This window comes from Lolium rigidum, chromosome 1, assembly GCF_022539505.1.
Source record: "Lolium rigidum isolate FL_2022 chromosome 1, APGP_CSIRO_Lrig_0.1, whole genome shotgun sequence".
Lineage (NCBI taxonomy): Eukaryota > Viridiplantae > Streptophyta > Magnoliopsida > Poales > Poaceae > Lolium > Lolium rigidum.
In genome coordinates, this window is record NC_061508.1 from 14,801,496 (window position 1) to 14,870,992 (window position 69,497).

At 45.1% G+C, this 69,497-nt stretch overlaps 7 protein-coding genes across 10 annotated transcripts; 4 read left to right on the forward strand and 3 right to left on the reverse strand.

The window, feature by feature from the left end:
- Positions 1 to 2,418: 2,418 nt before the first annotated feature.
- Positions 2,419 to 7,445, forward strand: LOC124684961 (monocopper oxidase-like protein SKU5). Its single transcript, XM_047219222.1, has 9 exons — positions 2,419 to 2,550; positions 3,117 to 3,226; positions 3,345 to 3,615; positions 3,749 to 3,887; positions 4,180 to 4,546; positions 6,027 to 6,392; positions 6,470 to 6,548; positions 6,768 to 6,970; positions 7,071 to 7,445. The coding sequence occupies exons 1-9, from the start codon at positions 2,419 to 2,421 to the stop codon at positions 7,183 to 7,185; spliced, it is 1,782 nt and encodes a 593-aa protein (XP_047075178.1). The 3' UTR covers positions 7,186 to 7,445.
- A 6,412-nt stretch (positions 7,446 to 13,857) lies between these two features.
- On the forward strand, positions 13,858 to 15,082 carry LOC124684962 (NAC domain-containing protein 7-like). The gene is made up of 3 exons (XM_047219223.1): positions 13,858 to 14,023; positions 14,119 to 14,393; positions 14,513 to 15,082. The coding sequence occupies exons 1-3, from the start codon at positions 13,858 to 13,860 to the stop codon at positions 15,080 to 15,082; spliced, it is 1,011 nt and encodes a 336-aa protein (XP_047075179.1).
- A 5,522-nt stretch (positions 15,083 to 20,604) lies between these two features.
- On the reverse strand, positions 20,605 to 21,906 carry LOC124667849 (NADH dehydrogenase (ubiquinone) complex I, assembly factor 6). The gene has a single exon (XM_047205088.1). The coding sequence runs from the start codon at positions 21,776 to 21,778 to the stop codon at positions 20,870 to 20,872; it is 909 nt and encodes a 302-aa protein (XP_047061044.1). The 5' UTR covers positions 21,779 to 21,906; the 3' UTR covers positions 20,605 to 20,869.
- An 842-nt stretch (positions 21,907 to 22,748) lies between these two features.
- On the forward strand, positions 22,749 to 33,943 carry LOC124684963. Of its 3 annotated transcripts, none has more exons than XR_006997237.1 (15): positions 22,749 to 23,161; positions 23,256 to 23,507; positions 23,603 to 23,782; positions 23,881 to 24,016; positions 24,314 to 24,648; positions 24,863 to 24,992; positions 25,431 to 25,559; positions 25,762 to 25,806; positions 25,942 to 26,021; positions 26,113 to 26,209; positions 26,625 to 26,714; positions 26,807 to 26,860; positions 26,929 to 26,994; positions 27,068 to 27,328; positions 33,465 to 33,943. XR_006997237.1 is itself a non-coding variant. In XM_047219224.1 (15 exons), the coding sequence occupies exons 1-15, from the start codon at positions 22,749 to 22,751 to the stop codon at positions 33,478 to 33,480; spliced, it is 2,181 nt and encodes a 726-aa protein (XP_047075180.1). In that variant the 3' UTR covers positions 33,481 to 33,943. The 3 variants fall into 3 exon arrangements, 1 of the variants encoding a protein (XP_047075180.1); XM_047219224.1 differs by having other exon boundaries at positions 27,068 to 27,233; positions 33,473 to 33,943; XR_006997238.1 differs by having other exon boundaries at positions 23,058 to 23,161; positions 23,600 to 23,782.
- A 1,019-nt stretch (positions 33,944 to 34,962) lies between these two features.
- Positions 34,963 to 38,654, forward strand: LOC124684964 (probable methyltransferase PMT17). The gene is made up of 6 exons (XM_047219225.1): positions 34,963 to 35,093; positions 35,577 to 36,287; positions 36,378 to 36,588; positions 36,692 to 36,989; positions 37,497 to 37,964; positions 38,158 to 38,654. Exons 2-6 carry the CDS (start codon positions 35,592 to 35,594, stop codon positions 38,381 to 38,383), a joined length of 1,899 nt encoding a protein of 632 aa, XP_047075181.1. The 5' UTR covers positions 34,963 to 35,093; positions 35,577 to 35,591; the 3' UTR covers positions 38,384 to 38,654.
- Positions 38,655 to 48,134: 9,480 nt separating this feature from the next.
- Positions 48,135 to 49,785, reverse strand: LOC124667857 (anthocyanidin-3-O-glucoside rhamnosyltransferase-like). Its single transcript, XM_047205096.1, has one exon. The coding sequence runs from the start codon at positions 49,746 to 49,748 to the stop codon at positions 48,372 to 48,374; it is 1,377 nt and encodes a 458-aa protein (XP_047061052.1). The 5' UTR covers positions 49,749 to 49,785; the 3' UTR covers positions 48,135 to 48,371.
- A 7,841-nt stretch (positions 49,786 to 57,626) lies between these two features.
- On the reverse strand, positions 57,627 to 66,498 carry LOC124684965 (membrane protein of ER body-like protein). 2 transcript variants are annotated; one of them, XM_047219228.1, is made up of 10 exons: positions 65,982 to 66,498; positions 60,406 to 61,242; positions 60,093 to 60,251; positions 59,897 to 59,977; positions 59,603 to 59,839; positions 59,329 to 59,433; positions 59,141 to 59,251; positions 58,642 to 58,863; positions 58,465 to 58,526; positions 57,627 to 58,347 (listed from the first exon to the last, which is right to left on the reverse strand). In XM_047219228.1, the coding sequence occupies exons 1-10, from the start codon at positions 66,223 to 66,225 to the stop codon at positions 57,865 to 57,867; spliced, it is 2,541 nt and encodes an 846-aa protein (XP_047075184.1). In that variant the 5' UTR covers positions 66,226 to 66,498; the 3' UTR covers positions 57,627 to 57,864. The 2 variants fall into 2 exon arrangements, with proteins under 2 accessions (XP_047075184.1, XP_047075183.1); XM_047219227.1 differs by having other exon boundaries at positions 59,603 to 59,977.
- Between the last annotated feature and the right edge of the window lie 2,999 nt (positions 66,499 to 69,497).

The following is a 69,497-nucleotide window of genomic DNA, read 5'->3' on the forward strand; positions in this document are numbered from 1 at the left end:
CGCATAGTGCATATTATTTATAATATACCCACCAATTAATATCAAAGATATGCTTACGAAGTATTTGAATGGAATTTATGTTAAAAGACTAAGGCTACAATATACATAGCAGAGTTTTAGCTTCATGTTGGTCAATATGGGATCACAAAAATAACATTATTTCTAAGAAGGTATGAGCTTTTCGCCTTTTGTAGGTTACCCGTGATTCTTTCTCCTTCGGTATATCAGAGGGAACTTATGGCTTATGGATGAAACTGTCCGGTGATGGTCGCTCATGACATCTTTATTTAGAGTAGCTACCCGATTTTCGAATAATACACCATGGAAAGGCGTAACATTTTCATAGAAGAGAGCAACCAAGCCGCCATTACAATGCCCTTAGTGATCTCACAACACCAAGTATCCCAACCCACGCTACAACACTTATGCAACTACTCCCTACCGAAACCTATTTCTAACCCCCTCGCCAAACTGATCACCTCGAACCAGCCTCGAGCGTCGCCACAATAGTATCTCCCTCTGCACTTGCTCCACTATCTTTGTTGTCATTAGAGTAGCTCCCTGGAACACCACATCATTCTGGTGCCTCAAGATACTCCATAGCCCAAGAATGACCATCGTCCAAACATCGCAACGCTCTGGCTTCAGACATTTGCGTGGGTTCACCATTCGATCAAATTAGTGTTTGTTGTCAGCATGCACTCTAGTATTCCACCCCCTTAAGACGGAGCATCTTCTTCGTCGATTGATGTATGATTGGTATTTTTTGTCGATCGATCCATGTATGGATGATCTATGATCCTTGTACTACAGCAAAAATGACTATGCACCGGTTTGTACAAATGTTGGGTTGTATTCCCATTTTTAAAAGAGCACGACGAGATTGTTTTTCTCTCTTTCCCCTGTTAACCAAACCCTCTCCAGGATCCTCTAGCGCACATTCGGCCGCAACTTAAGCCATCCTATGGCATCTGTTGTTTCCCCACGACGAAAACACCACTTACACAACTACTCCCTACCGTATTGCCGACCCCCTCGCCAAACTGATCACCTTGAACCAGCCTCGAGCGTCGCCACAATAGTATCTTCCTATGCGCTTGCTCCACTATCTTTGTTGTCGTTAGAGCAGCTCCTTCGAACACCACAACATTCTGGTGCCTCCAGATACTCCATAGCCCAAGAATGACCACCGTCCAAACATCGCAATGCTCTGGCTCAGACATTTGCGTTGGTTCACCATTCGATCAAATTAGTGTTTGTTGCCATCGTCCACTCTAGTATTCCACTCCCTTAAGATGGAGCATCTTCTTCGTCGATTGATGTATGGTTGGTATTTTTCATCGACCGATCCTTTTATGGATGATCTATGATCCTTGTACTCCAGCAAAAATGACTATGCACCGGTTTGTACAAATGTTGGTTATATTCCCCTTTTTAAAAGAGCATGGCTAGACCTACTTAATTAGATTTAACGAAATCTGAGTCAGTGACACTATCCAAGTCTCAATTATAGCATTCTTGCAACTCACGTGCAACTCATAGGTCAACACAAAACATGAAGCAAATTCAGTTTCATAGATATTTTTCTTAGCTGCAACCAATGTGGCAACCTACTAGGTGTAACCAGGGAAGTCTAGTTGCAGTTCGTGTATAACTCAGGCCTTTCACAATGGGTTATATCTTAGCATGATATCCTAGGTAGTGGTGTGTGTGGTAAGAGACAATAGCCTCAATATCTTGTATCTTAAGGATTGTCTCTATATTTAATGATTTTCGTGATATGTATGCTAGCTAGCTACTCTTTTTTGCATATGGCTTTATGCAATAGATGTATCTTAGTAGCTAAGATACAACACCAACGTCTCTTCTCATTAATTAATTATGGTACCACATAAGCATTTTGATATCGTGGTAAGAACCTCTCACTGTGAAAGGCCTTTATTATTATAGAAAATCAGAAATCACTACCCAATTTGAACGGCCAAGATTGAGACTTTCGTTAATTCGTGGTCGACTTAGAATTAGCAAAGTCATTAAGAAAACTGAGACACGTGGCTTGGTGCAATCTTCAACCCATGATGACTAGTAGCGTGTTTTTCGCCGTACTTGAAGAATTCTGTCTGCCCGTAATCAAGATCTGCCGCGTGGGGCCCACACTCAAATGATATATCGGGAAGCGTCTCCTGGCCAGCGCAAGTGGCACAGTGTCACTGTGTGAAGCAAGCTCAGGCACAGCTGTGCGTGAGTGAAGGTGGATGCGTTGCTTGCCTCAAAACCCTCCCAAACCCCGCTCCCTTCCCTTGTCTCTCTCCCCACGCTACGACACACAGAGAGAGAAAAGCAAAAGAAAAGAGGAATCCCAAGAACCAGCAGCGCCACTGGACTGGACTGGGAAACCAGCAGACACTCGAAGCGAAAATGGCGGCGGCGGCGCTGCCCCTCCTCCTCCTGCTGGCCCTCGCCGCGGCGGCGCGGGCGACGGACCCCTCCGTCTTCCTCGACTGGGACGTCTCCTACATCACCGCATCCCCCCTCGGCGTGCCGCAGAAGGTTCACTGCTTTCTTGCTTGCCCCCCCTCACTCTCTCCACTTTCCTTCCCTTCATTTCCAACCAACCGTCTGCGCCGTCGTGCAAGTTCCCGTAGAGGCTCAGAAAAACGAATCAGCCTCCTCCGCGCAAAGATTTCTCCTTTTTTGCTTGCTCGCCGCCAAGATTTGAGCTTTGAACGCGCTTACCGGGCTTCGTGTGCGCTTCCCCTGTTTTACTGTGGGGGCAAATGCCCGATTTGTCTTTTAGGAAGCAGTTCCTGACATCCATTGCTGGTTTCTCGCAAAAAGATTTCGAATTGGTTTCCCTCCCCTCTCGTCCTAGTAGGCGCTCACCAAATTTTCGAATTTTGTTCAACCCCCCGCCCGTCCAGATCCCCCGCTCCACCGTCTTGGTCCCGTGCCCGTCCAGGCCGAGATCTACTCTTGTGGTGCCGGTTAAGCTGTCAGGATGTACTGCCTACTTGTTCCTGCTCTAGATTTCCTACGCATTCTTCATGTCTGAACAAGGCCTGAACCTGAACAACCTGAACCGGGTCCGTGTCTTATGTGCATTTTCTTGTCTTCAGGTGATCGCAGTCAACAAGCAGTTCCCCGGCCCCGTCGTCAACGTCACCACAAACTACAACGTCGCCGTCAACGTACTCAACAGCCTCGACGAGCCGCTCCTAATCACCTGGTATATATGTCACCACTCTCAGCAATCTCCAATTTCTGATTGCTCTTGTACACTGTATTGCTTACGGTTATAATGGGTTCAGCGTTAAGTGTCGGTCTGAATTTCCTTTATGGTCCAGGGATGGGATCCAGCAACGGAAGAACTGCTGGCAAGATGGCGTTCTGGGCACCAACTGCCCCATACCGCCCGGCTGGAACTGGACCTACAACTTCCAGGTCAAGGACCAGATCGGGAGCTTCTTCTACTTCCCGCCACTCACCATGCAGCGTGCCGCCGGAGGCTTCGGGGGCATCACCGTCAACAACCGCGCCGTCATCTCCGTCCCGTTCGACACGCCTGACGGGGACATCACGCTTTTCATCGGCGACTGGTACAAGAAGAACCACACGGTATGCTATGGTATACTACTAGGCGGGGGAGAAAGAATATACTATGTCAAAGGGCACGGGGTTTTGTTTTGGCGATGTCGATTCTGGATAGATAGATAGATAGATTGTCAAGGGTACTGGTTCTGTTGTGTAGGACCTGAGGAAGATCCTCGATGACGGGAAGGAGCTCGGGATGCCTGACGGTGTTTTGATGAACGGCAAGGGGCCTTATAGGTACAATGACTCCCTCGTCCCGGATAGCATCGAGTATACAACAATCAATGTTGAGCCAGGTTCGACTTCTTCTCTCTCTCTTTCATCATTCTACACCACACCACTACTTTTTTAATTCCTTGCGTGTTTCATGCTGGGCACAGTAACATCAAGATAATCATGGTTCAAACACGATGTTGCTGCAAACATTTATATGTTAGTGTTCAGTTGTACAGCAAGTTTTTCTCTGATATCACTGGGTTATGAAGTCGATGATTTGTTACTGCTACTTTCTTCATAAAGCCAACTTAAGTTTCTTTAAAAAAAACACCACCATATTTGTGATAACTGACAGCTTCACTTCTACAACAGGGAAAACATACCGCTTCCGTGTCCACAACGTGGGTACCTCAACGAGCTTGAACTTGAGGATTCAGGGCCACAACATGGCCCTTGTTGAGACAGAGGGTTCTTACACAATGAAGCAGAATTTCACCAACCTCGACATCCACGTGGGCCAGTCTTACTCCTTTTTAGTCAGCATGGATCAGAATGCAAGCAGTGATTATTACATCGTTGCCAGCGCTAGGTTTGTGAATGAGTCGCTCTGGACCAGGGTTACGGGTGTCGCAATTTTGCACTACTCAAATTCAGAGGGCAAAGCATCTGGCCCACTTCCTGATCCACCAAATGATGAGTATGACAAAACTTTCTCCATGAACCAGGCACGGTCAATCAGGTTTGTATAGAATAAACTTTGTTTGCCTAAACTCTGACCATCTGAATGAAGACTGCCTTAATTCTATCTTCTCGTAAACCTGGTCACTATTTTTGTAAGTGCTGCTCTTACAAATGGCTGACTCATCATGTTTTTATTTTTATTTTTTTAAATGGAGTATAACCCTGGCCCCTGCATCAATCGATGCACATAGCCTTTTATTAAGAAGTTCAATATCCAAGTTATTACAAATCACAGATTCACAGATCACGCAAGGTCAAAACGACCCTTCATGTCCTGATTGTTATTTTAATAATGACTGTTCTTCAGTACCCATCATGTGTTATGATCAAGGTTTTAAATAGCGCGCAATTTCACCGGTTTTAGCGCGCAATAGCAGATTTGGACCCTTCACGCTACATTTGACAGAAAATGGTCGCTACGGTGCTAAACACAAAATAACACGCTAAATCGTGCTAAATCGCGCTAAAACACATAACACGTAGCGGCGCTAAAACCATGCCGCAGGCAAATCAACCACCAGGTTAGAGCTGACTAGAACCTCCTCCTCATCCTGATTTGTAGATGCGTAGATGTATTGAACTATTGATGTGTAGATGACTAGATTGATAGTGTACAAGCTATCCTCCAATTTGTAGATGAAGACATGCATTCTTCTTCCGATTCTGAATGAGTGCTTTCACCTCTGTTGTTGCCTCCTTGGCTCTTAAATTATAATGTTAGTATGTCTTAGAAAATGTTATCTTTAATTTGGTCCTGGGAATATACTTTGAACGATTTGGTTATGCAATTAGTCTCCTGGAAAAGATTTTAGTTGCTGCAATCCTTAACATTTGCATGTTTTTTTGCAAAACGCTATTTTATATATAGCGCGCTATAACGCGCTATAACGTGCATAGCGTTTGGAGAAGGTCCTCGCTAAATGAAATAGCGCGCTATTTAAAACCTTGGTTATGATGCTCAGTCTATGACAACAGTGTTTTGCTACACCTACCTAAACTTCATTAGTACTCTTGTATGGCATGACTAATCTAGCTCTGTTTAATTGTTTTATTACTTAGTTTTCCATGGTCTTTTTGGCTGTCCCACAAATGCAATTTAAAAACACTTGGTTTGATATGTATATTCCAAGATATGTTGACTAAATATGCTCGGCTTTTCCAAAGTTTGAATGGGAAAAGGCTCTAATGGATATAATACACGCATTCTTCCTTGCATCACAGTTGAATACTCATTTGGGAAACTTTCCGCTGAGATAATTGTCCTTGTACTTGAGCATTCATACTTTGTACAGAAATTAGGAACTGTACTTTATTGCCAAAATTAATACAATGACTAATAGAGCTTTTTACTCATTAGTTTCCTCCTTGTGCTAGCATGAATCTGTAAAGTTTAAGGATATCTCATTTTATTTGTAGACTGTACCCAATTTTTTTCATGCATACATACTTCAGCCTCAAAAGCACCTTCTGTTTTTCAGGATGAATGTGAGCACTGGTGCTGCTCGTCCTAATCCTCAAGGATCATTTCACTATGGCCAAATCAACGTGACCCAAGTTTACAAGTTAAGAAATGAGCCTCCTCTTACCATCAATGGAAAGAAACGGACTACACTGAATGGTATCTCGTATTCCCCACCTGCTACTCCTCTGAGGTTGGCAGACCTCGATGGTAAGGAAGGAGTATATGCACTTGACTTCCCAACTATGCCATCTGATGGGCCACCGGTGATTGGATCATCTATCATCAATTCCACATACAAGAACTTCATGGAAATTGTATTTCAGAACAATGACACTAAAGTACAGACCTACCATATTGATGGATATGCATTTTGGGTCGTGGGGTGAGTACACCTTCCAAGATTTCATTTACTCCAGCCATCAGACTTTGTACACTAAACCATTTGCCAATTGCCAACAGAATGGACTACGGTGAGTGGACCGACAATAGCCGTGGGACGTACAACAAATGGGATGGCGTTTCTCGTTGCACCACTCAGGTATCTATTGTAGGATGTTGTTTATGTGAAACATTGTTTTCTTGTGAAGTTGTATATTGTTTTGGAATGCTTGTGTTCGCAGTCCCACGTTATGTTGTAAATTGTAGTTTATGAGCTAGTGGGTACAAACAACAATCATTGGAAGGGTGAACATATTTGCTGAACGTGTTACTTAGTGTTTTTCAACCTGCAGCTAATGATGTCACCGTTACAATATAGGTATTTCCTGGAGCGTGGACTGCTGTCCTACTGTCACTTGACAGCCCTGGTTTCTGGAACGTGCGCACAGAAAATCTGGACACGTGGTATCTAGGCCAGGAGACTTACATAAGGGTTGTAGATCCTGATGGAGGTTACAACGTTACCGAGGTGGTGGCTCCAAAGAACATGCTCTATTGTGGTCTCCTCAAGGATAAACAAAAGTAAGCTCACTCGCTGCTGTGCCATGTATTATGAACCCTTCTTACATATGCGCTCAATTACTACTAAATATCTAATGCTTGGTCTGTTATTGTTTCGCAGGGCTCAGAAGCCTCACGGGTCATCAGCTTCATCATCCCCTGCGCTAAAACAGAATGGCAACTACTTGGTGGCAGCTTTGGTCTCGCTGGTAGCGTTGGCGGTTGTTGCACATTGAAGTAATTTGCCAGCTAGGTGCTAGATCATCTGCTGTCTGCAAGGTAGGAAAATTGGGCATGTAGTTCGAGTTCGCAGGTTCCGTCAATTGGGAGGAAACCCTGCCATTGTGCATCAGGGAATTTGTTGTGATTTTAACAGAACTGTGTACTGCCTGTCACTCCGCAATTGGGAGTGGTGTGCTGCCTTGAGATGATTTTTCTGTCTCAGATTCATTTAGCTAGGCTTGTGAAGATTCGGATATTGGTTGGTGCTATTTCACTGCAAAGTTGCTAGAGTGGTATTGTTTTCGTGTTCTGTTGATCATTATTAAGCTGTAAGGTTGTCGGTTGTATTAGTATTGGATCATCCTGAACAAACGGCTGTGATCAGAGCAAACACACATCAGAAGCAGAGTGATGGTGATCGAGACGACTTTAAACATCACATGGATTTTCTATGTTAGGTATAAAATAAATCAACCCTTTGAAACCATCTTAATTTATCATTAGGTGCAATGTTTTGCTGAATTTGAGGGGTAAAGCTGTCTGAAACAGACTAGCTAGGTTTGGTGGTACACGGGTAGAGTTGTGTTACAGCAACCCGCAAAAAAAAGAGAATTGTGTTACAGCATAGCACATGTAAGAACTGAAGTTCCCGACGAATACGATGTATGTCACCACAAGGCAGTGCAAAGTGCTGCAACGCTGAGTCATCAGATCACGCGCTTTATTCATGATTGCCACAAGCTTTCTTCCAGTTTACAGGGAATTTCATTCTTGACTGGGTGCGACGAGCGAAACATATTTAATCTTGAATTCTTGATGATGCGATTAGGCCTCCACCTACACGCCTACTATCAGCGCACGTCAATTTAGACATGGGAGCTTGATGTACAAGTGTAGACATAATCTTCTTTACGCAGATACGCAAAATACTTACTCATCATTGCATTAGTTAGAAGTTGACATAATCTTGAGTGTGAGAAAACTTACTCCCGCAGGTTCAACAAAAGCCGCGAGATGGCCCGGTTGCGAGGACATAGTTCTCGGACTCTACCAAGACAAAAAAAAACCATCTTACATAGATATCTTCTTTCTCGACCGTCAAAGTAGAAATGCAGTAGCAAAATGGGAAGATTGGCAACACGCGTAGCAGAGCGTGCAAAAATCAATTGAGGGCCAGGATAGAAAAGGAAAATAATGTGGTGGCTTGGTGTGAGGCTAATCATCGGACGAAGCTCACGCCTGTCATGGGGGTGGTGTTGGGAGGAATGATATGCAACATGCCTTTTTGGCACAAGCCAAGAATGTATTCTCCCACACACTTCTCCAGTCCCCCCAACTGGGCCCACTTGCTGTTTCTATGCATGGTCTATCACTTCGATTTTATTTCTCATAAAGGCCTTGGAAATTAGCTTTTTCGTGGAAAGCTATATCTATCCACTTCCACTCTTTCATTTCAGAGCTTCGTTTTGGCACCAGAGCGAAAATACACAGCTTGCCCCTTTATAACTACGTACTGGGTTGGATCACTTTTCTCCTCAAAGTTTTATTTTTCCAACTAACCCCTAGGATATCATGCCTTGAAGCTCTTCACTCCCGTCCAGTGTCTCTAATGATAAAATTATCCCTAGAAAGTTCTACAAAATAAATAAATAAATCGATTTATGGGATGAAAATATTATGCATGTAAATTTTGGTCAAAATATTCATATTTCTGTCTGCGACTAAATAACTTAGTTGTATTTGCACATTTGGTAAATTTCATACGTTTAAACAAAACATACGCACATACATTTCACTCCACAAACTACACATAGTTTTTATTTCAATTTCAGTAGCAATTTCTTTTGGAAAGGTTAGACGAATTGTTGCAGTTTTAATAATATTTGGCTGCATGAATTGGTGGATGCAGAGGCTAGCTGTGGCACATCCGTCTCGATAATACGAACTATTGTAACCAACTATATATGATCAGTGTTGCGGTATACATTGATGCCAATCTATAGGCGATCTAGCCATTTGTGGTCTTCTACCTCTATCTCTCTATACATCTACGTACACAATAATTCTGCAATATGCACCTGCCTGTCGGGGATAGATCATGAGCATGCATGGTCATTAATGATCAATGCCATATACCCCATAGGGAAACACACATAATTATTTACTTCACTAAGCTTGACCCACACATTATGCTCTACATATATACACTCTACGTACGTACGTAGGATGACGATCAAGCTAGGGAACAAACGATGCAATGAGGACGGGGCATGCACACTTATCACGCATGAGATTGCTACATGCATGCCTTTCTATCTACTTGGCATATGCATCATGGAGTTAATTAGACTCTTCTTAAATAGTATCAGTTGTCAATGCATATAGTCATATAGATTTTTTTTCAAAAATGGGCACTTTATTACTTGCGCAATAGACCCGGCCTCTGTATAACTAAGATGCACACAGCCGCACACAAATTCGTTACAAAACCACAAAAAGGGTTCAAAGATAAAAAACATTGTCCAAATAACAGTAACAAAGACTAGCTAGGAGGGTCTAGCCGGAGGTCACGCTGCCACCCATGTTGGGAGAAAATATCCCTCGCCGTATCCTCCAACCGTGAAGACACCTCCGTAAAGAGGTCCCGGTGCTCCACACGCTGCAACGGTATCCATGAACGAAGCAAAGCTGTATATCGGTAGATGACCTGCAAAAAAGAAGAAGAAATATTATTGAAAATCTTCTAATTTCTACATAGCCACAACGATCAAATAATTGCAACCGCTTCCATCCTAATAAGACGTTTAAACCTAACATCCACACCATTGAGCCAGTTGCCAAATAAATTGACAACACTACGTGGTGGGTATAAGGTAGACCCAATTTGGACGGCTGACCATATAGACCTAGCAAACTTACATTGGAAAAATAAGTGTTTAATAGTCTCATCCTGATGACAGAAGACACACTTTTTACTTCCATGCCAGTTGCGTTTGGCAAGATTATAGTCATATAGATATTCATTTTTTTCCCATTTTTTAAATGAGGACAACCCCGGCCTTTGCCTCGATTGATGCATACAACTCTACTACTTTTTTTTGCAGGTTAATCATATAGATATTCGAACCAAGCTAAAGAAGATATTCCAAACGTTATTTTCAAACAAAAGATTTAGCTAACAAACAAAGGGATCTCGATATTGGTAAAAGTGTAAGAGACCATCACTTTCGGTGTTGAGACATGAGATCGATCCGCGGATCGAGTACTCATCATAGGCGTACAAATGTCATTATCTTAGAACGACTAGACTATTATTTCTGGCATACATATATGATCGGTCAAGGTAGCTAAATCCTACATAGAGGTGCGTTCCTCCAGTTCTTTTCATACTACCCCCTTCGTAAAATATCGGTGCCCCCACATTCAAGGTTTATCATGTTCCATCAATTATACCAATAACATCATGTCCGTAGTAATTCTACCCTTGGAAATATCTTCCCAATACGAGTTGAATGAGAGAGTTTTTGTGGCTCATAACCAACCACGTATGACCGGTTTTAACAATATAAGCTTATAAGTTATGACCACAGATCAAAGTCGGACCTCGAAGTGCATGTGTGTACCTTCCGTTCTAGGGTGAGGGAGTAGATTTTTACTTAATCCTACCCTTCACAGTTACACTGGAAAATGGATGGAGCCACAAACCCTAGAGGAGTTCTTTAAAAAAAGAAATTGGGAAAAGGAAGGGAATGATGGCACGAGGCAACAAGGGTGGACGGGAAGGATTTGTTTGGTGGGTGGTCGGGGCCCCCACCCTTTTTTCCTGCATTGCGTGTGGGCCCCACGTCCACATCCCAGACAAAGGTCGCTGTTCTCTTACGTCTTCTTCTTCTCCACCTCAACCCTCTCTCACTCGCCACCATCTTCACCACCTTTCTCCGTCTCTGTCTTTCACCCTAGCTATAGCTGCAGAAAGCTTCATCTTCGCCGCATCCAATTCATCTGATCGATCTTTGCCTTGTGGATATTAATCCTAGCAGAGCTACCTAGCTAGATTGTTTGGGTTTTACCTTGGGAAACATATAGCTTCTTCCACAGCCTGCCAATCGATCTGTCCATTCATGGCGGCGGCCATAGATTAATTGTCGTGCGCTCCTTTTCTTTTTTGAGCACCCAATCCCGTTCTGCCCATTCATTCATCAACCCCGTTCCCGTTCCCGTTCTCCCAGTCTCACCTGCAACCTCCCTCTCTCCTCTCAGCTAGCAAGCTCCCTGCTGCATGTGCTAGCTTCTGAGCAGGATCAAGTGGAAGAGGAAGAAGAAGTAATCGACAATCAGCCAAGAACTCCTGTAGTCAGCAGGTATATGAGCTGAGCCTTATGTGCTTTTTCATGCACCCACATATGGAGGCATGCATGTACTTTCGAGATCAGGAGCTAGATTCATTTCAACTTTTGTTGTTCTTGTATTGTTGTTCTTTGAGGCCCTTGAGCTTTTACTGATGTTGTTGTAGTACGTGCTCTTCTTTGCTGGGACATTCTTCTTGGGATCTGAGCCAGACAATGAGTTAGGGATCAGAAAGGCAGATCAGAGAGAGGGAGAGAGAGAAGCCTAGAGACAAAAGGTTCTGCCCTGTCTACTAGCTGCTATAGCTGCTCCCTCCCTAGCCAGATCTCTGGATTTCTACAAGGTTTCATCACATCTCTGATATCAGACGGCCGAGAAGGTATATATGCATCATTCTCTCACCGTGGGTGTGTCATCCTTACTCGGTTCCGTTCACATAGAAAACCCTAGATATCACAAGTGTCCTATGAACATGTATTTGACTGCAACCCTATATATTTAGAACTCTTATCTATGATGATAGATGTTCTGTTTGATAAAACTGCATTTTTTTTTCTTTCATAAAAGCAAGATTTGCATACGTTTAATTAACTGGATATTCAATACAGACCTCATTGTGTCTTCAGTATGGACTTCACATTGATCCAGATTGATGTATATATGTATATGTTTATGATTTTTTTAACTTCAAGCTTTTGTTGACACCACATCAAGAAAATCCAAACGCAAATCGATGTTTATACACCTATTTCCTTTTACAGAAAAACAAATACTTGCATAATCAATTTGGTATGTGTACATGCTTTCTATTATCTTTTATTTCCATCTCCACCAGTAGATGGGGCGTCTTGTTTCTCATGCAGAGAATGAATATAGACAATGGATGTATCTATAGATTGTATTAGATTTCTTGATATTTTCTAAAATAACGGAAACTGGTTCTCAATAGTCTGAGAACAAAGCTCGTGCTCAGTGCTCCTGCAATGTCGGATTTGCATCGTGATTCATGCACTTGAGTGCGGGTTGGGCTGCAACCGAGATTTTTCGGTTGCAAGTAAGGTTGCAACTACTAAATATGAATTTAAACCGTTAGATTTTCTTCGTGATCCATGCTAATGGTGAGTTCGATTCGGTGATGTCATTCTACTAAGAACGAAGTTAGTCCTCTGGGAACTAGTCACACCGTACCCATAAAATAATCGACGCTTAAGAGGTTAGCACATGAAGAAAACACTATGTATACTTATGACTATTCTTACGAAAAGCGATCCTCATCCCATATAACACACGATTATAATTAATTAAGTACACATTAAGATTTGGCACGTCTATGGTTTTTTAGATAAATGACTATATTGCTGAAAAGCTTGACATGTGTAAGTTAGCATATGTATATTTCATTCGGTCCTTCACTTGACCATTCTTATTTGTAGTTAAAATTTTGTTCAGGTATATACACATATATGGACCATGCATGGCTATTAATTAAACATATGTATCATAAAAATTAAACAAACCGTCAAAAAAGAAAACCAGGCGCCTAGAAGTTAAAGTCCAGCTAGCACATATGATCATAGACATAGATACATGCATGCATGAGCAACTTGACTGAAACATATAGCTAGTTACTACCTAGTTAGTACAAGTGTGATGACACAAATAGTAGTACAGATTTATTTATCGAAATGAGTAGTGCAGATTTATACAAGTGCAAAAATGCAAATACATAAAAGTAGATCAGCTATAGAGCAGGGACAAGACATACAATGCATGATGGGACGATCAACCTTTCTGTAGAAGCTGGGGAACATTCCACAAGGTGCAATGAGTGGTGCTTCTTAGCATATGCATGCGTCACCAAAAATGATCGTGCTTGCTTCTAGCATGACTACTACTTTTCACCCATCCATTATCACATGCACGCCTCCACCCGGAGATCTACACAAGAAACAAATATACTTGCCCAGCTTTCCATCAAATTCACCAGTTAAACTACCGGCCAGGCTACATATATAGGCATATATGATCAGGGACGGAGACAGGGGGGGACGAAGAGGGGCTACGCCCCCCTTATGCTCATGATTTTCCTTTGAACATTAGCTATGAGAGCTCCTTATTTGCATGATTTTATCAAGTTCTGCCTCCGTCATACTAAGATTGCCCCCCTTATGCTTCATTCCTGGCTCCGATTGTCTATATATATATGCACACTTGCCTGATATTTTCATTCATATCTTCAGCATTCTATGCTTCATTTTTAACACACATGTAATAATAATTTAATTTTATTTTCAAATGATTTACAGGTTTAATTTTACATTGATCGTCAACCCAACAACATGAGTAGCAGTATGCAGCCGCAGGTTCCTCCAGGTTTTCGGTTCCACCCGACTGATGAGGAACTGGTGGATTACTACCTCCGGAAGAAGGTGGCCTCAAGAAGGATTGACCTAAACGTCATAAAAGATGTTGATCTCTACAAGATAGAGCCATGGGATCTCCAAGGTATACACACTTTACACACACCGTCGAATTAGCAACAAGAATTCAATATAATGTAATATTTTTCTGATCCTGTACATTCATTTCTATACATACAGAGAAATGTAGGATAGGGCCTGAGGAGGAGCAGAGCGACTGGTACTTCTTCAGCCACAAGGACAAGAAATATCCGACAGGGACTCGTACGAACCGCGCAACTGCAGCTGGGTTCTGGAAGGCGACGGGGAGGGACAAGCCCATCTATGCCAAGCACTGCTTGGTTGGCATGAGGAAGACCCTGGTGTATTACAAGGGCAGAGCTCCCAATGGCCAGAAATCCGACTGGATCATGCATGAGTACCGCCTTGAGACCAATGAGAATGGCCCTCCGCAGGCAAGCTAGTCCTCCAAATTCTGTCAATAACTCAACATACATGGATCATATCTGCATTGTCAGTTGATCAGTGTTCAAAGATAGATTTTCTAATCCTCCAACCTGATCACATATTTCAGGAAGAAGGATGGGTAGTGTGCAGGGTGTTCAAGAAGAGATTACCAACAACAAGAAGAGATCTAGACCATGATGCACCGTGCTGGTACGTAGACGATGATGGGCCCTTCATGCATGATCTCAACTCTCCGATGAGAGGAATGCCCCCTCACCACAGCATGGCACTGCAAGAACAACACCTCCACATGCTAAACAATACCTACAAGAGAGAGTTCAAGCTACAGTACCAAATGCCAAACCATCATCATATTCTCAACACCATTCCTCATGAGCTAGAGAGCCCTTCCAGCTTCCATTCTCTCTTGGCATCACCAAATGATCACCAAATCAATGTGCACCATGCACACCACCACCATGTTCAACTTATTGACCATTCCGTCGACGACCAAGCAGCCACTGACTGGAGAGTACTGGACAAATTTGTTGCATCTCAGCTTAGTAACGATGCAGCCAAGGGTGTAGCCTATACGGATGAAGGAGACATTCTTCGGCTCAATGAGAAGGTGCAAGAGGTGGCTACTGATTACGCTTCAACATCGACATCGAGCAGTCAAGTTGATCCGTGGAAGTGATGATCAGAGCCATTAATATATAGCATCTCATCTATATATAATTATTATCTCAAGGAGCTACAATAATGATGATGATCATATCAATTGTTGGACATATGAGTAATTTGAGTTACATAATGCCATGTAAATATGACTATTACGCTGTGTGTAGTGCTGTGCTTCAGGGACATTGTACTAAATATGCTTGATCACCGTGTTGCTATATATATAAGAAATAATATCATGGAAGACATACAAGTTTCATGAGTTACGATTCGTGACAGGCAGCACGGTTCGGTTATGTAACTGTCATCATTTATATACCATGACCTTTATTTATTTATTTGTAACCTGTTGTGAACAACAAGTGCATTCTCGATATCGCACTTTTAAGTTAAATAGTTCCAACAAGTTAGCTAATTTGAAGTCCTTAAATTCCTACTGCACATAACAAGGGACTACTATATATGTATACATATTAATTACTGAACCAAAAAGGATGCTGAATCATCTCATATATACCACTATCAAATGTCATGTCATTTGCACTACTGAAATGTCCATTTCACAACTAGGTTTGAAGAAACAAATGTCCATTTCATAACGAGAGACTATGTATAAATAGAACAGATAGGAGTGAAAAATTGGCTTACACAAGAACTGTCTTATATTCTACATGATTTTGTTGCTATATATATCACACACAGTTTCAGCAGAATTCCACCATGTACATATGCTAAGAAGATGTCTATACCTGTGATCTTACATATTTTTACTTTCAGCTTTTTTTTTAAGTAATAGAGGTTATACAAATTACAGTGTGAAGATCTTTCATTAAATTCAGAAGTGATTATCTAGAATCATTAATCCATGTAAGAATACCTAAAAATACATCGAAATAACTGAGGCAAATATGTAAATAATGTAACACTTACTTAATCTTAATAAGGATGATTAATCATTCTCCCTCTGTAGTCCGATGGATGAGCCATCATTCTTCTCTGTATGGATGCATGTGAATACGCATTGAGCTCATCATCTGTGAATTCTTCTTTTACAGAAACAAAGTGATACAGGGATGAAGTATTTATGATTATATGCATGCTTTATATTTGATTAAATGTGTATACATGCCAGCTAGCTTGCTTGAACAATGTGGTGCTCAAGCAGATCACCTAGAAAATTATTGTCAAAGTACCTGAGAATGCATGTGTTATGATGTTATCTCAAGTCTAAACTTCACCAGTTAATATTATTAGTAATGGGTCAGAAATTTTAGTCTAACATGTTCTTCATATTATTTAATTTAGTTCAGTATAAGCTATGTATACTCTAATACGATAGTACCTACATAAATAAGAAAATACACTTATAGACCAAGCCTTCATTCTCACAGTTAAAGTCCTAAAACAACTCATGAAAACAGCGCGAGAAAATGTAGGTCTCTGTTAGGGATTCTGGGTAGTTGCAAATGACTGACGACGAAACAAGTAGGTAATAGAGAACTCAACATAGCGTCATAGTCACAGGGAATAGATAGTTTCAGAGCATAATAGCAATATTGACAAGTTTGATTAGAAAGAAACAACTTAGTTCAAAACAGATTTTGTTCAATCAACTCAGAGACTTGAATGCATGGAAGAACTTCTCTAGATCCTGATACAGAACAGTCCAATTGCATCATGTTGGATTCAGTACGCTAGAGGGAGGATAATAATTAACTAGCTAACTTGACATCATATAAAAATACATGTTGTGTGAATGGCTTCACAAAAATTGACAGCACTGATATATAGAACTGCGTGCTTACACAGAAAATTATCGGTAAGCATGTCATGGAGAAGTAACATAACAATATGCTTAAAACAACCTTCATCCTGACTAGCTAGTTATATCAAGTACTTCCTGCTAGGCTGGAAGATGGAACAAGGTAACTGTCCCAGAAAAACAGTAACTCTTCTTTCATGTAATTTTCTTCAGAAGGATATGCAGAAAGATGTATATGCCGGTTGTACACTGCTCCACCGGCTAAAGTATTTTTTGAGGAAGGAGCTACAAGTAAAGAAATGACTTTCTGGAGAATAACGAAAAAAGGAGAGAAACTATCCCACAGATATTAACTAGGCTAATTAATGATGTGGCAAGAAGGAAAGAACAGTAATGCATGGAAACTCACCTACCATATAGAACAGGCTGGTGATTATGGCCCAAGGATGATGTTGAAGCAGCGAGTAGATGACAGCATTAGAGACAAGAAAGCTCGAGATGAGATAGCGACCCCTTATGGCCCGAGTGGTACAGCCGAGGAAGCATGCTTCCTAGCCACTGCTTTAAGGGGATGCCAAACATGCATGCCTCCCACCAACTTAGCTTCCGTCTGGCTGGCTGGCTGGCTTATATAGTGCATGCAAGAACGAACCCAACACTTCACCACAGGCCATGCACACATCGCTCACACCTCTCACCACTCAATACTGTTCGGTTTGTGTGAAGCAAAATGGCATGATGGAACACATGCATGAAGCGTACTGACCAGCATGTCAGTGGCTGCGGTTTCAGGTGAAAAAGGGGGAGCACAATATGATATAATTATTTGCGCGTGTATGAGGTTGAAAAGAAGGTGTGGAAAAGGCGGCAGGGGTGCTTGGAACCAGGCCAGCATGCAGGAATAATTAAGTAAGGGAGAGGGGCAGAGGGAAGATGGTGATGTTTGTTTGCAGAGGAAGATAAAATGATGCCTGCGTGAAAGCTCTCATGTGAGAACCCATCATGCAGCCCTTCTATATATCTCACTAATTAATCCTCTGTTCTACTATGCTGTTTTCACACTGCATATCCAGCATGCCAAATATAACATCATAAGGACAATGATGCACATGTATGTCCTTTTACTCAGAAGCAAACTAGATACAAAAGGAATATAAGATCCTACCATCTAAATAGATGTTCTTACAAAAAATTCTCCAGCTGCTGCATTGGAAACTAAGAAACTATTCAACGAAGGGAAAATGGTCCATGTACTTACTTCATTATTGTGCTCAACCCGGGGCTGGAGATGTATGCGTGTATCATGGAGTTATGAATGCAGACCCACCATTGGCCAAATGTAACAAGATGCCCCTGTTTTATTCTTCCGATCCTGCTTCAGTAATTAGTGGAAGCACTGAGATCCAAAGGGCAGAACACTCAATTCAGATCAAGATGCCGCTTCCTGTCCATGCTATTGGTTCTCCACAAGAAAATGTTGTGTTTTCTTTTTGCGAAAATAGCTTTAGTACATCTGCAGGACAAAAAATGAAATATATGATTTGAATCATTGATAGAGTACAACTTAAAAAAAATAGTTCAACTCAATCTGATCTCTACCTGGGATATGCGGGCTGCGTGGAGCCAGAAGAACTACCAGAGATCTCCTTTGCAAATGGTACTGGTTTAGGTTAGTCTTAAGTCTTAACTCTAAACTCCTAATCTAGTGCTATGATTGAGCATATGAGCATATGTTCCCCCACCTGTGACCAAGCTTAAGGACGAAGCCACCTAATGCAAGCAATCTCCATTTATATTTGTTTGGGTGATGTCAAGCCCTACATGCGTAGGCATTACATGCCAACATACACATCTCACTTTCAACAAGACAAACTATACATGTTTTTTGGTTGTTTGCATCTTTGATGCATGGGCTGGAAGAGCATTTTTTCAATTATCTGCCAAAAAAACTGGATGTGTTGCCTGATGTGAGTTGTGACACACTATAGAGGGTATCAACTACAGGCTATTATCATTGTTTACAGTTCATCCTAACAAGACAATATGGATGCATATTAACGATACGTGTTGCAATTATGTACTATATCTTATCATGGTTTCTGGAAGCTTCGGTTAAACTGAATATGATTTGGCAGAGGATCAGGTTCTTGGATGGTTACTTACAACAGTGCAAGCTGAAAATACCATGGCAACATAAGTTTCGTAGTCATTCGGCCAGAAACAAGTCCTAACTTGGCTGCTGGGATCGGGAACACCAATGCTACCATCTATAGTGGCAGAAAATGCAACAATAATGGTCTTTTTCCTTGTCAGGAATTACTCTGGCATGCCTACATACAGCACCCAAGACCCAGCAGCAATGCAGTATACTCATGAGTTGAGCTGGCCATAGACCCAACCACACATGAAGACCATCGCCCAGCCAGAAGCAAGCAATAATTAATATATGTGGGAGTAGCTACGAAGGCAGGGGCAACGCAGGCATGTGGTGTGGAGCTCACGTTGGGGCCAGCCATCCAGCAAGGGGGACAATGCTTCTTCCCCCAGTGATTGCTGTTTACTCCACCAGGGACCAAACCTTCATTCAGAAAAAAAAGGCAAGGGTGAAGGTCCCAATGGAAAAAGGCTATGTTGAGTTGCTTTTAAGCGTGTGAGCACAGGTGTTTGTCTCTAAACCCCAAGTGTATCCTCCCAGTGGTTTGCTACTTTATTGACTTCCCGTGCATAGTGCTGAACTTATCCAAACTTCAGAGTTGTGCTTACCTAGTTGTTTATGTCCATATTTAAGGTGTCTTGCCCAAAGCTTACATGCATAGTAGCCTTTTCAATTTCGGAAGATATAAGTAGCCAGTAGAAGAAATAAATAAGAAGCATCTTCAGAACTAGATGCAGTAAAACTATACTTTTCCCATTTTTTTCATATAGAATTCCTTCAGCACGGCACAATAGAGCTTTATTGCAGCCATATTCATTAAGTGCAAGAATTTGCTAAGGTCATATAGTAAAAGACAAGATGAAGGAACTCACAGCATTATGATGCATTTTTCTGTGAACTAGGAAGACATGTCACTTGACAATAGGGGACGGCCAGAATTCAGCCACAATTCGGTCCAACAGCATTCCAAAAAACCTAAACAAATCTCAGCAAAACATATCTTCTTTGTTCTTGAAACCGGTTCAAATCTTGAAAGGTTCACAGAAAAATGCATCTCAGAAAGTCAAGCACTTCTGTAGTTGAGTGACTTCTTGGAACATATTCACTGATCTGCCAAAGTTTCTTAGACATACCCTGGTAACTGGTAATATAACTCTTGAACTTTTTAGTGGTAAACTGCCCGTCAATGAAAGAAGCGAAAGGCTGAAATGCAAATAATAGTGGGATCTTTTTTCTTGAGAACAAAGGTTACTTCAGAAGTAAACAGCGGGCTAAACAGGTACTGAAACACCAGTCACAGGGCTTTTGCAACAAGAGCAAAATTTACTTGATTGCAAGTTCACAAAAGACAACTACCCATATCAGCATTACCTGAAGAACCGAGATCGAAAGATGATCATGAGCTTTTGCTTATGCCTTCATGGTGCACGCACTTCTGAAGCTAGCAACATGAAGTAGAAGTATTGAGGTTCATATCCTTGTCAACTCATCTCAGAGTAGCCACTTAACCCTTCCTGTAATATAGGGTACTGAAGATTGAAATGGAGTTGCAACAAATCAAGCCCCATATCCTACGGAGTCCATCAACCCGCCTTGTGTTGGAACGATCTGGGCAAGCAACTGAAGAACAGACACAACAGAAAACATTCATCCACATCATATCAAAATTGGACTACAAACAAAGCAAACAACCCCATGTATCCGAGAAAAAAGAAGCTACAACAAAAATGCTCAGAGGCAGTCAGTTGGCAAGTAGCAAGACAGAGCTTTTCTTCATCATCAAGCTTATTACATTTCGGTAAACACATACCCCACGTTTAGTCTGAGCTAAAACTCAACACTGACCCATGCTTTCGACAAACAGGCTTCGCACTGTATGGATGATTTCAGTACTTGTTTCGCCATGCGTGCCAGTTGAGCTTGAGCTGGTACCACAGAGGGGATATGCCATGGACTCCACTGGACAAGCGTGAGTCGAAGACGTTGAATTCACGGCGTCGCATGGAGTCCAGGAGGACCTGTGCTGGCACCGCTGGGAGGAGCACGGGGATCGCCTCTGCTGGCACGGACGCGGTGAGCTCCCGCGCCTTCTGCAGGTGAGCTTCGGCAACAGATGCAACCTTGAAAACTGCATCTGGTAGCGTATCACCCATCCTGACCTCTGACCTGCCGCCCTCCTGTGTAAGCAAACCACACTCCTCAGCCACACTCGCCGGGATGTACGGTATCGTCCCTTGCTTGCTCACATGGTGCGGCAGCGCCTTGAGCAGCAGCAGCAGCCCGCTAGCCTTGCCGATGTGCGAGGCGGCATGATCAGCGACCGTCGACTGTATCCCGCCGGCTTGCAAGGTCATGTAAAGGATGGTCGACTGGGTGTCCTCCGCGTACCTCTCCAGCTCTGGAACCGTCTCCGGAATGGCGTACTCGTCCCTGTTCCCATCGTTTATCCTCGCCTCCAGCGACCTCTTGAGCCAGTGCTTGCTGATCTTCTGCTGAGAGAGGACCGAGGAGAGCGCCAGGGCGACGGGGTGCTCGACAGTCTTGCCGGCGTAGATCTTGTCAATCACGTCCTTCCACCAGAGGAGGCGCATGAGGCCCTTCCTGGGGTCGGACACGACGTCCATGGCCTTGGCCGTCTCGACGTTGAACGCCCGGAAGGTGAAGGCAGCCCTGCGCATGGAGGGAGGCAGGTGGAGCATGCAGAGGTAGTTGTGGTAGTCATAGCTGCGGACTTGCTGGACGCAGTACGAGAGGGCCGTCCGTAGGCTGCCGCTTGCTGCAGGGGCGCCGCTCATGAGTTATGTCTCCGATGTGTATGAGATCCTGCAGTGAAGAGGAGATGTTGCAAACACTTGTTTAGCCATATATATGATGCCAACATTGGTAGAAGGAACAATTAATTCCAAACGAAATTAGCAAGTATGTTATAACCCGATTGTCTTTCACCGAACAGTCTAACAAACACAAAACAAAAATGTGCTTCCCTGCCTTGGAAAACCAAACTGAAACCTATGTATATTGATGTAGCTATTCTAGGTTAAACTAGTGCAGATGAGGGCTGACATTTGAGGCAGTGAAACTGGTTTTCGGATATACTCCCGAATAAACCATGAGGAACTTGCAGTTGAAATGGAACTTGGTATCACTATATCCATGATTAGACTGCAGCAGAATAAACAGAGCACATTTTCCGAAACCGGCACCAATTCGATTTTGCTAGGAAGTACTATTAGCAGCGAACAGAGAGCATAGCGCGAGTAGCAGAGAAACAAGCGAACTGTAGATCCAGGCCTTGAGTGGACTGCGGAGGCTGTGACCTACTGCCTAGGCGTTGGTGGTGGGCTAGGTGAAGACGAAGGCCAGGCGAACCCCTCAGACGAGCAGGACAGACCCGTCGGCGCCGGTCAGCTGCGGGCGGCAGGAGCGGGGAGCCGCGCGCGTGAGATGCCAGGGTGGAGCGGGCGCGGCAGGGGGCAGCTGTCGCGGCGGAGTAGGGCATATGACGAGGAGGACGAGGAGCATACCTTGGCGGCGTGGCGACGGAGGTGAGACGCGCGAGATCACGGTGCGGCGTCGCCGGAGACGGGGAGGGAGGAGGAGACGGCGGGTGGTGCCCTGCTGGATGCCTCACTGCCCATTTCCACCTGGTTCTCTGGGCCGAGCCCACTACGGCCCATACCGCTCAATGAGCCCACGTGGCAGGCCGCGCCTCCGCGCGGGCGTTATCCGGCTGCGGGCCACCCGTTGGTTCGCGCGCCACCAGCCATGCTCCTGCGCGCCAACCCGGCGGCGATCCCGATCCCCTCCTTCCCCACCTCGCCGGCGGCCGCCCGCGCCACCAGGTCCTTCCCCGCGGCTCGCTGCTCCGTGGGAAACCTCTCTCCCGTACGTTTCGAGCCACTTCGCGCCGACCCCGACCCCCTCTCCCAAAACGGCGTTGATGTCCGCGCTGGCGCGGCCACCGCCGACGGCGATGACCAAGACCAGCAGAAGAACGAAGACGAGGGGGGTGAGGATGAGGGAAAGGGCAAGGGGAGCAAGCAGGAGGGCGTCTCCGGCATCAGCGTGCCGCGCCAGCGCTACATCGCCGTCCCCAAGGCCGCGCTCCTCGACGCCCTCCTCCCGCTCTTCCCCGCCCAATCACCCGCCGCCGCCGACGATTTCACGCGCTTCGCAAGGTACCTAGTAACCCCCTCGACAATGAAATCATAGGACCAGCTATCAGAAATACTTACTCTAGAATGAGCAAACTTTTCCTGTGCGATGACGCAGGTGTTTGGACGCGGTACTACACGCCGAGCACAAGGAGACGCTCGAGGAGATGCGCGCATACTACATGCTCCGGAGCCAGGAGGAAGATGAGAACGGCCCGACCTCCACCGGCCCCATCCGTGATCAGGCAGCGGTGAACGGACTCTTCGGCAAGTCGGCGGACGACGAAAATGGAGCGTCGTCGTTTCTGTTGAGAAGCCTGGACTGGAGGACTCTGCTCGGCTTATCCCCGGATCCTGTTGCTCCCACCAGGTACTTGTTCGTTCGTCATACTCACCTATCATCAATTCTACCATCTAACAGGGTCCACTGCGCGCCTGTGTTGTCATGGAAACAAAATCAAGCAGGGTTGCTTTCGCGACTCATTTCCAGCGCGCCTTCATGAACCTGCTGCGCAACGCGCAGTTCGAGGAGCTCTCCGCGCAGGATCTGCTCCTCACCTACTCCCTCAACAGCGATTACCTCCTCACGCTGCCGGTCTACGTCGACTGGAAGAAGGCAGCCGAATCGAATGCCATCATATTCCGGTGAGTTTGGTTCGGGCATGGCGTCTTTGTGCGTGCGTGCACAAAACGTGTTTAGGTCTGTCCGTTGGCATGGCTAACTCTTTGTTTGCTCTTCGCAGGCGTGGGTATGCGACCGAGAGCCAGAGAGGCCTGCTCTTGGTAGAGAAGCTTGATTACCTGCAGTCAAAGCTGTTGCAGAATATTTTCTTCAGCCTTTCCAAACCCTTGGGGAAACTGGGGAAATGGATCAATGAGGTCAGCCAATCTTCCCGTCCCGATACTTCACTTAATCGCATTCATTATATCTTGTCATATCACGTTTAGTCACATTCCAACTTAACTGTCTCATTAGTGAGCTGAACTGTCCAGAATATTGAAGTTAGGATAGCATGAACAAACTGTGATCATTCATGTACCACAGTTTCTCTCACCATCTCCTAGATATTCATGTTATATTCTCTTGTCTCAACTCTCAACACACAATCCTGGTAGACTGCTAGGTCCGTTACCATCTTTTAGCTAATTGTTTGTGATGATTTTAGTTCACGCCAGGCATTGAAGAGATCAACAGGGAGCCAGGGATTTCAGATCTGGATTGACAAATTGAAGCTATGGCTGAAACAGCAAACTTATGCAGAGAATTCACATATGCTGATAGAAAACTATTCTCAGGACAATCTTGTATCAGATCAATTACCAGATGCAGATCTTCCTATTTGGATTGCTGCACAAAGGGCAGTCTCTCGTTATGAAGGATTTCTGTCACCTGTAGGTCCTCGTGGCAGACTTTTAAGGAGGCTGCTTACGTGGACAGGACTAATCCCATCCCTTCCAGAAGCAACAGCAAAATCTGATGTTGATACAGAACAACTTGAAGGCTATGTGAGGTTAGATTCCACATAGATGCTGGTTTTATTCCTGCTGTTTTAGGAGCACTTCTTTCGCTTCTGCTTAGTACTATCGGATCCCATGGTTTTACAAAGAACCTCATAACCATGCGCTTATCATGAATTTCAACATTCTCCGAAGATTCTTTTTGCAAGCGTAATTCTACTCCGCATTCTTTTTCTTTTCTTTCTTACATCCTTGCTTTCTCTTCAGGCCAAATTTTCTGCCTAGAATTACGCTTGCAAATATATGGGAGCCAGCAAGCAGAGAATCTTGTGACAACAATTTCTGGGAGATACTGAAAGCTTCTTTTGCTATTCTATTTGCCAAGTCTACTCTGCAGGTATCTGGAATTTGGTTTGTGAACACTCCTTTTTTACCAGTAGGTGATGAATATAAATGTACATATACGATTGTGAAGTGTTTTTGGTGCAGTGCTTTGAGCTTAATTTATTAAATGCTTGAGCATTCAATATTCTTGAATCCGGTAGCACAAGCACAAATAGAACTGGTGTGCACTCTGCAGCCTTGCATATGGCCATGAAGCACCTTCAATAAGGAAACATAAGCATAATAAACAATCTAAATGTACTATATGATGGACATATCCTTTGCCCCAAATACTGAAGACATATTTTCATTGATAGTAAGCTGACAATATTCAGATGATTATCTGATATTCTCTTAATTCGTAACTACTATGGGATGCTCAGCTATAGAGATGTTACTTTATGAAAATATTATGCAATGAAGATACATAGTTCCATTTCTTATTTTCCAGGAACCAGCATTCCAAGAACTGATCATACTTTATTCTGATGATGATGCTCAAAATGCTGAGAGGGATAAATCTGAGATGCTGCCACCACAGTTGAAAATTTACGAGAAAATACCCATCCCAGATCTGCCAGTAAGCGCTATAGTCTCTTGCATGGACGCATTTGAGTTAACTACGATGCAGTTTAAATACTGACATTGCCTGCAAAGCCTCTGAAATGCTCAGATTATATTAGCATTAGTTTTTTTTTGCAAAGAGGATGCCTGCATGTTTTTTTGCATTCAGAGATTACTGCTGGCAATCATATTAACTATCATCGGCAATTTGTCTGCAGGTGGTTTTTCCTCACAAGAAGTTGTCCTTCCGCATCCTTGATACTGTAATTCTCTGTTGGATCTTTTATGTTACACATATCTGTAAAATAATAAATAACTGTTCTAGTTACAGGAGCATAATATGGTACTATTTTTCTTTCCTGCACTTAGGGTTGTTGATAGATTTTTCGTTAATACAGGTAAGGCTGGATATAGCTACCGTAGTAGGATTGTTGGCATATGTTGTGAACTACAAATTTGAGAGTTTAGCTTCATCTCCGTAAGTATGTAATTTGTGTCAGTAATGTTAGGTGATTCCTTATTTCCACTAAACAGGTAACTTTGCTTATATTCCTTCCACCACAATGCAGGTCAGCTTTCCTTCTTGACGTAGCTGCTTTTACTGCACTTGCAATACTTGTGTTTCGTGTGACGCTAGGCTACAAACAGACCAGGGATAGATACCAGGTGAAACATTTACTTATTTACCAGGAGTATATTGCATTTCTATAGACAACTTTGCAAACAGTTGTATTATACTCTCTAGGTGATACATCCAAATTTAGACAAAGTTGAGACATCCATTGTTGGACGGAGGGAGTACTTTAATTTGCAAAGCGTGGCAAATATAGTTTGTACTGACTCCTTAAAACATGCATAAAACTAATAATATATTGACAGATGGTTGATAAGTTAATAAATTAAGAGGTTCGGTTTGCAAAGAGTGGCAGATATAGTTAGTACTAACTCGTGAGTACATGCATAAAAATAATAACGCACTGGTAAGTTTGTTAAGTTAACAGTTTAAGAAAACCAGGACGTTTTCAAGTACTTTTTAGTATGACAGAAGATAGTTTATTTGATATGAATGTCTCTTCTCCAGCTTCTGGTCAACAAGACACTCTATGAGAAGACATTAGCAAGTGGCTTTGGTTCAGTTTACTTTCTTCTAGATGCTTCCGAGCAACAACAGGTAACATTCAGTAGACAGCCAATAGCACACATTATATGCATTTCACTTGGTATTTGAGCAAGAAAACTCCCTACCTGACTCGTTTTATACAGTATAAAGAAGCACTATTGGCGTATGCTATGTTACTCTGCAGAAATAAGTATCAGGTGTGCCATGTTTGCTTTCAGTGCCCCAGACCTAAGTCACATGTCACTGATTCCTTTTGTCCGTGCAGGTGTCATCTCGCACAAGCATAAGAGATAGATGCGAGCAGTTCATGTATGAGAAGTTTAATGCGAAGGTGGGAGTCTATATCTTGCGTGTATTTTCTGGTACTTGTTGTCATTAAGAGTGAGCTTCTAATTTACTTGTAGATTGAAATGCCTATCGACAAAGCTATGGATACGCTGTTGCGGTTGGGTCTGGTGATCGAGCTGCCAAGTAACGGCAGCTCCTCTGTAATAGCTCTTCCATGTCCAGATGCCTATGACATCCTGAGAAGTCGTTGGGACAGTCTGCTGGAACATAGGACAGACCAAGGTAGAAAATGTTGATGGTTCCACGTATAGCTCTTTGGTAGCGTCGAACGCTCTTGGAAGTAGAAGGGCTTGTCTAAAAATTATATATGTTGTATGTTTTGTGTTGGATAATTAGGCACAATTTCCATGATTAATTCCAGAATATTAAGCATGACGACAGTAACTACTAACATGTGAAACTCGAACATACTAGATGTAGTGATCAACATGAACAGTAGCATAGCAAACAGTACAACATCCATCGCTAAACAGATCGAGATATGTCGCACGTACCGATCTGGTGGAGGTGGCGGTGGAGGTGTAGCAGATGATGTCGCAGCAGTAACGTTGTTGATGACGGGGACGACGGGTCGAAGTAGACGGCGTTGTAGACGACGGTAGGCAGCACCGCCCGACTTGGACGGAAGGCGACCCGTGATGGAGAGCTTGAGCGGTCGCGCGAGCGCTTCCCAAAAACCTAATTCGCCCTCTCCCGTACGGGATCGCAAGGACGAGCGGTTCCGGAGACCTGCTCTCCCGTTCGCCGATGCACGTCTGCGCGCGGGATGGAGTAGGCTACGATGGCGGCGCAAGCGAAGAGAGGTGGAAACCCTAACTCGTGTATTAGATGTGTTTACTGCGGTAGCCGGGCGAGAGATTATATAGGCTCGGGAAACCCTAGGCAACGTGGGCCACGCCCACGTCGCACGAACGTTTCGAGTCGGTTACGCATAGCCCACGATCCGGGAGCGACCCGAACCGACTAAGCTGCGACGCGTCCGTCTAGGACTCCGTTCGTTTTCCCGAGCCGCAAAAAGTAAGGAAAGTCTCGGCTCGAGGCTCAATCCACTCACCACGAGCGCGGCGCGCGTCGTGACGTGTCGTGTCGAGTCGAGACGAGACGAGCGAGCGAGGAGGAGGAGGAGCGCGCGTGTAGCACTCCTATTCTCACTCACTTACTAGTGGTGGAACAACCCACCTTATAAGGTGGTCTAACTTCCTCCCAACTTTCCATGTGGGACTAAACTTCCCACCTCTTGCCACTCCCTAGTGAGCTGCCACCAACTTGGGCTCAAACTCACATGGCTGCCACTATGTGGGCTTTGAGATTTATAGGAAAAACTGAAATCTAATTTGGGCCACTAAAAGTGGGCCCAATATTTCAACAATCCCCCACCAGATCTCAAATCCCCATTTAGAGATTTACCAATACTCGCCGCTTGTTTATATACCGAGTGTTTCAGCGGAGATCGTTAAGTTGAACTTCCGCCTAGAACCTTAAGCTACATCCACTCACACTTGAACAATGGACTAAGCCTTGAATTGCAAGTTTTGCATGAACAGGGTTTCACTCAAAGTCATGACCAGTACATGGCTGCTAGTAGCCTACCCCGCGGGTGAAGCATATGCGTCATACTTCATGGTCTCTTCATGAGTTTACTAGAGATCACCCAAATCTCATAGATTGCGACGTTTAACAATCAGACTCATATAGGTGTGTTATTTCAAGAATGCTCGTAGGACAAAGCATCTTTGCTAAAATAGCCAACATAAACACATTAAGGCTTGTTGCCAACTCCGCCTTACAAGAATCGAGAGTTGTGCATCTTCGCATAGAGAGGGTTACATAATACTCTCCTCAATTAAACCACTAGTTTGTTCTTCCCGTGTCCTAATTCACGGGATCTCCGATCACAAAGGTTGGGTTACCACTATGGCGTAACATCAACGGGTCTCAAACCCATCTCCTCGATGCACTTTCTATCACATTACGTGATAGTCCCTTTGTAAAGGGATCTCGCAGGTTTTTGTCTCGTTTGAATATATGTAACAGCTTATTACTCCGGAGTTTCGCAATTTCCCGACAGTACTTCAAACGTCTCTTGACGTGTCTTGATGACTTCGCGTTATCCTTAGAATTGTTCACTTTGACAATTACAGCTTGATTGTCACAATTCAAAAGGATTGCCGGAACAGGTTTTTCAACCACAGTGCAAGTCCATCAAGAGCTCACGCAACCATTCCGATTCAACAGATGGTTGTGTCTAAAGCAAGAAGTTCTGCTTCCATAGTTGACCTCGTCAATATGGTTTGCTTACAAGATCTCCATGACACTGCGCCACCTCCAAAGGTAAATACATACCCACTTGTGGCGTACGGATCAGCTACATCCGAGATCCAATTCGAATCACTATATCCTTCAAGCACAGCTGGGTGCCCCGAATAGTGAATCCCATAACTCATTGTACCACATAGGTAGCGCATGACCCTATCAAGTGCATGCCAATGATCGGCACTCGGGTTTGACATGAACCTACTCAACTTGCTAACAAAGAAAAGAGATGTCGGGTCTAGTCGCGCTCGCTAAGTACATGAGTGAGCCAACGATCCGAGAATATCTCAATTGATCTATGGCAATCCTCCGGTTCTTGCGTAGTGTCACACCGGGATCATAAGGTGTTGAAGAAGGCTTGCTATCAATATAGCCGAACCGGCTCAAGATCTTCTCAACATAATGGGATTGCGTTAGAGTAATCCCACTCTCGTTCTTAATCGCCTTGATGTTCGAATCACATCAGCCTTCTCCCGCATCTTTCATATCAAAGCTCTTTGACAAGAAAGACTTGACCTCGTGTATTACTTTCATGTTTGTACCAAAGATCAGAATATCATCCACATACAAACATAGTATAACACCTTCGCCCCCACCATGGCGATAGTAAACGCACTTGTCAGCCTCATTGACAACAAAGCCTACGTGAAGTTAAAGTTCTATCAAACTTCTCATGCCATTGCTTAGGTGCTTGTTTTAGGCCATATAAAGATTTCAGCAACTTGCACACCTTTCTTTCTTCACCTTTTACTACGAACCCATCAGGCTGATCCATATAGATTTCCTCTTCCAACTCTCCATTAAGAAAAGCTGTCTTTACGTCCATTTGATGAACGATAAGACCATAGGAGGCAGCCATGGACAGTAGTACTCGAATGGTGGTAAGTCTAGCGACAGTGTGAATAGGTGTCGAAGTAATCTTCGCCTTCTCTCTCGTGTGTAGCCTTTAGCTACAAGCCGCGCCTTGTACTTCTCAATAGTACCATCAGGTCTTAGCTTCTTCTTGAACACCCATTTGCAGCCCACAGTTTGCATCCATGGGGTCGTTCCGATAGCTCCCAAGTTCCATTAGAAAGAATCGAGTCCATCTCATTATGGACAGCTTTCTTTCCAGCCATCTCGCATCCGGAGATGCATATGCCTCTGCAATGGACGTGGGAGTATCATCCACAAGGTACACAATGAAATCATCACCAAAGGATTTTTCAATCCTCCGTCTCTTGCTCCGTTTAGGAGCTTCATTGTCATCCTTCTCAATAACAATCTCATGTGATTGTTCAAAATACTCATTAGATGTACTAGATTCAGGAACTATCTCAGTAGAAATTCTAGCAATGCTATGCATATCTTTCATAGGAAACATATTCTCAAAGAATGTTGCATCACGAGATTCCATAATAGTATCAACATGCATATCGTGTACTTCAGATTGAACTACTAAAAATCTATAGCCTACACTCCACGGAGCATAACCTAGAAAGATACAATCCACTCGTCTTTGGTCCGAGTTTGCGCTTCTTAGTAATTGGAATATTGACTTTCGCCAAACATCCCCATGTGCGCAAATACGAAAGTGATGGTTTTCTCCCGACCACTCCTCGTAAGGGGTTTTATCTTTATTCTTGTTAGGAACTCTATTCGAGACATGACATGAAGTCAACAAAGCCTCCCCCACCATGCCTTTGATAAACCAGCAGTGGCTAACATGGAATTCACCAAGTCGGTCAGCAGTGCGGTTTTTCTCTCGGCAACCCCGTTTGATTGGGGCGAATAGGGAGGCGTCCTCTCATGAATAATGCCATGTTCCTCACGGAATTCATCAAAGATTTTAGGAAAATATTCGCCACCACGATCCGACCTAAGACGCTTGATCTTTCTCTCTAGTTGATTTTCAACTTCGGCCTTATAAATTTTAAAGTAGTCTAAAGCTTCATCTTTAGTTCGCAACAAATAAACATAGCAAAATCTAGTCGCATCATCAATCAATGTCATGAAATATCTCTTTCCACCTTTTGTCAACACACCATTCATCTCGCATAGATCGGAATGTATGAGTTCTAGAGGTGCCAGAGTTTCTCTCCTCGGCCGCCTTGTGAGGCTTCCGAGGTTGCTTTGATTGCACACAACTATGGCACTTAGAACCTTTGGCAATGGTGAAATTCGGAATTAAACTTAAACTGGATAGCCGAGACATTAAACCAAAATTAATGTGACATAAACGAGAATGCCAAACACTCGGTATCATCACTAACATTGCCACAAATATGGTTCACGGACTTATTACTGAAATCGAGAGCGAAAAGCGGAACAAGCCTCCGCACTCATAGCCTTTACCAATAAATTGTCCAAACTTGGAAACAACTACTTTATTCGACTCTAAAACAACCTTAAACCCATCTCCGCATAGAAGGGAGCCGCTAACGAGATTCTTGTTCATAGTAGGGACATGCCGCACGTTCCTCACCGCACGATCTTCCCGAAGTGAACTTCGGATCTACCGTGCCAACACCACGAACGAAGCATGTGACCCATTCCCCATCAAGACTGAAGAATCCCGAGCGACCTGGTAAGAAGTGAACATGGATATGTCAAGCACACACATGAACATTAGCACCCGTATCAATCCACCAACATGGAGATTGAAATACCGAAAGAACAAGAAAGAGATTACCGTACCCATCAAGCATTGCTAGCGGTCACCGTGTTGACTTGCCTCCCCTTTTTCTTGCGGTCCGCCCTCTCCGGGACAGTCCTTAGAAAAGTGGCCAGCCTCTCCACACGTAAAGCAGCTCGGATCCGCTTTGTTTATCATCTTCTTCTTCTTGAAGGTTGTAGTCTTCATAGGCTTATTGAAGGAGGGCTTGTTATTCCCTTTGTTCTTGCCGTAGGGTTTCTTCTGCACCATGTTGGCGCTAGACTCGACCCTCTCCTTTCTCGCATTATCCTTAGCCCGAGCTTTCTCCTCAACATCAAGAGATGCTATCGGGTTTTCAACCGATATCTCCTCGTCTCTTGTGTTTGAGAGTTGTGGCAAAGTTCCTCCATGAAGGGGGCAACTTAGCGATGATGCATCCAGCCACAAACTTGTCGTGTAAGGCACACTTAAGGAGTTCAAGCTCTTTCGCAATGCACTCGTATCTCATGAGCTTGTTCGACTACGTAACGGTTGTTAACCATCCCGATGTCATGGAAGCTCTCCATGATGTACAGTTCATCGCTCGCATCGGTTGCACCGAACTTAGCATTCAGCTGCATCCCGTAGCTCTTTACCATCCGTTAAGTGCATGTACACATCACACGTACGATCAGCAAGGATACTTAGAACGCATCCGACGAAGAGAGTATTGTTTTCCTTGAACTTGTTCTGATCTTGGTCGGATATAGTTCCTTCAGTGTAAACCATCGCAACTTCGAACACTTTCGTATGAGTAAGCCAGAGCATGGCCTTATACTGCCACCTCTTAAAGTGCACACCGGTAAACTTATCCGGCCTCAGTGCATCGGAAAAACCAGCCATTGTTAACTCAGGAAATTGCACGTCGGCGCGCGGATGGAGTAGGCTACGATGGCGGCGCAAGCAGAGAGAGGTGGAAACCCTAACTCGTGTATTAGATGTGTTTCTGCGGTAGCCGGGCAGGAGATTATATAGGCTCGGGAAACCCTAGGCAACGTGGGCCACGCCCACGTCGCACGAACGTTTCGATAGCCCACGATCCGGGAGCGACCCGAACCGACTAACTGCGACGCGTCCGTCTAGGACTCTGTTCGTTTTCCTGAGCTGCAAAAAGTAAGGAAAGGTCTCGGCTCGAGGCTCAATCCACTCACCACGAGCGCGGCGCGCGTCGCGTCGTGACGTGACGTGTCGTGTCGTGTCGAGACGAGCGAGGAGGAGGAGGAGCGCGCGTGTAGCACTCCTATTCTCACTCACTTACTAGTGGTGGAACAACCCACCTTATAAGGTGGTCTAACTTCCTCCCAACTTTCCATGTGGGACTAAACTTCCCACCTCTTGCCACTCCCTAGTGAGCTGCCACCAACTTGGGCTCAAACTCACATGGCTGCCACTATGTGGGCTTTGAGATTTATAGGAAAAACTGAAATCTAATTTGGGCCACTAAAAGTGGGCCCAATATTTCAACATTTTGCAGGGCGATGAAACCTCGCCACAGATCGGGCTTCATTCCTACAGTTGGAAGCCGGAATGACAGTTTTTTCTAAAATAAACCGTAGTTTCTAAGCTACATATATAGTAGTATGCTACAGTTCTTCTTAAGAAAATATCTAAGATTTATCACTGGAAGCTTTAGGATCATATATATGTATATATATATGTTACGGAGTACATTCTTTTCGTAAGTTTAAGCCTTATCATTGCAATAAGGTGCTGCACATGACGATTGCCAGCAACCAAGGGTTGCAAAGCATAGGAGAATTAGAACAATTCATTAGTTAAGTATACAGTGATGACGCTCGTTCTTGTCTTGTGTTCCCATCAGCCTTTATATTATTGTGTGGACCATTGTCTAACAGCTTACAACAATGGCATCAGGGCATTATCAGGCTTTTGTATTGTGGAGGTCTGTAATCTGGAGCCTAAATAAGGTCTTGCGTTTCTGTCATATTGTCATGATCTTGTAAATCGAAAACTTAGTCTCTCTGCGCTCATATGTATGACGATTTTTTTTCAGTATTTTATAGAAAATAAGAAGCAATGTAAATTTTTGGTTTATACAAAAAAAAAATTCTGGGAAGAAGCGTGGATTTTAGAGGAGGGGACTTTGAGCTCATTCCGTTTGGTGCTGGGAGTAGGATCTGGCCCGGGATGCCTTTAGCTATCAAACTAGTACTCCCTTGGGTCTCTTTTAATTGACTAGGATTTAGTACAACTTTATACTAAATTCGGGTTAATTAAAATATACTGGAGGGAGTACATGTGATTCTCGGATCCTTGCTCAATCACTTCATATGGAGCAAATACTGGAGGGAGTACATGTGATTCTCGGATCCTTGCTCAATCACTTCATATGGAGCAAATACTGGAGGGAGTACATGTGATTCTCGGATCCTTGCTCAATCACTTCATATGGAGCCGACGTTGAGAGAAATGGGATGCTCTATGTTGTAATGTTGACCTTGTGGTTTGCAGTGAGATTATTTTATTTTACATAATAAATGCGAAAATTGGAATGGCATGTTTTTCTCTATGTGGAAATTTCTGGATGTTATTTGTCTTTATTTAGTTTTATTAGTGTACTTCTGGTTCATATGGCTGTGTGGTAGGCGCGCCGTGCGTGTGCGGATATCACTGTCACACTGTTTTGTAACTAGATTATTATAAACAAATAGTAATGACAAACATGAAAACTGGAACAAAACATTTGTGCCACATTTGGATTGTTCTTGCAAATAAAACACGCTCAACATGAATAAACAATGAAATTGAACCAAATTAATATTCGTAGCCATGCCACGGATAGGGGTTTGGGCCGGCCTCGAGCACGACCACATAAAGAAAGTGGCCCAGGAGATTATCATGTACTACAGTATTATAACTAACTAAACTAAACGCAAGGGTTATCGACTAGTAGATTTGACCCTTCACACTCGAACGGAATCCAACTGCTGTTGTGTTCATCGCCGCCGCTCTGGGTCCGGTGGTCGCCACCCGATTGATTCCCCTCCATCCATCCATTTTACCCCATCCATCGGCCCAGGGGAGAGTGCGCCGCCGCCGCCGCCGCCGCCCCAGAGGTCGCCGCTGGAGAAGAGGTAACCGCAGGCCAATCCCCTACCTCTCCTCACTGAAAAAGGGTGGATTTTTTCTTCCTCCCAAGCTAGTTCATGCGGGCAGGCAGCGAGACGATTAATTCAGTAGAGAAAATCAGGAGAGGAATCTTAGTTTATGCAGGCTTGATCGATTCTGGAGTATTTTCCTTCTTCCAACAACGAGTTATAGATAGGAATTTGATGATACTGACAGTACACTGCAAAAGTGCTCTCACTGCTTTATGCTAGTGCCATTGTTGTTTAGGAGCAGAGAGGGTATCACCATCCTTTCATAGCCTCGTGCCATTGCATTCCACTTTGCATTCACTTCTCCACAACCAAATTTTGTATCCAGAATTCCATTCTGCTAATATTTCAGAGTTCTTGATTGCTTGGTTTTGTTCTCTTCTGCAAGCACTTGCTCATCAGTTGAATTCCTTGCCATACGTTACTGCTGCTCCTTCTCCATATGGTGCTGAGCCGCAGCTTTTTGCAGGTCTGATGGGGAAAGAACAGGGCGGGATCCGCCATCCGGAGCTCCAGAGGATGCGCGTAACGCTGACCATTGGCGTGATCGGCCTGTGCGCCACGGCGTATATTCTCGGTGCCTGGCAGGGCACTTCCTCATCAAATATAAATCTCTCCCCCGCTGTATACACCAGAACCCAGTGTGACGATGATAGCGATGCCGCTCCGCGCGCCTCGAGCGCCGCCTCAGCTCGGCCTTCAGGCGCCCCTCTTGATTTCCAAGCCCACCACCAGGTGGTCGGCTTCAACGAGTCGTCGCTAGCGCCGGAGAAGATCTCGGCGTGCCGGCTCAAGTACAGCGAGTACACCCCTTGCCATGACCCGAGGAGGGCGAGGAAGTTTCCGAAGGCGATGATGCAGTACAGGGAGAGGCACTGCCCCAAGAAGGAGGACCTATTCCGTTGCCTTATCCCTGCGCCTCCAAACTACAAGAACCCCTTCAAGTGGCCACAGAGCCGGGACTTCGCGTGGTACGATAACATTCCTCACCGGGAGCTGAGTATCGAAAAGGCTGTCCAGAACTGGATTCAGGTTGAAGGGGACAGGTTTAGATTCCCTGGCGGTGGCACGATGTTCCCGCATGGTGCTGATGCTTATATTGATGATATCAGTGCCCTCATACCATTAACTGACGGCAACATCAGGACTGCACTTGATACTGGATGTGGGGTGAGTTTGCTTGACCAACTTCAGTTATATTTTGTCTTGTGTCTTAATTTTGTGGGGTTTAAGGATGAAAGTGTTCTGGCTATTATCCAGGTTGCGAGTTGGGGTGCTTTTCTTCTTAAGAGGGATATCATTACCATGTCATTTGCACCAAGGGACTCTCATGAGGCACAGGTACAGTTCGCGTTAGAGCGTGGAGTGCCCGCCATGATTGGAGTGATGGCAACTTATAGAATCCCATACCCTGCTAGAGCATTTGACATGGCTCACTGCTCTAGATGTTTGATCCCATGGAACAAGCTTGGTAGGGTTTACATGTCCTTGTTACAGATTTCTAGTTACATGTACGTTTAACACAGTTCAATGAATGTATAATAGAGCTCATCTCTTATGGTTGTTCTTGACAGATGGTATGTATCTGGTTGAAGTAGACAGAGTTCTTAGACCAGGAGGCTACTGGATCCTTTCTGGGCCTCCAGTCCACTGGAAGAGGCACTCCAAAGGGTGGCAAAGGACAGAAGAAGACTTGAAGCAAGAGCAAGATGAAATTGAGGACTTGGCAAAGCGCCTCTGCTGGAAGAAGGTAGTGGAGAAAGATGATCTTGCTATATGGCAGAAACCTATCAACCACATGGAATGTGCTAACAGTCGGAAGATCGAAGAAACTCCACAGATTTGCAATAGCAGTGATGTGGACTCTGCTTGGTAAGAGTACTGCTATACTACTCTCTCAGAACTATATTGCCTGCACTCTTGCAGTACCTCATTATCTGTACTTTCAGAAGTTCCTTTTTCCCGTTCAAGTAGTGATTTTTTTTTTTTATGTCTGACTGTTCTGAAATAGAGAACCTGGCTGGCCCTAGCAAGATTATGTTTTCACCAACCTGATCATTTGAATAATTTCTTGAATTTCCTATCCTTCAAAAAAAGGAAGTAATTGAGCAGGTTTACCTAAAACTGTTCTGAATGGTGTGTTCTTAAGTGAACTAAACTATCAGTTTGTATTTACTGCTGGTTTAGGAAACATTATACAATCCTTTCTATAGCTTATGGTTCATTAAAATTTTCTATTAATTCAGTAAGTCGCAGTTTTAGAAACCGCAGCACGCTAGTATAGTCATAGATAGATACCTTAATATCTCCACGTTCACCACAGTACCTTCTTTTGTTATTTCCTTCATCACAACACAAACTGACTGTGCAACTACATAGGTACAAGAAGATGGAGACATGCATATCCCCTCTCCCGGATGTGAAAAGTGAAGAAGAAGTTGCTGGTGGAGCTCTCGAGAAATGGCCAGAAAGAGCATTTGCAGTTCCTCCAAGAATAACCCAAGGTTCGTTATCAGGCCTTACCCTTGAGAAGTTCCAGGAGGACAACAAGTTGTGGGCAGAGAGAGTGGAATACTACAAGAAACTTATTCCACCACTGGCCAAGGGGCGATACAGGAATGTGATGGACATGGACGCAGGGATGGGTGGTTTCGCAGCTGCGCTGATGAAGTATCCACTCTGGGTGATGAACGTAGTGCCTGCAGGCTCTGCTCGCGATGTGCTCGGTGTTATCTACGAGCGGGGGTTCATTGGTACGTACCACGACTGGTGCGAGGCTTTCTCGACGTATCCGAGGACCTATGACCTCATCCATGCTGATAAAGTATTCAGCTTTTATCTGGACAGGTAATGAAAATATACTGGAGATTTGGGATGGGTTTTCTGTGCTGTTCAAATGCACCTCTATTTCGTTTTTTTCCCGCTGCATTTCCCTTTTGCAATTGGGTCATTATAAGAAAGTTGGGATTAAGCAAGTAGAGAGACTGATGATTATCATCTAAGCCAATGGACCAATTGTAATTTTGCGCAATGCTTGCAGGTGTGACATGATATACATTCTCCTGGAGATGGACCGGATTCTGAGGCCTGAAGGAACGGTGATCTTCCGGGACACGGTGGAGATGCTGGTCAAGGTACAGGCAATCACGGAAGGCATGCGGTGGAAGAGCCAGATCATGGATCATGAATCTGGGCCATTTAACCCTGAGAAGATCCTTGTGGCTGTCAAGACTTACTGGACCGCGGAGCCAGCTCAGAAGCAGTAGCAGTACATATGCCGGCTGGTATTCTGAACAGAGCCTACCAGTTCTCGTCCTTATCCTCTCAGCCTTTCTGTTCCGAAGCTCTCTTAGCTTCAGGGTATGTGTATATAGGTGGTGGCAATCTGAACTACGTAGGTAGTTGGTTCAGTATTGTCGCGATAGATAGACAGACCGGGATGGTCGACTCTCTGATTTGGGAGAGTGTTTACTAATGTTTTTGAGAGGCATTTTCTCTCTTATCAGCGTGCCGTACTGCCGTGGGTGGATTATTTGATCGCTTGAGAATCTGAAGAGCACCCACTAATTGGCCTTGACAGGCGTTGCTGGAGAAGTCACGGCTAACTGAAGCACACATACTATCAGTGGAGGTTGATGGCAGGCGGACGCGGGTAAGTATGGATGTAATAACCATCCGAGGTAAAGCAAAAGCACACCCCGTTGTCCGTCAGAGGTAAACCCATCCGAGGTAAAGCAAAAGCACACCCCGTTGTCCGTCAGAGGTAAACTAAGACTACTCATACTCGGAATAATATAGGGGGAAATACAGATTGGCTCTCGAGTGCCACACCTCCCTATACTTGGGAAAAAATGTTCAAAAAAATTTAAACTTTTTTGGAAATAAAAAAATGATGAGGTAAATTTTTTTTTTTTGAACCAACATCGGAAGGGGAAAGACCCCTACCTCATACCATTTTATAAAAGAAGTCAGCGAGCTAAGGTAGCTCAAAGTCTTACAACCATGCAAGGAAAAAGAGGAACCGAAAGGTGGTTCCTAAGGAAAAAGAGTCTAGGATGAAAATTATACAGCCCAGTTCAAAATCCAATTTTGGATCTCGGTTTTTTCTTCTTTCCTAGCTCTAAGGGCCCAAAGCTTGCAGAAATCTAGCCCCTGCCTTGCTACCAGGTAGGCTGGTTGCTCTATATCATCAAAAACCTTTTTATTTCTTGATAACCAAATACTCCAGAGCATGGCAGTAATAATCAATCCCCAAGCAATCCTTTTATGGTTTGGCCATCTTTCTTTGCCTATAGCATATATGTCTGGAAGCTCATCTATTCCACTTAAATCAATCCCAACAAGAGACAGGATCTGCTTGGTCCGTGTGCAAACCATGGCGAAATGTTTCACTGTCTCTGTAGCTTTGCACCCAAAGGGCATTTCTCATCATCCACAATATTTTGTTTGAACAAATAAGCTCTGACCTTGATCCTACCCTTGATCAGTTTTCCAGGCAAAGATTTTACCTTTTCTTGGTGCCGAGCAATTCCAAATTTCATCAGCACCAACTTGATTGATACCTCCCCAATTCATAAGTTTGTAAAGGTTACTTACCGAGAAATTTTCACTTCTATTAGATCTCCATGCTCTTTTATCATAGACTGTATCCTGAAGAGTGCATGTATGTAGGAAAGCGAGAAGTGCTTCTTTTTCATCAGCTGCTCGACTGGAAGTGATGTGATTTAACGGTATATTCTAAATGCCGTCAATCCAACAGTCTGCTATCGATATGTTTGGTCGGATAGCGTGCGAGAAAAGAGCTGGAAACTGGAAGCATAGTGGCCCGTTGACTGTCCATTTGTCCTTCCATAAAGAGGTGCATTTTCCATCTCCAATTTGCACACAAGTAGAATTTCTGTAAGTTTCAATCATGGAATTAATCTGTATCCAAGCTCTTGTTTGAATGGTTGTTCGATCTCCTAGGTCTTTGTCTTTCAGATGGGTCATTCGAACCCATCTTGCCCATGGAGAGTTAGGCTCAACAAGGAGTCGATGGACAAATTTTGTCAGAAGGCATTCATTTTGAATTCTGAGATTTTTTATACCAAGCCCTCCTTCCTTGTAATCTCTGCAAGCAGTCACTTCCAGTAACTGTGCTTTTTCCTTTCCAAAAGAAAGCCCTTAGCAATCTCTCAATTTCATCAATGACCCATTGAGGAAGTTTAATGCATGACATAAGGTACGCTGGGAGGGCCGATAAAACAGATTTTGTTAGAGTTAATCGCCCTCCACTAGTAATGAAATCTAGAGAGAACGAAATTCTTTTTTCAACCGCTGATATATATGGCAGAAAGACTTCCCTAGGCAGTTTTGAATCAGATAGTGGCAAACCAAGATAATTCTGAGGGAAAGAAGCAACCTTGCAATTCAGAGCATCTGCAATATTTTTACCTTCCTGGTCGGTCAGGTTGATCGGTACAAAAGTAGATTTAGAGAAATTAATTTGGGCCCCGTGGTACTCGCAAAGTCATCCAGAATTTTCTTTAAACAAATTGCCTGTGCTAGATCCCCTTGTAACACTATCAAAGTGTCATCCGCATATTGTAAAACCGGACATGGCTGATCTTCCAATACTGGGTGTCTAAGAAAACCTTCATTTGCAGCATGTTGTATAGCCTTTTGTAAAACATCAACAACCACAATGAATAACAAAGGGGATAGGGGGTCACCTTGACGTAACCCACGCTTAATATCGATCCATTTGCCAGGGATACTATTAAGGAGAATGGCTGTTTTGGCTGTGCATAGTAGTTGTTTCATCCACATGATCCAGGTATCATTAAAGCCCCTGACTTGAAGGATAGTGAAGAGGGCTTCCCAAGAGACGGTGTCAAAATGATGAGGTATTGTACTTGAAATAAAATATTTCTCTAGAAAATTACTTTTATTGTATCCTGGGTAAAAAAAAAAAACTCGAAACGCCCCATGACAAGGTACTATTCACTTTATATTTGTCATAATTTTGTCTTTTTTACCCTGAAGACCATGGAAATCATTTCGTTTCCAAACATTCATTTTACGAGTACAAACTTGATCATGGTCTTCAGGGAAAAAAAGACAAGGATACAGTAAAAGTTATACCCTGGAGACCATGAGAATCATTTCATTTCCAAACAATCTTTTTACGAGTATAAACTTGATCATCCTTAGTTTCCAGGAAGATTCAAAAAAAAAAAATTATAACAAATAAGTGAATAGTACATTATCATGGGACGTTTTGAGTTTGTTGTTTTATCTAGGATACAATAAAAGTTATACCCGTGCGTTGTTAGGCGACAGCCTGTGAGAAAATTTTCTTTCCGGTTGGTAGGCACACAGCCGCTTAGACTCAACCCAGCGCGCAAGCTGCAACAAATAGTAAATAGCATTCAATCAAATAATATCCACTAATCTTTTGTTTTTTTTTCGATAAAACTAATCTTTTGTTTTAAATACAATCTAGCTAGTCCTGCACTTGAAGCATGGCGGACACCAGGGTGGGCCGGACGAGCCGTGGCCCAGCCCAAATTTTCGGAGTTTTTTTACTACTCCAAATATTCATATTTTTTATTGAAAGAAAACTGAAAAACACACGACATAACCACCCCTTCGTTGTGATGTTGACCAGCAAAAAGCTATTTAGCCGGAGCTATAGCCGACTATTTAAAATCATGTTGCACGTCAGAGGTACTAGTAGATGAGACCACACAGGAAACCTCGATCAATTAAAGAACTGTGGTTTGGACGAACCTTATTGTATTGAAGTTGAATTCATCAGGACAAGCGCAAGCAAATAGGGGCGCGTTTGGTAGCATGTATGTCTCTTGGTTCATATCGGCTTAACAATTTTCGGTTTGTTTGTTTGTCTAGGCTCAATATAAATCTTAGAGCATCTCCAGCCGTGTTTCTCAAAGCGTTCCCCAAAGGATTTAGGGGGCGCGCCGGATGTTTTTTCGTTCCTAGCCACGCCCCAAAGATCCTTTCCGTTCAGCGCGGCTCAATACGGTATCCGGTGCCTCGAGCCCGTCCCCGGTCCACAGGGGACGCTCCAGGCACGCTGGACACAGCGCGAAGCGAGGTGCGGAGTAGCGGGCCCGACGCGTCATTGACACATAAAAATTTAACCTAACCATCGCCTGCCTCGCGACGGAAGTTATTGGCGCGCAGCGATGGTGCAGTTTTCGCAGAGGGGTAGCGATGCGTCTCGTCACGTCTAGCTCTTCGTGCCGGTGTAAATGAGCGCCACCGCTCCCTCGCCTCCCGCCGGCCTATAAAGAGGGGCGCTCTCGCATCGTTCCTCACACACAAACCCTAGCACCTCTCTCCCCAACCCTAGCCACCACCATCTCAAGAGTCGGGGGCCATTCCATGGCTGGTAGAGGTCGAGGCCGAGGTCACGGTTGTGGCCGCGGCTGCGGCCATGCTGGAGCAGCAAGGCCTGCACGGTTATCGTCGCCTCCGACGTCATCATCTTCCGAGGGGGGGTGGGAGTTCGAGTTCATCATGGTCCTCAATGGCGACCCACTTGGCATCCAGAGGCTGCCAGACAAGTTCGCCGAGTTCGTCACCGGCAACGAGCTGGCCGCGCTGCAGCTGCGGGAGGCTGGCTGCGGCTTCTGCCGGTGGCCGGTGGCCGTGCTCTTCGACGGGTGCGGCAAGACGTACCTCCACATCGGCTAGGAGAAGTTCGCGCGCTTCCATAACCTCCAAGCCGGTTGCATCCTCACATTCTCCTACCAAGGCGATGAGGAGATGAGCGTGAATGTGTTCGACGGCACGTCCTGCCGCCGGTACTACCACAATGACGACGAAGAGGATGATGATTGAACACGCCGAGTGTTTTCTTTCTTCGCAACAAAAATGGTCACAGAAGATTTATGTATGTTCTCCCTTGGTATGAACAACGGGGCTATCATTACCAGCTGAATTTTTCAGTTTGGGTGACTGAGTGTGCCCGAGAGTGTTTTTTCTTGGTAGCGAATATATGAAATCTACGAGACCAACTATAATTAGGTTTCCTCATTTTGCAATATTTTAATTATGTATTAGTTTATGTAAACCATGTTCCAAACTATGTGTTAGTTTATGTAAAAACATGTTCCCAATTATGTATATTAGTTTATGTAATATTTCTCTCTACTGAAATGAAAATGCAAAAAAATAAAAAAAAAAATTAAAATGTAAAAACAAGTTTGGAGACTGGCTGGAGAAAACATGTTCTCCAAACACTCGGGACACCCTTTGTGGATGCTTTAGAGGATGCGGTTCGAGATGCTTTTTAGTGGATGTATCTGACATTTATATGCGAATTACTATAAAACACACTTTTCCTGTGCCTGACATTGATAATAACTTTATGCATCTTGGACATCCTCTAGTCATCCCTGGTAGAAATAGAAATGATGCTTACAACTTCATTGTAGATAAATTTAAATCAAAACTTTCTTCTTATAAGGCTGACAAGCTTTCACATGGTGCTAGACTTGAACTCATCAAATCTGTATTTTCTTCTATCCCGGTTTACTATATGTCGAATATTATCTTCTCCAAAAAGTTTATAGCTAAGCTTACAACAATTATAAGAAGCTTTTGGTGGACGGGAGTAAGAGAAGAAACTAATGCTAAAAGTCTTTGTTTAAAAGCTTGGAAAGATATTTGTGCTCCTAGGAAAGAAGGTGGGCTTGGAATCAGGAACCTACAAGCCATAAATCAGGGACTGATCCTCATGGCTGCATGGAGGATTGCTGAACAGCCGGATAACTTCCTCCATGCAGTTCTTAAGTCAAAATACTTCCCTGACTCCTCCATTTGGCGCCCAAACTCAAGTTCTCCAAAGTCTGCTTTCTGGTCCTCCATTTTAAAAGTCTTACCCATTCTCAAAGAAAATTCTTTCTATCAAATATCACAGGGTAATAGTTCTATATGGAGTACCCCCTGGTGTACAGGTTGGTCAAATATATATGATTCTCTCATAACCCAACCTCATGATTTTACCTATCCTGCCCAAGTAAAAGACCTTTGGGAAACGAATCAAAAAACTTGGAATGTTACTCTTATCGACACTCTTTTTCAGCAGCCTTTTGCAGGAAACATTAAAAGAATTGCTATTATTGACACTCAAGAGAAGGACATGCTGTGTTGGAAATTGACACCCTCTGGTAAGTGTAATTCGAAGAGTGCATATTGGGCTTGCTTGAAAAACTTGCAGGAAAAAGGAGAGCCTAAACCGAGACAAGTCCACTCAGATACAAAAATTCTTCTGAACAAGATCTGGAAGGACAAAACTTTGATCCCTAGAGTTCAAACATTTGGTTGGCGATTTCTATCAAAATCAATGCCTACAGGTGCAAGAGCAGGTAAGTATAGTAAACATATTAGCAAACTTTGTTGCAGATGTGGCATGGAAGAGGACGATATTCATTTATTCTTTACTTGTTGCTTCTCGAAAGCTGCTTGGTTCTCTGAGCCTTGGTTTATTAGAACTGAAATTCTTGTTAATAATACTTCCAACCTTACTCAGATTTTGCAAAAAATGTTAGACATGAATCATCCGCATGTAAATCTGAACAATGTATTAACTTTCATGTGGTGCATCTGGAAAGCTAGAAATGATAAATTGTTCAATAGAAAAGACTGTCATCCAAGACAAATTCAACATGCTGCCCATGCTATTAATCAAAATATGGAAAAAGTAGACTTGTTACAGGTTAAGAAGTGCAGTTCTCAAGGAGGTAACGCAGGGAATATAAATCGAAGTCAGGATGAAGGAAGAGACGATCTCAGGCAAGGGGAGTCGATTAAAACGGGCTTGTTAATACAAGGTATAAAGATTTACACAGATGCTGCTTGGAAGACAAGAAAAGCTCCAGGTTCACAAGGAAGAATAGCCACGGGAATGGGTGTGTTCTGCCAATTCCCTCATTCCACAGGAGAAAACAAAGTTTTAATTCAAGCCTCCTCACCAAAGCTCCCCTCTCCACTTCATGCTGAAGCTGCTGCTCTTCTTCTTGCTACCAAATTTGCTGAAAAGCTAAATGCCTCCCCAGTAACTTTTCTTACTGATAATCTGATTCTTGCCCGTGCTGCAGCTTCTGAAAAAATTACAGACTCCTCTGTACCATGGGAATTAAGAGAACAGATTGCACATTATAAGAAGGCATCAACGAACATACAGGTGAACATATTTCATATCAAAAGAGATATTAATGGAGTTGCTCACAACTGTTCGCATCAGGCGTTGACACAATCTCAATCAATGCCTATTTATAGTTGTTCTTATTCAGCTCATGATCATAGCAATTGCCCTGTACTACTAGCTTTACAAAATATCAATACTCAGGGAATTGTAATTCATGCTGTACACTGTCTTTGAGCTGATGAATAAAAATTTGGCGCCTCCGGCGCCTCTCTTTGTGCAAAAAAAAAAAAAAAAAAAAAGTGGACGTATGTACCATATTCCGTACAGCGTGCCGTCCGGCCATCCGGCACACATGCCCGTCGCCAGAAAACTCCGAGTATTAGCTCGATCTGTATAGTCGCTTGCATGCAGTCGCACCGTGAAACCGACTGCGATGTTTATGAGACAAATGAGTTAGGTAGCACTGTACTAGCGTTCTTCCCTGCTGCCACGTCTCCTTCGTTAACAGCCATCAGTTAGATGCATGTCGTTCATTAACCCCACGATGCTGACCCTGCAGCCAGATTTACCTGGTCCTTCACTAACCACACGATAGCAGCCGGCATCTACAAAGAGACTAGCAGGAGTACATGCTACGCCCACCTCTCCTCTTTTGAGCCATGATGATATATAAAGCACACGAGTCCGACGTACGCTGCAGGTCCACCCCGCCTAGTATCAGCAAGCATTTACATTGCCGTGTATTAACCCAAAGATGCTGACCCCTGGCCAAATGACACCCACCATTTACTCCGAATAGCCCACCTCCCGTTTCCTAGCCACACGTGATACCGGTCGGCAGACCAAGTAGCAGCTAATATTAGTTTTTCTATATAATATTAAAATTGGTTGTTGGTCATAAAACATGTTTGGAGAAGGGGATTAGGACCATCCAAACCGTTCGATCTAATCTCACGGTCTGATTAACATCAATCTCCCAATCCCTTTTCAAGGCAAGTCATCGTCCTTGGCTTATTGCCTCTAATCACGGCATTGAGTTGTAATTAATACACATTGAACATGAGATACTTTTTTTTGCCATGCATGTTACTCCGGTATACAAAATTTACGCGGTGCACAATATCTTACCCTATACTCCGGTCAGATCCGATTTCCTCGCACACACCATCTTCCTTTACTTCGAATATAATGAACCCGTGTTGTGACAAAGACCATGCGAGGGTTAGTTCCTTGCGAGAGCATGTGTCTCGTTTTACGTGTACGATAGTACGTAGAAGGCCGCAGCGAGCATGACGTTCCCAACCTTCATGGTGGCGAGCAAGATAGAAGGCCTCCGAGGAGCGCGGCGGTGCTTTCCCAGTACATCCTGGGACCTGGGCTGATGGGATTTGTTATTCGCGAAAAAGAACGAATGGTCATGGGATCGGGAGCAGGACAAGCAGGACATTATTACCCGTATCAAAGTTACAACCCTTTGCTCTCACCACAAAGTTTTGAGTACTGTAACAACACTTTTTCCTCCAACCAACCGGTGACACGGCTATGTTTTTTGCGATCTCACATTGTAGATAATCACAACTTAGTTTTGCCTTTATTTTTTCTTTATGTGTTAATTCTGCAGTAACCGGTAGCCTTCTGGTGGTCTCCATTATTGTAGCCGGTAACTTCTGGCTCTGTTTGGCGCTTCACATTGGTTTCATTCCGGCAACTCCCAATTTTCCGGTTCTTGTTTTACCCCACTCCTCATCGCTTTGACAAGATCCATAAATTTCCTGTCCTATCCGGTTTCTTTCTCGGGCACCTCTCCATGTCGTCTCCATGTGCGGTTTTCCATCAATCCACCATCACACCGCTCCACAATCCCCACAAGCGTAGCGCCACACATCGAGGCATTCGTCTTCCTCCTCTCCACTCGCTCCTCGTGATGCTGCAAGCTACCGCGGTGCAGCGTCAGCGACACCACCAGAGGCCACGCCTCCCCAAGCTCCTGAGACGCTGTCGCACCACCACCTCGACCACCACGACCTCCTGATCGAACGAGACCTCGCGGGAAATAGGGCATGGAGCAGGAGGGAAAGTGAGAATCGGGCGCAACAATAGTCGTAGTCTTTGGAAAGAATTATCTATGCACATCAAATGCATAAGACACAACTAGGATCTTGGCACAAAATGCAGATAGAGAGTTTCTTAGAAGCATCAACCGTATGCACTAGACATGGTAGAATTACACGTCAGGACATGTACAAAGGTCAAAAGAATCATGCAGTGTGGTGCTTGAGGCAATGACAGATCAGGACCTCTGAATTTGGCACACTTTCTTTCATATGGAAGGATCACACAATTACATTAATGTGTTGCAGTTCTCGAGTGTGTTTCAAAAGCTTGTTGAAGAGACTGCTCCCCTGGTGCAGTTTGAAATCAGTGGCCACCAATATATATGATAAGGGGTACTATGTGACTGATGGCATCTATCTAAGATGGTCAACATTTGTGAAGACAATATCAAAATCCTGTACCAGGAGTGAAGAAAGCTTGGTTCGCTTAGCAGCGAGAGGCTTGCGGGAAGGATGTGGAGCGGACATTTGGTGTGTTGCAAGCTAGAATTGCCATTGTGCGGTACCCCGCTCTTACCTCGTCGAAAGATCGGATGTGCAAGGTCATGACTGTATGTGTGATATTGCATAACATGATCATTGAGAGCGAGCGAGAATTTTCAGTGTTCGACACTGAACCTTATTGATCATCAGTTTCCGCATGCGTTTGCTGCTTTTCTTGACAAGCGTCAAGAAATTCGAGACACAAATATTTATCACCAACTGCAAGATGGTCTGGTATCACTTATCTGAATTTTCAAACAGTGATTTGGAACGTTTGGCTAAGTAACATTTCTGCTGCTTCATCCCATTTATTCTTCGACATGGCAACATACATATAAAACATCCACAACACACACACACATACACACGTATATATATGGACAGTATGTGTACATACAAGAGAAATCAATCAATCAAGGTAATAAATAGGGTGATCCAACGACAGACCATGTCGTATAGTTTTTAAAATCAAGGGAACACGCGCGGTTAAATAACTTTTCAAGCCCTCACGGATTTTGTAAAATCCCTGACGAAATCATGAGCAAACCTCTTCTGCACGGCGTCGTCCATCATGAACTCCTTCCACTTGCTCCCTTCCCCGTCCCATCCGTCCGCCATCGCCGTGTCTATGGCGGCGCTAATGTCCCCGCGGCCAAACCACCCGTCGCCATCGCGCCGCGCGACCTCCACCCCGACGCGGAGCTCCCGCGCGAACAGCGCGGTGTTGAGGAACTGGTCGCCCCTATTGGGCAGGAGCACGAGAGGGCATCCGGCGACGAGCCCCTCCACGAGGGAGCTCAGCCCGGCGTGGGTCACAAAGCACCCCACGCTCCGGTGCTGCAGGATGTGCCGCTGCTGCACCCACCCCGTGTGCACCACGCCCCTCCCCTTGGTCCTCTCCGCGAACCCCGGCGGCGTGCACCCCTCCACGTCCGTGCCCATGGGGAAGTTGAGCACGGCCAGGAACGGCCGGTTGCTCGACTCTAGGCCCAGGAGGAGCTCCGTGATAGCCGCCGCCGTTAGGTAAGCCTCGCTCCCGAAGGCGACGTACACCACGGCCTTGTCCGGGAAGGAAGAGAGCCACTGTGCCCACCGCTCCTCCAGCTCGCCCTCCGGCGCCTCCGGCACGACCGGCCCGGTGGCCAGCACCGGCTTCCCGAGCTGGGCGGCGAGATAGGATATGTAGGGGCCTTCCATCTCGGCGCAGGTCCTCAGCACCAGCCCGTCGCTCGCCTGGACGCCTGCGACGAAGCGCTCGTACACGGACGGCTTGCCGTGGAAGCTCCTGAACACGTAGCTGAAGTCGGCCGCCTGGTAGGTAGGGACCGTGGCGAGGGAGGACGACGGCGGGAAGCCCGACGGCGCCGACTCGAGGTCCTTGGCGGACGCGTTGCGCCGCGCCGGCACCATAAGGTAGGCGCCCGAGAGGGCGGAGAAGGTAGAGAACATCAGTGTCTTGACGCCGAGCGGCGCCGCCACCTCAGGCACCCAGGGGGTGGCGAAGTCGAAGAGAATCGCGTCGGGCCGGAGCTCCGCGAGCAGGGCCGCCACCTGCGGCCTTGTGCCGTCGATGGCCACCTTTAGCAGCTCGGCGCCGTCCATCGAGACATCGGCCGTGCTCTCGGCGCCGTCGGGGAGCCCCGGCACGCGCGGCAGCCGCAGCTGCACAACCGCCACCGCAGACAACCCCAGCATGGCCTGGACGCGAGGCACGTTCGCCGCGGCCGACAGCAGCGTCACCCGCACCCCGCCGTCCGCGGCGATGAGCTTGCGAGCCAGCTGCACGAACGGAGTGATGTGCCCGACGGCGAGGAAGGGGAACATCACGACGTGCATGCCGTCGACGTCGCCGCCGGTCTCGGTGCCGCTGGACATCGATATCGTCTCGTGGCTGTATGTCTAACGCTGGATGCCCGTGGTTTGCTTAGCAGCTCCATTGATACTTAGACCGGCTTATATATGACGATGCATGCGTTGCGCGAGCTCCACGTCGTCTTGGTTTTTTAATTAACCATGCTAACTAGTATCATATTAATTATATGTAGACACTTTTTATTTTATAGATACATCTAAATTTAAATAAATGTTCTCCATCGTTCTTATTTGGCTACTCCCCCGTTTCAGTTTACTAGTCTTCCTTGTATCTCTAGGTCGCCAATTTGACCTATATAATTTAAATTATATAATGCAAAAATTATATCGTTAGAAAATAGAGCATCTAAACTTTTTAATTATATAATTTTTATAACATATAATTAATACTAACTTGATCAAATTTGCGATCTAAGGGTCCACACACGTCTAATAAATTGTGAGAGAGGGAGTACCCACAATGTTTCTACCTGAAGTTGGTAAAGGGTTAGTCTGGTCACCCTCGTCAGGTGCCTCTTTCGGCGAATGTTTTTTTTTATCGATTCACACCCTAAAATTACTGTCGTGAATGAAACTGCTATATTTTTTTGGTGTATCTAATTCTTATTGGATAATTAGGTACAATTTCCATGATTAATTCCATAATATTAAGCATGACATGACTCTGTTCGTTTTCCTAAACTGCAAAAAGAAAGAAAAGTCTCAGCTCGAGGCTCAATCCATCACCACGATCACGACGCGTGTCGTGGCGTGTCGAGCGAGGAGGAGGAGGAGCGCGCGTGTATCACTCCTATTCTCACTCATTTACTAGTGGTGGAACAACTCACCTTATAAGGTGATCTAACTTCCTCCGAATTTTCCATGTGGGACTAAACTTCCCACCTCTTGCCACTCTCTAGTGAGCCATCACCAACTTGGGCTCAAACTCACATGGGCTGTCACAATATGGGCTTTGAGATTTATAGGAAAATCTGAAATCTAACGTGGACCACTATATGTGGACCAATATTTCAACAATCCCCCACCAGATCTAAAATGCCCATTTAGAGATTTACCAATACTTGTTTCTTGTTTATATACCAGTATTTCAGCAGAGACTGTTAAGTTGAACTTCTGCCTAGAACCTTAAGCTACATCAATTGACACTGGAACAAAGGACTAAGCCTTGAATTCCAAGTTTTGCGTGAACAAGTTTCACTCAAAGTCAGAACCAGTACAAGGCTGCCAGTAGCCTACCCCGTAGGTGAAGCATATGCGTCATACTTCGTGGTCTCTTCATGAGTTTACTAGAAATTACTCAAATCTCATAGATCGCGACGTTTAACAATCGAACTCATATAGGTGTGTTCTTTCAAGAATGCTCTGTAGGACAACATCTTTGCTAAAATAGCCAACATAAACACATTAAAGCTTGTTGCCAACCTGCCTTACAGCAATTGAGAGTTGTGCATCTTCACATAGAGTGGGTTACATAATACTCTCCTCCGTTAAATCACTAGCGTGTTCTTCCCAGTTCCTAATTCACGGGATCTTCGATCACAAAGGTTGGGTTACTACTATGGTGTAACATCAACGAGTCTCAAACCCATCTCCCTCGATGCACTTTCTAACACATTATGTGATAGTTCCTTTGTAAAGGGATCTGCCAGGCTTTTGTCTGTTTGAATATATGTAACTGTCTTTCGGCCTATGGTTAGATCCACGTTCAGGACACCTTGCGTCCCTGATGCTTGGCCGTTGAAGTCGTTTAGTGTGACGTTGGTCTTGATCAGATCGGCACTGGAGCGTCCCAAACGCCGTAGCATGGAATATGGCATTATATTGACCGCCGCTCCCGTGTCAACCAACATCCTGCCGACGGGCTGCCCATTGATATAACCCTTCAGGTACAGGGCCTTCATGTGTTTGTAGCCCTTCTCCCGTGGCTTTTCAAAGATGACGGGCTGTGGACCGCAGTCAAACTGTGCTATCGGCACTTCTTCGGCTCCCGGGGCACGAAACTCGATGGAAGGATGAACACCATGTTTGTGCCGGCCGATGTACTCACATCGGCTTTTTCTTGCTTGGGACGCCAAACTTTCTTTGGTGGACGACTCTCTTCATCCAAAGTCTCGCTGAATTTTCACGGCCGGATCGGGCCGCGCTTTCCTCAACGTGTGCAAGTATCGCGCTTCGGCTTGCTCCAAGCTACGTAGCCGCTGAACCCTACGCTTTTGGGAGTGGCTGAGTCCATCGGGGCACCACCTTGGCCGGTGGTACCTATCCTCTTCTTCATCTTCTGACTCCTCAAAGTATTCATCTTGAGAGGACTCAGCTTGTTTGTTCCGTGGCGGGAGAGGCCCTAGACGCTTGAAAACTGAAACTTCCCCTGCATCCTTCTTCCGGCGTCTACACTCCGGCAGCTTGTCGATTGTAGGCAATCGGCTCATCCCTGAATCCCAGCAGTGTTTAAAGAAGGGACAGTCCCAGTGTCTGTCCATGTCTTCCTGCTCCCTTGACCGCTCCTTAGCGCGGTGCTCACGTCTTTCGTCGTCTCTGTCGTGCCGACGGTAACTTCCTTTATCTTCATCGGACCGATTGTATCTCTCGTCGTTTCTGTCGTACTGCCAACGTCGGTCATACTGATATTCATATTTGTTGAGGAGGTGCGTGGAAAGTGGTTTTTGGTATCGCACGCTTCTCACTTGTTCCTTGGTGAGGTACCGCTTGTCATCATATCGGGGCCGGTCGCGTGGATCGGCCTCCTCCTTTTCCTTTCCGCGGGAGTGACCGCTTTCTTCCTTATCCTTGCCATGGTGGCGTACAGGTCCTGCCATGTTGACATCGAACGAGAAATCCAGTCGACGCCTAGCGGAGTGGTTCAGTTCCACCATGTTGACGCCAGGGAACGGATGTGTGTCCACTTTCATGGCAAACTGCCCAAAGAGCAATCGGCCTTGTTCTATCGCCATTTGGATCTGCTGACGAAACACCTTGCAGTCATTGGTGGTATGGGTGAACGAGTGGTGCCATTTGCAGTACGGCCTCCCGTTCATTTCTTGTGCCGTAGGGATTTTATGGCCTTCGGGTAACTTCAGCTGTTTTTCCTTAAGCAATAGATCGAAAATCTGCTCAGCTTTGCTCAAATCGAAGTCAAACCCTCTTGCAGGCCCTTGTGGTTTTACCCATTTGCAGGACACGGGATTTGCCCCCGAGCCCATTCAGCTACAGCCACCTCCAGTGTCGGTGCAGGATCTTCAGCTTCTTCCATCTCGACCAGGCCTACCGGACGCTTGAACTTGTCTTGGTACAACTCAGGGTGTCGCTGCTCATACAATGTGAGTTTCTGCACCATGTGCGACAATGAACTGTACTCAGCTTGGGAAGTCAGATCCTTGATCGGCGTTGCGAGGCCCAATGCTGCCAGCTCGATTGCTTCTTTCTCAGATAAACGAACCGAATAACATCGGTTCCCGACGATCCCGAAACGTTGGATGTATTCGTACACTCGTTTCTCCCCGCTTCGCCGCAGCCTGTGCTAGATCGGCAATGCCGCTTCGGTAGCTTCGAGTGATATTGCACATGAAACTCGCTCCTCCAGCTCGCTTCCATGTGCGGACCGAGTTTGGTGGCAACGAGGTGTACCACCCAAAGGCTGACACCGTAAGAGATTGTGCGAAAAACCTCAGACGTAACGGGTCTGACACTGAAATCATGCCCAGCTGTGCCAAATATCGGCTTACGTGCTCTATTGAGCTAGATCCTTCTGCTCCATTGAATTTTGAGAATTCAGGGAGCCGGTATTTGGGTGGCAGCGGGATCAGATCGTACTCGTCGGGGTACGGCTTGGAATAGCCGATTGCTTTCCTCTTCGGCAAGATGCCGAACTGGTCTCTCAAGATGGTGCTGATCTTTTCCATGGTATTAGCTGTAGGGACCGAGCCTTCATGACTCGTTCCAGTAGCGTATTTAGCTAGCCACGCTTGTTTGTCAGCATTTACTCCAGAAATCCCTGTTGGTACAATCTGGTTCGTGCGCGCCAAGGCATTGCAGTCCGGCACGTATGTGCACACGTATCCATGTGGGATCTCCTTAGGTGGCTCATATAGGAATTGGCAATCGCTAGGACCGCCTCCAACCTTGTAGACAACGTACGCCGGTGAACCCGGCGGCTCCGCGCCGCAAGCGCGAATGGCAGCGGCGGTCTAATCTGGAGTGGTATCTCTCCCTGGTGAGTCCCCAGGGTAGGTCCTGACGGAGAGTACTGATGCTTCATGATCTCTTGCACCACTCGGACCGCAACGCGTTCAAAAGCGTTCACCAAGTTCTCAGAATGGCGGTGTAGGGAATGAGCCACCATGTAATTAATCTCCTGGCGTAGAGCTCTGGTGCGTTCCTCTGAGGAGGTAGAGAGGTCTACTTCATCGAGAGCACCTTCAGGGGAGAATCCTTTCCATCTGATGCCATGTGAACGGGTCTTCATGAAAGAGCCGATGGGATCGGCTTCCAAGATGGCTTTCATCTCATCGTACTTCTTCTTGTGTTCCTCCGGCAGATCTGCGTACGTGACTGGTTCGCCCACCACCTCATCCGCAGCTTTTGACATGGTTGCTGCAGATGTCGACGTAGTGGTTGCTGTAGGGTGTCCCACCGGGCGTGCCAGAATGTGTTGCTGTCAAAACCCACCGGCAAGCAGCGACGGGCAACACCGTAGAGCCGGGAGGCTCCCAGGATTGCGGTGGACCCTGGTCCCTCGGGCGACGGCCCGCAATGCCATCTGGCACACGTCCTGGTGCTTACGAGGGCGTGCCACCTGACCTATACCCGGTCAGGAAGGTGATGGATTGCTTCGACTAGTTTCCTGCATGGCAAACACGTAAACATTAAATACGAGCCCCGATCGGCTCTTAAGTTGTTCTGTGGATCGGCTCAAAGAGCCGATTGCCCCATGGTTCATGTTAGATTTATAATGACATGGGGATCATGCATTATCAATATCAAGCTAAACTAATCTACGATAGTCTAGGGTTTTCACCGCATAATCGGAACATCCTATGCGTAGTTGAGCCTAGCAAATACGTAAGATGATGGAAAACCAGCCCTAAAGAGGCCTAAAAACCAACGCGAAGTTGATCCCCGGAACAATCCCTCTAGAGCTTAATAAACCACGCCTTACGCACCACCGGATCGTTCAACCCATTTATAAGGCCTAACCATACGGACATCAAACCAATCCTTGAAGCACAAGGAGCAACTATAACGGATTAGATCTACTAAATAAAGAACAAGCAAGATGCTGCCCTTACACCTAAAATAGGTGTAAGGGCAGCTAGATATCGAGGGGTAGCGTAGCTAAACAAGTACATTGTGAAAGCATCGACGTCAACCCCAAAACACCTAAAATAAGGGTGTTGCTCGCCATCAAAAAGGCTTCAGCACGAGCAACACCAACAACGAATAAACTGATACTGCCTAGATCGCAAGATGCGATCTAGGCAGCATGTTGCTTACCCGGGAGAAACCCTCGAAACAAGGGGTGGCGATGCGCCTAGATTGATTTGTTGTGAACGTGATCGTCCTCCTTTCTCAATAACCCTAGATACATATTTATAGTCCGTAGACTTTCTAACTTGGGAATAAACCCAACCGTGTACGAGCTAAACTCTATCTCTTAATTCTAACCGACACGTAACCTACTATAATTTACGTGATACACGGGCAATCTAGCCCAAACTTCTTATACAAGGCCGGTTCGGGAATATTTTCCGTGCATATCCTCTAAGCCCATTTAATCACGGCCCATCTCCAGACTTGGATAAATTCTGGTGATAACAGTTAGTTAACCAAAATCTCATGAATGAAAAATCTGTCTTTGTTTTTGTCCGGAGAAGTTGCATGCCATATAAATTTTCAGAGGAGTGGGTACCGATTCCCAACGTATTTCATAAACGATGGAGGGTTTTAGATTTATTCGTCTGTGGAATTTTCAGAAGTATTTTACTGTGTAAGGCCTAGCATGTTATTAATTTTCAGAAGTATTTTTTGGTCGAACAGAGAGAATGACTGGTTTTTCTTATCCACATTTTTGCCTCGCGCAATATATTTTCATGCTCCTTGTTTGTTTGCTTAGTTGCCTGACGTGAAATTTGTGAAGATTGTTCTCAGGGACTTTTTAACATTATTGCCTCTTTCCTAAGTTGATCAAGTGGATCAATGACAAATGTTCATGCCAAATAGGGACCCGAGTTCCCCATCAATCTATAAGGCTGTGGGTCAAGGGTCATCATGGATTTACGTCTGTTTAAAAAAAAAGGAATAGGCTACAATTGCAAGTCTGCTGTCATCTTTGAAAAGAATTCTTTCTTGACAATAAAGCATTCTTTTGTGTATGCCAGACCACTTAAAGAGAATATGTTAAGGAAAAAAAACTAGAATCAATCACTATGATCTCATACGAGGTAGTTTGAAATTTGAGGCAAGCAATGGCCCGGTTTGCAATCCCTGTGATGCCGAAACACTTCAGGGCTCCTTTGATTTAAAGGATAGGAAAAGCATAGGAATAGGAAAGGTATAGGATTGGAATGGCATGTCTACTAGAAACCTATAGGAAGATGAAGTTTGTTTGATTGTAGCAAAGGAATTTTTCCATGAGGTATGAGCTAATGTTTTTTTCCTATAGGAATTACACTACAAGATTCCTATAGGAATTTTTCCTATAGGATAGGTTCCTATGAATCAAACAACATGTATAGGAATTTTTCCCATAGGAACCAAATTCTACACAATTCCTATGCAAATCCTTTGAGTCAAAGGAGCCCTTATAGTGTTTTAGGTAGTCATTGTTACTGAATTGGAAACACTTCCTTATTTAATTCTAACGTATGGGCAAGAGGTGGGTGTTGCCTGGTGGAACCTTGCTCTGGTCGCCTTGTGTTTTGGCATCAAAGCACCATTATTATGCCTAGGCTTACGTGGGGATCCAAGGCCCCAACCTGCTGCTAAGCTCTTCTTTCCAATAACAGGTTATGAGTGGTATGTGCTTCCTTATTTTTCAGTTCAGTTGTATGTTTCTTTTTAAACTGCATTTTATTAGACTTTCCCTTCCCATTCTGACAGGCTTGCTTTGGCATCTTTGCTGCGCCAGACTCTTAATAGGAACTGTCAGCACTGCACCTTGCTGAAAAACAATCCCAATGGAGGAGATTCAAGCGACCAAGGTGAAGCTACGGAGGAAGAAGGGCACGAAGATCATATTTCTGGAGAAAGGCAGTGAGCAGCTAGATATAACCCTGCCAGACCTGGTATTCAACATCGGAGAGAAGCCACACCCATTGTTCACCCAAGATCACTGTACTTGATATCTTCAGCGATGAATATATGATCATTTACTGATTGTCGAACTACTATTACACTCATGGGATCATTGCAGATGATAGTTATTCCATTAGAGCAGAGCACATTGCACGGCCAAGTGGCTACTGTTAGTTCATTTCTATTTGTTCATTATTCAGCTATGTAATTAGTGTAATGTGATACTGATCAAAGTGATAGGTTACTTTCCAAATTATTAATTCAGCTTTGTGCAAATGTCCTTAGAATACATTCATCTTTAATGGTCTTAGCATAAATACGATCACCACAATACTCAAAATCTTTGTCAACTGTTCGTTGGACCTAGAGAGAAGGTGCACTTATCTGACATGAGTGTAGCATGTACATATCCAATCATCTATCATATTTGATCACATGAGATGTTAAACCTATGTGGAGAAAGTAGCCAAATATTTAAAATGCTGAAAGGAAAGAACCGATCGAAGTTTTACACAAAGTCTTCATCGACATGAGTTCCACGGGATCGTGCGCCAAGGCGCACCCCTAATCTAGTTTGAACTATCTTCAACGGAGAAAGAGAGCACGACTGAACTGGTTGCTATTCCTGCTTAAAAGTAACTGACAGAAGGGACATAGTTCAGTGACGAAGATAGTCGGAAAAGCATCAAAACTTAATGGTACTCCAAAATTACAACAAAACGACAGCTAGCAACTCAATCAAAACTCTCATGTTTCCCTAGGGAATTTCTCTTGAACGTATAATCCATGTCTACTCTCTCTGCACCATTGCTCACAGGAGCTTTAAACTTCAGAACGAGGCCCAGGAAGATGTTTTTGCACCCACTGCATGAGGGAACAGCGACAGACCTGGAGGAGCAGGAGGAGCACCTGATGCACCTTCATCAATGACGCCATAACTCACCAGAATCCTCGTGATCAGCACGCCAGCGACGTACGATAGACCGGAGCAGCTCACGGCGATCGTCAGGTAGTACATGAGTGTCTTGAAGTAAGTGCTAGGTCTGCTCTTGACATGCGCCTTCCCGAGCGCTAGCAGGGCAATGCATGCCAGGGACGCGGCGGCGACCACCATCATCTTGTTCTCCCGGTCGTTGCTCTCGCGGAACGACAGCCCGTAGAGGACCGGTGGGAGCAGCCCGAAGACGATGTATGATAGCAAGGCCATGACCATGTGCAGCTGGGCTTTCGACCGCCTTCCGAGGTTCACCCAGTAGTGGCCAATCCGTTCGTCGTTTCCGTCCACGTCTTGGATGTCTCTCAGGTCGGCAATCTGTTTTCATATCGACCAGGAAAGGATATGTTAGTATCTTGAAGTTTGTGGGTGAGTCTTCTGTGACGATCATTGGAAAAGAGAGTGGATATTCAGTCAGGAGAGGAGCTTTTTTACATTGTGGAAAATGAGAGGAAGTCCTCCGATAAGATTGGCTATTCCCAAGATGAATATGTCCACTGCAGGCAGGGTAACAACAGAATTTCATTAGATGAAACAATATATATATATCAGTGCCAAAATTTCAAAATAGTGAAGCAAACATGCGGTTCCAAGAAGAAAGTAGTAACTGACATGTTTTGGCACCGCTTGATGCTGCTGCTGAGACAACAGACAGGCTGGTGATGGATTCGACCAAACCTCCATACACGATAGCTTTCAGTATATCCCAGTCATCCCTCTGTTGTGGTCTAGGAGCAGCTGGATTCACATCTTCCAAGACTGGTACTGCTACATGAGGTGGATCTGCTGCTCGAGGATTCGGCGAAGTCAGTATGTCGCCCCTTGGGATGATACCTGTCACAAGGAAATACTTGGTCATTAGGTACACAGGAGAGATCCAGATGGAACTAAAAAGAGAGTGGACAAATTTCAGATTTTTTGCGCTGCATTTTTTTTTACTAATTTAGTTTCGGTTATGTGATGTTATTTGGCAACATTTATAGATACTTGAAAGAGAATTTGTTTGTTCCATACATCCGTAGGTGCATACCTGCCAACCTTATCTTAATTTATTTTTGCAGATAGGCAGTGTGGGAACTGGGAATAGATCTAAAAGGGAAATAAACCACACCTGGTGCAATATTCGTCACATTCGGGCTATCAACCTTCACTCCTGGTGTGTCAATTGCAGGGGTGGAAAATGAACCATTCCAGAAGGCTTCTGTGGCAGCTCCTTGAACATCTGAACAAGTACTACTATCAGTTTGCATCTCTAGATAACAGTAGCTCATGCATAATAAATCACTTAATCAGACTCACCTTCTTGGCCAAGTAGGTAATTTCCACCCAAAATAGCATCGCCAGCAGGCTTTAGGGGAGGCATTTTACCGGTTAACACTTCCATTTCGTCGGTGTGAATGATTCCTGAATGTGATATGTCTATTTTTCGTTACTCTATTCCACCACCCTGACATACTGTTCTTAAGTAAACTGTTGATTCTTCTTTGTCATTGTGTTTTTATGCAAATATAGTCATTGCAGTCTATTTCCTAAAAGTAATCATCAGTCAATCCATACAAAATAGGTTCCATACCTACAGCAGACGACATGTGAGATGATGTGCTAGCTGCTGCCGATGTGGTCGTAGATGACATGGTAGCTGTTTCTAATGTGGTTGTAGTGGTGATTATAGTAGTGGTAGTTTGATGTGTTGAAGAAGATAATTCATCTGTCGACTGCTCGGGTTTTACAACTTTGTCATGAGTATGCACATATGATGTGCTAGTTGCAGTTGTTGTGGTGGCCGTATCACCAGAATTCGCTGCACCTTGTAACTGTGGAGTCTGTAGCGAATCTGCACGATGTTCACCGGAAGTCGCTGCATCATGTAACAGTGGAGTCTGTAGCGAATCTGCACGATGTTCACCGGAAGTCGCTGCATCATGTAACTGTGGAGTCTGTAGTGAATCTGCACGATGTTCAATTGTTCAGCTTATGTAAGCATGGATTGCAAGATAATTAAAAAAGAATCATTCTTTCAAAATATAAATAACAAAGAACTATTTATGAATTTTGTTACATACGTGCAACAGCTTGGTTTGGGCTATCTCCTGGCTGGAAACAAGACAGAAGCCAACTTGTGCAATTCTGAGATGGATGCATGTCCTCTGATTCAGGAGGAGGCAGAACATCAACTTGTTGGTCCCTCCTTCCAAATATTCGAAATATGTTGAAACTACATCCTGGTGACAAGAAACAAGTTGCGCATGTCCCATTGGATCAAAATGAAATGTTGAAGCAACCAATGCACAAGCACGTGTATAGTGAAAATACAATAACTTTGTTCTGAAACTGAAAAAGAACTATATAACTGAAAAAAGAAGCGGTTATCGATACCTGTTGGAATGAAGTAAGAGAAGCATGACAAACATCTGAACACGTCGGGTGCTTCTTGCCCACCACTTTCAGGTGTAGGAGCCAAAGGCGCTTCTTGAGTATGCAGTCTTTTTGGTTGCTCAGTGGGTGTCGTTGGTCTCGCTCTCCTTTTCCTTTTTCTCAGGATCACCCTCCGGGTTATGCACGACTTGCAATTGGGGCAGTACAGGTCATGAGTTTCTTGCTGATCCAGAATCTTCTCGAGATCGTACTCTTCGATCTCAGGCTGAACCTCGGTTACATGTTCGTTCTTGGCAACTTCAGTTGGAAAATTTTCAGTTTTGTTGATTTGAAACATGTGTGTTATCTCAGGTTCGGCGCCATTGGGGACCTGGTGTGAACTGCTGGAGTGCGATCCGTTTTCTTCGGGTTGGGCCTCTGTTTTATGTTCGACCTTGTCAACTTCATCTGGGAAAATCTCAGTTTTGTCGATTCTAAACATGTATGGTATCTCAGGCTCGGCACCGGTGGAGAGCTGGTGTGAGCCATTCGATTGTGATCCTTTTTCTTCCAGTTGAGCCTTGGTGACATGTTCTTCCTTTTTAACTTCATCTGGGAAAATTTCAGTTTTGTCGATCCGAAGCATCATGTCTGCAATCTCAGGTTCGTTGCTGTTAGAGACTTGGTGTGAACCATTTGTGTGTGATCCATTAGCTTCTTGAGCGCTGCCATTTTCATGTGTTTCAATCTCTTTGCCTTTAGGGCTCGGAGTCTCATTTGTCTCCTCCTCTTCAGGGCCTGATCGTGCCGCTTCCGTGACCAGGTATCTGGCGCTTACTTCAGTAATGATATGAGGAACTGATAAAAACAAAAAGAGCAATATCAGTACAGAGTTAGACGCAGTGAAGCACCTTCTTCAGTTTATTTTCATATGAGACTATTTTGTGCAGCAAAACAATTTGAAATAATATGACAAGAAACAAATAACCCAGTGCAGATATGCGAGATGAACTGAAGCTGATCACTGCTATGCTAAATCTTCTGATATCGCCGTATATATTGTTTCAGATTCTAACACTTGTTGAGAAATGGCAACTAGTATTCACGGAGGGCCATAGGCCAGTACATGTACATGTGTTACAATGTGCAGTAAGCCCCTCATACACTGGGGAATACAAGAAAAGGGGCTATACAACTCTAACACCCCCCTCAAACTCATGGTGGATCAACAACACTGACTTTGGAGAGAAAGAAACTATACTATGCTCTAGTCTGGGCCTTCCTGAAGAAGTCAGCAAGCTGTAGCTCGGAAGGCACCTAATGAAGAGCCATAACCTGATCCTGCACAACATGACGCACATAGAAGGCATCAACACCGATGTGTTTGGTGAGCTCGTGCTTCACCGGATCAAGCGCAATGCTGATGGCACCAGTACTGTCCGATAAGAGAGGAGTCGGAGCGTCAGCAGAAACACCAAAGTCCGCAAGTAACCAACGTAACCAAGTCACCTCAGCCGTAAAGGGAGCCATCGCTCGCAACTCAGCCTCAACACTCGAACGAGAGACTGCAACCTACTTCTTGGTCTTCCAAGCAATGAGAGAGCCACCAAGAAAGACACAGTAGGCAGAAAGAGACTTACGATCCTCTGGATCGCTAGCATACGTAGCATCTGAGTAGGTCTGGAGCTGTAAGGAGCTGGAGCTAGGAAAGAAGAGACGACGGGAGATAGTGCCACAAAGATACCGGAGAACACGAAGGAGATGACTATAGTGGACACTAGTGGGAGCAGACATGAACTGACTCAGAATGTGGACCGGGTAGGAGATGTCAGGACGAGTGACAGCAAGGTAGACAAGGCTCCCAACCAGGTGACGATAGCGAGTCGGGTCCGGAAGAGGATCACCATCAGTGGCACGGAGGCGGACATTGAGCTCCATAGGAGTCTCGACAGTGCGCTCATCACCAAGAGCGGCACGAGTGAGAAGGTCCTGAATATACTTATCCTGGGAGATATAGAAGTCATCGGAGGTAGAGGAAACCTCAAGCCCAAGAAAGTAGCGGAGAGGACCAAGATCAGTCATGATAAATTGATCACGAAGACGGGCCTTAAAAAATGCAATGTACTCGGGGTCGTCACCCGTTATGATCATGGCATCGACATAGAGAAGAAGGAGAGTCCGACTACGAGAAGGTGTGTGGACAAAGAGCGCAGGGTCATGTGCGCTAGGGACAAAACCAGCAGAGGTCACAACAGATGTGAAACGCTGAAACCAGGTGCGAGGGGCTTGCTTAAGGCCATAGAGAGAGCGCCGGAGACAACAGACCATGCCATCGGGAATAGAGTAGCCAGGAGGTGGCTGCATGTAAACCTCCTCACGTAACTCACCATTAAGAAAAGCATTTTGGACATCAAGCTAAGAGACAGACCAGTGACGAACAGAAGCAACGGCAAGACGAGTACGAACAGTGGTCATGTGAGCCACTGGAGCAAAGGTCTCATCATAGTCACGGCCATGCTCCTGCTGAAAGCCACGAGCGACAAGACGAGTCTTGTAGCGCTCAAGAGAACCATCGGAGCGAGTCTTAATCTTGTAGACCCACTTGCAGGTGATGGGACGAATAGATGAAGGAGGAGTGACAACATCCCAGGTGCAAGTACGCTCTAGAGCAGCAATCTCCTCAGCCATCGCTAGCTGCCATTCGGGATGAGCAAGAGCATCCCGATAAGAGGTCGGCTCAAGGACAGCAGAAAGACCGTAGTGAGTGGGAGAATAGCGATCAGGAGGAGGACGAGGACGAGCACGAAGATGATGAGTCGGCTCGGACGGAGAGGGCATCACACCAGAGGTGGAGGGCATGTCAGGAGGGGCAGTGCCATCCTCACGTGGACGACGGGAGTCATGAAAAGGGTAGGGAGGGACCACCGTAGGCGAGGAAGGTGACATGGGAGAGGAAGGTGTGGAGGGTGGGGAAGGTGGTGAGGGAGGAGAGGGGGGTCTGGTGGGCGAAGGAGGAGAAGGTGGTGAGAGACTCGGCTGAGCAGGGACCTGAGACACAGGAGGAGGTGAGGCAGGGAACATGAGAAAAGAGATATCATCCACCGAGAAGAAAGAGGATCGAGGAGGGACGCGGGTAGAAAGGACGGGACTCATCAAAGGTGACATCCCGAGATATGCGCATCCGACGACCAATAGGATCCCAACACTTATATCCCTTGTGCTCAGGGCTGTAGTCAAGGAAAACACACTCAACAGATTGAGCAGTCAGCTTGGTGCATTCGCGTGGAGCAAGAAGAACATAGCAAACGCAACCAAAAAGACGAATGGTCGAGTAATCAGGAGTGTGACCAGTAAAAGGCTCAAGAGGAATACCACCCTGCAAGGCTGTGGAGGGCTGAAGGTTGATGAGATAGGTGGAAATAGACACAGCCTCAGCCCAAAAGTGAGGAGGAAGAGAGGCAGCGATCATCATCGCACGAGCCGTCTCAAGCAGGTGGCGATGCTTGCGCTCAGCCACGCCATTTTGGGCATGGACGCCAGGGCAGGAGAACTGGGCAAGAGTGCCCTGCTCAGCAAGAAAACCACGCAACAGCTGGGAGATATACTCACCAGCAGAATCAGCCCGAAAGACACGTATAGGCAAGAAAACCACGCAACAGCTGGGAGACACTCTGCGAAAGAACATCGGCAGCTCTAGCATCCTCATCACACCACTGAGTAAAAGTAGCCAAACTATCGCGGTAGGAGCCAAGAGCCTCTGAATAGGCAAGTACCTGCTCCTCATATGCCTCATCAGCAGCAACCTCGGCAGACTTGGCTGCGTCCCGATCAGTCTGAGTAGCATCCTCAGCAAGGGTCTGCGGCACGGACGGCGGAGTAGGAGGCACAGGAGCAGTGGGGTGCGGCGGACAAGAGACCTCGCCAGTAAGAACACCCCACAGCCGAAGACCGCGCATGTGAATTCGCATAAAGGCAGCAAACTCTCCATAGTTGGTACCATCAAAGATCACTGGGCACCGATGAATGTTGACATAGCCAGACGAAGAGGATGCCATTTTTTTTTGCAGATCTGGATCTGGCTGGTCACGAGGCTGGGCTCGAGCAGCTCAGCTCCGCACGAGAGGAGGCAGGCCAGGGGCCAGCGGCGGGTGAGCAGCCGGACCAGGGACCGGCAGCAAGCGCCCCGGGCAGCGGCAGGCGAGCGGCCGGCAGCAGGTGGGCAGCCGGAGCAGGGCCGGTGGCAGGCGGGCTGGCCGGTGCGGAGGGATCCAGGGCGGAGCCGGCCGAGGCGAGCCGGGGCGGAGGGAGGCAGGGCGGAGACGGCCAGAGGCGGAGACGGCCGGGGCGTGGCCGGATCAGGACTCGCCGGAGACGGGACCGGCCGGTGCTGGCCGATCGGAGTTCGCCGGTGCGAGCTGCTGCCCGGGCAGGAGCAGCCAGAGAAGAGGTCGACCGGGAGAGGGCCGGCCGGAGACGAAGAAGAAGTAGGCTAAGATAGGAGCAGGCCGGAGAGCTCGCCAGAAAGATCATCGGCGGCAGCACGGAGTTGCTACGTGCAAGAGTAGCTAAACCTAAGCTCTGATACCATGTTGAGAAATGAGAACTAGTATTCACAGAACTAGTATTCACAGAGGGCCATAGGCCAGTACATGTACATGTGTTACAATGTGCAGGTAAGCCCCTCATACACTGGGAAAAGAAAAGGGGCTATACAACTCTAACAATACTAACCTCTGTTCAGCGAACCGTAGAACGGTTCTTTCTGAACTAATGATTTCCGTTCAATTTGGTGGCGATAGCCCTGATGATTTAGGATACCGTTTTCGCACAGACTAGCCAAGCGGTACGTCCAATCGCAGTGCCGGCACTTCCATAGCCCTTCAGTAAAGCAACAGAAAGCTAACTTTACTATGTTATATGTCAACCAAATTGCCACAAAGTGAAAATTGTTGTCTGCAGTCTAATGAAAGAAAACAGAGCTTTCTAGCTCATAACTCAATGATAAAATTTTAAGATTTTGGGAGCCTCCGGGCCACGGCGATCATCTGTCTGCCGTGGAGGCTACCTATCACTGTTCTGAGTGGACACCGAATTTCCTAGGTAATTTTAGGTGGTGCCTAGATTAGATTGGGTGAGAGGGATCTGTGGCCCAATAAAAGCAAGAGTTGGCAGCCAAAAGATGTTGGTAGCCATCACTATCTGACATATGTGTCTTACCCTCCGATCCGTACTTAATTAGCATGTGTTTTCCCTGCGAGCTATGTCTTCTGCGCTGTTCCTCTAAACTGATGGCAGTAGTGTTCACTGCATCTCAAGTTCTCAACACATGAACGAGGGAACAGATGCAGTAGCGATGACTTCCCCACATTTTCGGGTCCAGACACAGAACACGATTTTTTAAAAAGCAATATGACAACACATGAATGAATTATTGCTTGCCAGAAATGGTAAGAAGTACTAGAGACATAATAATGCAGCAGGAGTTGTCTCCTCAAGAAAAAAATCAAGGAAGAGAAAATTAATAAATGAATCGAGCAGGAGCAAGTTCATCTTATCTACAGCAATGGAAGAAACAGGGTACTAATTAAAGGTGTCACCTTTGGCTGGATCGAAGGAGATACTCTTGTGCTGCTCCTCTTCCTCAGCAGCCTCTGCTTCTTCTCCATTGATATGGCCATTATTCCCATTTCCGTTATCATGGGCAGCATGCTCCAGCAGCCTCTTCTTGATCTCCCTGGTCAGCAGCTCCCCTGCGGCAGCATCGCTGCCTCCCTCCTCCTCCATGATCTCCACCTCCTCCTTGAACTGATCCCACGCCGGCTCCGCCACCACCTCCATCATCCCTCTTCTTCCTCACCAAGCACTATATAGTAATAGTACTAATAATTCACTTTCTTTCTTGGTCTTGCACTCCTGCTCTGCCCAACGAGGCGATGAGGTTTTTATACTGGTGTAGCCCCAATCTCTATGTAGCAGCCATGTGTGCGCAAGAAGCTGCTCCTTCTCCAAACTAATTACTAGTTTATTGATGATGAAAACAATGGGTGTTGTCAAAGCAGGCAGGCAGAGGGATGGGATTTGACTTTTGGGAAGAGGATCGTTTATCATGTGGGATGGAGAATTGGAGATTGGTGCTGCCGGGAAGCAATTACGTGATGGGCACCTGCCTTGCCTACAGTCTGGCTGGCCCACCTGTCACATGTGCACTGTCCCACCTTTGCTCCTGCACTGCTGCTTGGCTGTTCATTTCGGTCACATGGAGTACGTGACAGGATAACGTTAACTTTTTCTTCTTGTATGAATATAAATGTGAATCCAAGGGCCAACTAATATCCACTTAATTTTTTGTTCTTGATTTCTGAGAAACATTCTATTTTGTTTTGTTCCTCTTCATTCGTAACATACTCTTCAGAGGCCGGGGATCACCCCCATTTCGAAAAAAAAATACTCCTACTTTTGTTTGTTTCTTTTCTTTTATTTTTGTTTGTGGAATTTAGGTGGCATCATAGCTAAACCATTCGTTATGCTGAACAGATTTGCTTGTGTTGCAGATACTAACAGGGTTGAATCGGAACTAAACTGTATCATATTGTGACATGTTCTTCTCAGTGTCACTGTCTCAAAGAGAACTGGAACCGATCAAGTGGAGGTATGTTAATTTGAGGAGCTGAGTTTACATGGCCATGTGAAAAAGTCCATGTTGCAGCTCACATCAGATAATTGGCTCATGTACATAGATTTCATGGATAAAATATTCCCTTGTACATTCAGTTCCGTCTAACAGGTGGACCGCAGCCCCACTTGTTGCTACAATTCCGTCTAACATTTTGTAAAGGCATATTTTGTTAACCTCGAAGAACCTGGAGCATGCATTTATATCGGTGGTGGAAGTACAATTACATCAAGGACCCCAAGAAAGAAGATTAGAACTGAGGTCCCAGCTTTTACATAAAACACCACAAAGATGTGTAAAATGCGATCAAGTCTAGACACGACGCCGACGGTTGTTGACTTGCCGGCGCGGCTGCCGCTGCCTCCACCGGGGACGAAACCACTTGGGAAAGTAACGCCGCTCACCACCATGCCGATGTTGGAGAAGATCCTCCAGTGAAGGATCTTCTCAATAATGACGTTAATTTTGAGTAACTCCAGGATCTTTTTCACCATGCCGATGTTGGAGAAGATCCTCCAGTGAAGGATCTTCTCAAGGATCTTCTCCACCATGCCGATGTTGGAGAAGATCCTCCAGTGAAGGATCTTCTCAAGAAGACCAGAGGCCAAAGCTACCAACTGAGCTCAGCGGTGCAGAAAGTGGTTAATATTTGTCATTTCAATATATATAAACAGTATTTATGACATATTAAGATGAATCAAATGGAGAGTTCTCGGGGAGAACTCCATAAAAATTTCTTTTTAAATAATACTAGGAAAAGTGCCCGTGCTTTGCACCGGGAGAAAATAATTACTCAAATGTTACTACTCAATACTCAAAATATTACCTGTGTCTAGTCTAGTACATGTATTTTTGGAATTTGCAAGTCACTTAAGGCAGACTATGAGTGCATTTTGTAAGTAGTTGGATGATATGTGTGAACACGTACGACTTTGAGACCAGAGGCCAGAGCTACCAACTGAGCTCAGCTGTGCAGCAAGTGGTTAATATTTGTCATTTCAATTTATATAAACAGTGTTTATGACCTATTAAGATGAATCAAATGGAGAGTTCTCAGGGAGAACTCCATGAAAATTTCTTTTTGAATAATATAAGAACTAAAATTCGTGTCCGTGCGGATTTAAAATTGGTTGGCTACGTTATATATCCACTTCCTAGCCAAGTGTGGTAAATTAATCTAGCTTTGCGGACAAGTTTTTGTCTATCTTTTCATTCGACCAACAAAAATATTTTTATATTTTTGTGACTACTTTACCACACGAATATAAGGAAGTTTAGTAACCATAATTTGAAAGACATAGATAAGTTTGCAAGACCCTCGCTGACTAGGAAAGGGAGGCGATGAGCGAGAAAAGAGAGAAAATACCTACATCACACACACACACACACGCACACACACACACCCATCGTATGGTCATAGCAGCTTGTGGCACGGGATGGAGGAGAGGAGGGAGGATGAAGAGGGATGGACAATGTGGGAGCTGCTTTGCATAGCCGAGCAGCCATCGCCAGCTCACGGTCGAGTGACATAGATATGAGAAGATGCAACACACTCTCATTGTGCTACAATATGTCATGACTGCAGACCAGGCCGCTCACCCATCTTGCATATGTCAGTTCGATACACTTCATCTTGTGCACTCATGTTTGTCTTCTTTGCTTTTTTGTTCGACACGCTTAATATGTACAGGGAAGAAAACGAGGAAATGGACTTCTACTTCATTCATTGCTTGAAGAAGCTCGAGGTTGCATGAAGTGGGATGACGTATGGCTAACTCTCAAAGATGGTAAAACCATTATAGATAGACGGAAAAGTCCGGTTTAAATATGGGTGCATGTGAACCCTAGTTGGAAATGCATTTTCCAAATGTTAAAAAATTCTGAAATAAAAATATCCGGGTACGTACACATGTTTCATGTGTGCGTAGAAAGTTTTCGCGGAGAAACCACTTTTTTATTTCAGAATCTAAAAAAGACAAAATACGTCACATATATACTACTATATAGTCCTGCAAAATTTCACTTTTTTGCCGAGACAAAATAAAAAGTTTTTTCGTCACGAAACTCATGTCCAGAACACATATTTGAGATCATCTGGAAAATCATTTTGTGTTTCGATTTTTAAAACATGTTTTGACATCACAAACGGAATTTTTCAAAAAGTGGGTTCACATGCCCCCATGTTCCATATATGCACACTCATAGATAGACATGTTATATTATCGTCAGTGACTTCAACATTAGTGTAATATAGATGCTGCTGCTAGGTTCATACCCAGGCATTGGCGCAACCAACTCACCCTGGAAATCACATATGTGCTCATTGCGGCCTTCAGGACGCTCATTCTCAACGATCATGGTGTGCATGATCACGCAACATGTCATCACCTCATGCGGATCAATGGTGGCCTACAATAGGGCTCAAAAATGAATTAGGAAA

What these genes read in the sequence shown, in the direction of transcription:
- LOC124684965 (XM_047219227.1), bottom strand. Translation starts at nt 66,225, where the DNA reads ATGATGGAGGTGGTGGCGGAGCCGGCGTGGGATCAGTTCAAGGAGGAG. An exon ending in CTCTTACTTCATTCCAACAG is followed by an intron (nt 60,252 to 60,405) that starts GTATCGATAACC and finishes TCTTGTCACCAG; the next exon opens with GATGTAGTTTCAACATATTT. An exon ending in TGTGACGAATATTGCACCAG is followed by an intron (nt 58,864 to 59,140) that starts GTGTGGTTTATT and finishes TCCTTGTGACAG; the next exon opens with GTATCATCCCAAGGGGCGAC.
- LOC124684962 (XM_047219223.1), top strand. Translation starts at nt 13,858, where the DNA reads ATGAGTAGCAGTATGCAGCCGCAGGTTCCTCCAGGTTTTCGGTTCCAC. An exon ending in AGAGCCATGGGATCTCCAAG is followed by an intron (nt 14,024 to 14,118) that starts GTATACACACTT and finishes CTATACATACAG; the next exon opens with AGAAATGTAGGATAGGGCCT. An exon ending in ATGAGAATGGCCCTCCGCAG is followed by an intron (nt 14,394 to 14,512) that starts GCAAGCTAGTCC and finishes CACATATTTCAG; the next exon opens with GAAGAAGGATGGGTAGTGTG.
- LOC124684963 (XM_047219224.1), top strand. Translation starts at nt 22,749, where the DNA reads ATGCTCCTGCGCGCCAACCCGGCGGCGATCCCGATCCCCTCCTTCCCC. An exon ending in AGACCAGGGATAGATACCAG is followed by an intron (nt 26,210 to 26,624) that starts GTGAAACATTTA and finishes TCTCTTCTCCAG; the next exon opens with CTTCTGGTCAACAAGACACT. An exon ending in TCTGCAGAAATAAGTATCAG is followed by an intron (nt 26,861 to 26,928) that starts GTGTGCCATGTT and finishes TTGTCCGTGCAG; the next exon opens with GTGTCATCTCGCACAAGCAT.
- LOC124684961 (XM_047219222.1), top strand. Translation starts at nt 2,419, where the DNA reads ATGGCGGCGGCGGCGCTGCCCCTCCTCCTCCTGCTGGCCCTCGCCGCG. An exon ending in AACAATCAATGTTGAGCCAG is followed by an intron (nt 3,888 to 4,179) that starts GTTCGACTTCTT and finishes CTTCTACAACAG; the next exon opens with GGAAAACATACCGCTTCCGT. An exon ending in CTCCTCAAGGATAAACAAAA is followed by an intron (nt 6,971 to 7,070) that starts GTAAGCTCACTC and finishes ATTGTTTCGCAG; the next exon opens with GGCTCAGAAGCCTCACGGGT.
- LOC124667857 (XM_047205096.1), bottom strand. Translation starts at nt 49,748, where the DNA reads ATGTCCAGCGGCACCGAGACCGGCGGCGACGTCGACGGCATGCACGTC.
- LOC124684964 (XM_047219225.1), top strand. Translation starts at nt 35,592, where the DNA reads ATGGGGAAAGAACAGGGCGGGATCCGCCATCCGGAGCTCCAGAGGATG. An exon ending in GATCCCATGGAACAAGCTTG is followed by an intron (nt 36,589 to 36,691) that starts GTAGGGTTTACA and finishes TGTTCTTGACAG; the next exon opens with ATGGTATGTATCTGGTTGAA. An exon ending in AGTGATGTGGACTCTGCTTG is followed by an intron (nt 36,990 to 37,496) that starts GTAAGAGTACTG and finishes GCAACTACATAG; the next exon opens with GTACAAGAAGATGGAGACAT.
- LOC124667849 (XM_047205088.1), bottom strand. Translation starts at nt 21,778, where the DNA reads ATGAGCGGCGCCCCTGCAGCAAGCGGCAGCCTACGGACGGCCCTCTCG.